Below are 72,089 nucleotides of genomic sequence, written 5' to 3' on the forward strand. Positions count from 1 at the left end.
GTCTAGATTATGAAAACAGAGTGTCAGTAATATCTAGGTAATCGATCTGACAAGACTTATTAATAATGGTTAAAATTTGGTGAACATTCAAATACTTCCATTATACCTGCAAACGATGATAGTGGCACTCTGTTCACTTGAAACTTTTGAGCTTAACCACCCTCTTCATCCACATCCCTCCCCCCTCTCTCTCTCCTCAGTAATCCTTTTTCCCACTCAGTGCCTTTCTTCATTTTTTCCATTCCCTCCTCTTCCTCGATAGGCCTATAATTCATCGTTCCTCCTTCCCCAGCCCCGTACCTTTCCCCTCATCCCAGTCTTTACCTCTCCTTTGTGTGTGTGTGTGTGTGTAGATAAATTTAGTCACGCTTTTGTCTGTAGTACCTTCTCTCTACTTTCTCAACTTTCCACTCATCACTTACTGCTTCCAACTTCCACACCCATTTCTCATTCTTTTTTCTGTTTTATATTCCTATCATTCCCCTGTCCGCAATACTTTCCATCTGCTTTTCTCTACTTGATATTCACTTCTCAGTCCTTCCACCCAATTCCTATTCTGTCTCCCCATCCTTCCACCTCATCCTTCTTTCTCCCCCCCCCCATTCTCCTCCCCATCTTTCCCTTTTTCTCCACCTCCCATCCCATTTCTGTAGCTTGTCTTCTTTGCCACTTCTCCTCTTTGCACACCTCCCTTCCATCTCCCCCCTTCCTCCTGTCTTTTTCCTCTTTATCTCCCTTTTTTCTCCTCTGTTTCAGCATCTCCCTTTTGACTTCCCCTCCTCTCATCGCATTCCTATCCCTTTCTCCCTCCTCTTACCCCATTCCTCTTCTCTCCTCTTCAGCCCATTCTTCTCTCCCTCTCTTCACTTCATCCTCTTCTCTCCCACCCTTCACACCATTCTTCGTCTTCTCCTTCCCTTCACCCCATTCCTCTACCCTCCTATCTTCCTCCTTCCTCCCCAGTCTTCACTCCTCCCTTCCAACCCAGCTACGCTTGGCTTCCCCCGGCCACAAAATGCCTCCCTCACGCGTTACATCCACAGGTTTTGCTTTATTGCTCTATGTACAAAATCTTTTCCTCTCACCACAGCACTCACAACGGCAAAAGAAGAAATAAAAAAAGTGTATTTACTGGTTTAGGATGAAGTGCAGTTATTTTTAAACGGACCCGATAGCGTGTTTCCTTCTGAAGTTTGCGCCATTAATTTTTTTTACTTTTGAGTGTCATATCTACGTCCGTTTTTTTTTTTTTTTTTTTTTTTTTTTTTTTTTTTGAGCTGGTATGGGGTTCAATTTTATACACAGGTGTCGTTGTACGAGTATATAGGGATAATTAGCTAGAACATGTAAGGGAGGCTGGTTTGTTGTAGGAAGAGAGGTCGTTTCTGAGTAGGGTCGGAAAAGCCTGGAAGATCTTTGGCTTGATAGATAGATAGATACTCAACTTCCAAAAGTTCTTGAGTGGCCACTGTGGATGAACCTAAGACCTCAGATCTGTAAGAGCGTAAAGTGCGTTTGTGGTTGAATGCGGGTATTTTGATGAGTATACCGAAGACCTGCAATTGCCGGTGTTGCATGTAGGCATCTTATTTCTGCAGATTTATGCGCGTGGAAGTGGCAGGCTGAAGAAACTTTGCCTGATGTGTGAGCCTCAGCAAGCACATTTGATACCTGAGGGGAGACAGGGGAGAAAATAGTGTTCATATTCATTTAACGTTGTTGTGGTGAGCGTGAGTGAGGGTCGGGGTGACAGTGACTGCTGTGCTGGTGGCCGCTTTGGTAGTGAGGGCGCCAGACTCGACTTAGTCACCAGGACGATAGCTCACGGCTCATTTATTACAGTGTCCAGTGGCAGCGTCGCCTCCACCCACTGTGCCACCCCCTCTACCCAGACCCTCCCTCCCTCCCACCAACTCCATTTCTGTAACATCTTCCTTCTTCTCCAATTCTTGTAACTTCAACCACTTCAGGTGACTTCGACCTCTAGTTTCTCCTCCAATTTCCACGCCCCTCTACCCCGACCCTCCCTCCCTCCATCCATCTCCATTTCTGTAACATCTTCCTTCTTCTCTGGTTCCCGTAACTTGTACCTTTGCCTTTTGTAGTTCCTGATAGGTCTATTTTCTCCAGTTGTCATAATTTTTACCTTTACCTTCTTCAGTTTCTGTTTGAATTTTGCCTCCTCATTCCTCGTCTGTTCCCGTAAAATTTCTGCTTCTCCCATGCCTAGTATCCCTAACTTCAGCCTCTTCCATCTTTTGCAGATTACCTAACTTCTTCCTCTACCATCTCCAGGTCCTGCAACTTTTTCATCTGCCTTTTCCAATTCTCTTAACCTCTGCCTACACTTTCTGCACCATTTACAGTAACTTCTGCTTCCACTTTTCACAATTCGCTTAACTTCTGCCCTTTTCTTTTCCCCACTCCTGCCAGAATTTCAGTACTCCCTTCAACCCAGGTAGCTTACACGGTTTATATTTTATTATATTTTATTCTTGCAAAGGACAGACGACTTTATTCAGCCCGGGGTAGACCTCCCGGGATTTTGGGGGTGTATGATCCGCCCTTTTGTGTGTGTGTGTGTGTGTGTGTGTGTGTGTGTCCGACTCTGGGCAAAGGCTTCAGGACCTATATCTTGGGGGCAGTAGCCTATCCCAAGGCCCAGTAGTTCTCCTACACCTCCACATGTCACCACTTCGGCGCTAACACCCACCGTCCATATTGAATACATGCTAGGGCTGTCTCATACAGGACTGGTGTATTGGTATTAGCGGGGGTATTTTTACGACATGTCGGCGGGTCATCTGGTAGATCAGGAAAGTCTGCTTTTTATGAAATTCAAATCCTTAAACTGTCCCCTGCCCCAGCCAGGATTCGAACCTGGGTCCATCAGGACTGCAAGCCGCCTCTCTACCGATTCAGCCTTGATAGTATGTCCCTATTTTTTCTTCCCCATAACTACCTATTCGCCATCTACTTCGTTCCTTCCTCATCCCTCCACTCTTTCCATAACGCTTCCTTCTACCTCTCTCAAACCTCTCCTCTTCCTTCACCTCCTCCTGTCTTTTTTCTTCCATCTCGTAACCTCTGCTTCCTCCCCATTTTTGTTATACCTTTCTAACCTCTGATCTTCATAACTTCTTCTTCACCCTCCACATAACATCTTCCTTATCATAACCTCCTCCTTCTCTGACCTTTCGAACTTCTCCTTCTTCCTCCTCATAACGCCTTTCCTTCTCCTACCTGTCTCTAACCTCTCCTCCTCCCCATACCTCTTGTTCTTCCGCCTCTCCTCCCACCACCAGCCAAACTCTTCCAGCACTTGAAACCATTATTTTGAGATTTCTTGTGGACTGTTGTCTGATGTTAAGAAAAACTGTTATTTATTCTCTGCTCTTCCCCCTCTCTACCTTCTTCCTACTTCCTCCTTATAAACTTCAAGGTTCCTTCTTCCTTCCCCCTCCCCGTAACCTCATCCTCGTCCTGGTAGCCTCTTCCTTTTCCATCTTCCCCATCCTTATCACCATCATCATCATCATCAACAGCATCAACATCCATCTTCCCACCACCACCACCGCCACCACCACCACTTCCTCCTCCTCCTCCTCCTCCTCCTTCCTGGCCATAAACTCCTGCTTCTTGCGCCTCCTTCGTGGTGTTGAGGAGTGCTGTCTACCGTTGGCTGGTGTAATAGATGGCTGTTATCTATCGACCAGCCAGCCATGACCCTCCTCGTTTACCCTGTCGCACAAAATTCCACTGGCGATTTCCTGCCATTTTGCCTCTAACTCCTTCTGCCATGGGACGCGATTTTACCTTTATTTATTTATTTATTTATTTATTACATGGCGTTGTAGGTAAGAGAATCCACATGTATTTTATTTTTTCAGCCTCACCTTCAGCCATAGGACGTGATTACTTCTTTATTTATTAGTTATTTATTCACTCATTTATTCATTCATTCATCCATCTCATTTTTTTTTTTTTACTCTGATGATTTTTTTTTTTTTTTTTTTTTTTTTTTTGCTTAAGATCTCCCAGAATGGGTTAATGAAGGCTGTTTCAACCCCCCCCCCCCCCCCCCGCATTCGAAAAACCTCTCCTAAACTTTATAAAAAACAAAATGGTCTGCAGGTTGCAAGAATAACATTAAATTTGTCGTCAGAATGGTGTGGTTAGAATTTTACATATGCACAATACCACTAAAAAAAAAAAAAAAAAAATATCTGCAAGTAGTAAGAGTAGAATTAAAATCGTCATCGAAATGTCGTGGTTAAGACTATATCCACAACACTACACAGATAATAATAATGCAGATGGCCTCCAAGTAGCAAGAATAAAATTAATATTGTCACTGGTATATCGTGGTTAAGATTTCGTGTCCACATCACAGCTGCAACAAGGACACTGATATCTCCCTCGCACCGGACCAGTCAACCGCAAGAAACATAATCCACGTCAATAAAACATGATATAACGTAATTCCGTGTGACCAACCTCAAGTAGATGTAACATAAACACACTATACTCTTGTCACCTTAACCTGTCTCAGGTTTTCGTCCTTTTGCAGATTATTTCATGTAGCTCAGTGGATGAAAATGTACTACGGCTCTACATCCATTCCATAGCACTTCTTCGTGACTAGCACCATATATCAGTGCTAATCTATGTAGTATATGTGAATACTAACATGGCCGCAGTGCGAATCAATTAATGCGTTTCAGAAATGCTGTCTTGCTATAGTTCTTTCACTATATGTTAGCCCGGATTTTTGTCCCATTATTTCCTGCATCTCAGTGGCAGAAAATCGTCGTCGTCGTCGTCGTCGTCTTCATTATTATTATTATTATTATTATTATTACTATTACCACTCACTCGCTGTAGTGCTGCTTTGGGTGTCTGCCCTTTCCTCTCTTCCTTTCTTCCTCTTCTGTCTTTGCTTCATTCTTTCCTTGTCCTTCTGCCTATGGGTGATAACACTCCCTCTTCTGTCTTTCCTTCATTCTTTCCTCTTCCTTCTGCCTGTGGGTGACTCTACACTGAGTGACAAGCCAAATGGTTTCCTGAACACCAGGAAACCATTTATTACGCTGGGTGGTAACCATATAACCAAATTTTAGCACCTGGTGGTGTAGTGGGTAATTATTGCGCTCCGATCAGATTGAGCTGGTGGAGGTTTATATCCAAGGGGTGGTTGGGGTTGATTGTTCATGTAATGCCACTCAGGGATGAGTGAGGCTGGTCACTCATCTTAAATGCCGGGACCAACCGCCTAGCCTCAGGCTCCTACACTCCTCATGGGGCAACGTAGGATTGGATGATGGATGGATGGATGGATTATTATTATTATTATTATTATTATTGAAGTCTTTAGCATCAGCACCAAAAGATACTGATATTTAATAACAACCTCTTTATTAAATTTATAACATTTATAAACCACGTGATTATCAGTGCCTCAGAGAGAGAGAGAGAGAGAGAGAGAGAGAGCAGGAAAAACAAGGAAAATTCACAATAGATACGGGATCGAAACGACAGAGTCTGAATGTTAAAGCTTCAATTACGAGAAGATGAACATGTAATCTCAAAAATGTTGTGTTTGTATTTGGCTCCTTGTTTGCTGAGAGAGAGAGAGGGGGGGGGGAATCGTCTGAACTTTGTGAAGATTAACTTTGCTTATTAACAGTTTTGGTTCGTAAGTGGAGAGGGGGATGGCAATGCTGAGTCGGAATTAATGTCGGTGAATAAATTATGTGAGTGACCCATAAGGGAGGCCATTCATGGGGGTGGGGTGGGGGTGGAGTGAGGGGTAGGGTGGGGGTGGGGGGAGTGTGGGGGGTGGGGGTAAAGACGGCAGCACCACCCGCGATAGTTCCTTAAGGCAGTGTGGTGGTGTTTATGGTGCTGTGGTGGGACACTCCTCCACGGGCCAGGGCATGGTGACTGACCCTTCATCCTCATCCCTATCCTTTATCCTCACCACCATGTTTTATCCTCACCTCAATCCATTATACGCACCTTTTTCATTTATTCCAGTTTCCATCCTTTATCTCCACCTTCATGTTTTATCCTCACCTCAGTCCTTTATCCTCACCCTTTCATTTATTCCTGTTTCCATCCTTTATCCCCACCTGTCATTTATTCCAATTTCCGTCCTGTATCCACACCCCCATCCTTTATCCTCACTCTCATCCTTTATCCTCACCCCCATCCTTTATCCTCACCTCCATCCTTTATCTTCGCCGTGCTTTTCTGACCCCCTTTTCTATCCTGTCCATTCTTCTCTACCTTGTACGCACCACACTCTTGCAGTATCACGTAGTATCCTAACTTGATCTTCTCTGCTATTTCTGTATCTTGTCCTGTTTCCATGTGTCTTCCTGTATCATCACATTTTCCTTCTCATGCCGTGTTTTGCCATGTTTCTCACTCTGGTCTTCCCTGATTCGCACACCATCCCGCCATACTGTATTATACAATTACAGTATTTACCCATTTCATCTCTACCTTTCAGTTTCCCTCACATATTTCTTACCATTCTCTTGTCCTTGCTGTATCATATTTCTTACCCTGATTTTCGCCATTTCATACACAGCTTAGTCTACCCTTTTCTTCTACCTGCAGACCACACTTTATTTTATATAGTGTAATCACATTTTTTACCTTCCTTACTCTACCCTGCTCTTTTCATCATACACACTACTATTGTCTTACACGCTGCATCATGACAGTTGTTACCTTGCTCTTCTCTGCCTACACAATATCCTGTCTTCTTCAGGTGTATCACTGAAAATCGTACCCAGCTCATTTTGCCCTCCTGCTTCTTCACCTCTCCCACCTCCCCATCTCACTCTTTGCTGCATTATTGCAGATCTTACCCAGCTCATTCTTCCCTCCTGCTTCTTCACCGCACCTGCTACCCTGTTTAACTCTGCTGTATCACTGCAGATCTTACCCTGCACCCTCTTCCCTCCTGCCTCTTCACCTCTCCTCCTACCCTGTCTCACTCTGCTGCATCATCACTTTCTTCCCCTCTTAATTCTACCTCGCATATCATCCCGTCTTACTTTGTTGTATAATACCGTATCTCACCATCCGCACTTGCTTTTATCATTGTTTTTCTGGAGGTTCCCCTTTCCCCCACACTACACCGCACTACACCTCTACACTTTACCCAGGTGTTGCTTTGTCATTCCACGATCTAGTTTGCCAGATTAGCTATCCAGGTGCCTTCTGGATCCCGTTTCTTTATTCCTTACCTTTTTGCCACCTCCCTCCCCTTTTTGTACGTTCATCCTGATTCTACCCTGTTCCTCTCTTATATCCTCCTTGATCCTTCAGTTTGCTTCTCCCCAGCCTCCTTTTTTTAGACTCTGAATATAAGATTTGATAATCCGTTTCCTGAAGCCAGTTAGTCCTACGTACCGTACACCTCCACATGCTACCACTTTGGCGCAAATACCCACCGTCTAAATTGAATATGTACTAGGGCTGTCGCCGGTGTGGTGGTATTAGAGGGTGTGTATTATTGACGTCTGTTGCGTCTGTTGATATGAAGTCAGTGTTATTGAATCTCAAATCATTGCACTGTTGGACTGGAAATCGCATAATTTCAATCAGCAATTTTTGTTTTCTTACCATTTGACCTCCACCTTAGCCACCCACATATCGTCCAACTGCCCCTCCCTCCCTCTCTGTCTGACCTCCCTTGACCCCTCTCACCGTCTTGACCTGCCCCGTCCCACCGCCCTGTCCTACCCTTTTCTACCCTTGCCTGTCCACCACTGCCCTCCCTTGCTTCTTAACGCAGCCATGTTCTGTCATATCCTGCCTTGTTCCTGTTCCTTCTGCCCCACCTCTGTTTTTTCTTACATTCTCGTATTTATCTTTTCTTTGATTTTCTTACCCTTGACATCCCTCTCGCGGCGATGCTCTGCTTGTTGAGAGGACTCGGTTAAATTGTGTGCGTGAATTTAACTTGTTTAGTCCGAAGATAATATTAATTTTTTATTATTATTATTATCATTTTATTATTATTATTATTATTATTATTATTATTATATTATTATCATCATCATCATCATCATCATCATCATCATCATTTCAAGCCATTTTTCTTCGATTTAGGAAGGGTTTCTGGTAGTCAGTAGATCAATAAAAGTTTTATCTTAACCCTCCTTTTGGAAAAGTATCTCCCTAGATGAAATAAAATGTCCGGATACAGAAAGATTAAATACAAAATACAACTCATTATAGTGAAAAGTTGAAGTATGTGTATTACCTTTTATTTATTTATGTATTTATTAAAATTATATATGTAATTTTTAAGAATATACATCATCCCAGTGAAAGGGTAGATACATGTGAAACCATTTATTCATTTATTTATTTATTTATTTTATATTTATGATTTTCAAGAATACACATCATCATGGTCAAAGGCTACGTATATTACTTTTTATTTTAGCTTTTTATCATTTTCAATACACAACATCCTAGTGAAAGATTAGGTACGTTTATTATATTCCTTTCATTTATTTATTCATTTTTTTCATTTTCAAGACGCCTGAATAATGCCTCAGGTCCTGTCATGGAGGTAACTGTGGAACCAGCTTCACGAGGGTTACCTGTATTCACCTGAGGTTTTAGTGGTGGAGAAGACTTATGGCGGAGATGTAAGATGGTGCCCTTCTATGCAAGCTTATCAATGAGCCGTGGTCATATAAATACTAATTCTCTCCAGACACCGCCCTCCTTCTCTCTCTTCCTCCCCCTCTCTCACTCTTTCTTTCTCTCTCTCTCTCTCCCTGGTCCACCAACACGCTTAACATTTATTGAAATTTTGGCTACATGGGTCCAGTATTGTTGCTTTGCCGTGTGTGTGTGTGTGTGTGTGTGTGTGTGTTGTTGTTGTTGTTGTTGTTGTCGGTGGTGGTGTTGGTTTGCTCTGTTTTTTCCACATAAAATTGTTCCTGTGCTTTGCTTTGGTTTTCCTTTTCTGAATTCAGCATTATCTCTTGACAAAATTTTGCTTTATATTTTCAAATTTTTCTTTGCTCAGATTTTTTTTGTCTCAGTCTTGTTGAATGAGTGTAACTACATTTTTCACTCTGTATTGTTGGTGTGTGTGTGTGTGTGTGTGTGTGTGTGTGTGTGTGTGTGTGTGTGTGTGTGTGTGTGTGAGAGAGAGAGAGAGAGAGTTTTTTCACACACAAAATGTATGCAAATTTTTCCGTATACGAGCCATGACTTAGCCTTCAGGGGTCATTATGTGTTTATGTATTTTTGCAAGCGGTGTTTACGGATTGTTGGCTTTCTTTGACGCTAATTATGCTGTCCTGTTTTTTTTGCTTGAATTACCGCTCTGTGTCTTAACTCCACCTTGCGCCCACCTTGATCTCTTAATATCGTACTGTTGATGCTTGGGGTCAATTTATAGAGGCACTTTAGTTTTTACGATAGACTCATTGTAACAGTTAATTCATACCACAAGTTGTTTTGTTTTACGTCTCTTCTCACTTTAATTTTTGCACTCGTGGTTGTGAAGTGTTTGGTAGGCGTATGAATGAGGACGAAATTAATGTACAGTCAAGAAATCTTCTGTTTTGCTGGTAAAGTTCTCGGGGGACTATTGCCTTGCGCCCGGCGGTTCAAATACGTAACTGACAAGGAAAGCACTGAACAAACAACCGTCAACCAGCAAATTCAGATCCCTATTTCAGTTCTAGGGACGAGCAGACTGAGGTATAGAGACCCTGCCCGTTGGTCTTGTGGTCTGCCTCAATCCTCTTACGGTGACTGAAATTATTTATATCTTGTAAAATGCTGCCAGGGACGTAGGCCGGTCTCATACCCTTCAATGTTCTGGATTAAGATAGCTTAGACTCTGCTCTGTGCCACCAAGTGAGTAATATAGGATTGGCTGTTATCGTTTGTACTGTATAATGAAATGTTCTTGTAATTCAGTAAATTTTAGAGGTATGGTAGTGGTCTTTATAACTTATTCTTGAAGTAAAATGGGCTGACTTTTAAATTATATAGTGTTCTTCAAAAGTTCATTGACAAGTGCAGCACAGTACGGATATTTAAGATTTAAGTTTATGCAGAATGTTTTGTGTGTCGCTATGGTTTTGTGGTTGCTTCAGGGTGGTAAAGAAAGTTTCCACGCGAGGGGAGAAATTGCAGGCGGAAGGATCTGAGCCAACGAAACTGTTTTTATGCAGGACGTTGACGAGGAAGGGACTTGGGGGGGAAGGACGTTTGCAGAGGGAAAGGACGTTGACGGAGTAGCTACGTCGACCAAGGAACGTCAGCATGAGGAAGACGGCGACGTAGAAGGGGAGCGATGACAGGGTGAGGCATCGAGTTTGGGAAATACATGGACAGTGAAAGGTTGCGGAGTGGCGGTCACGGGCCATCTGGCGGGGGAGGCACAAAGTAAAGTGTGGACCCAAGTTGAGCGTCGTATATCATGGTGATGGAGGAGGAGGAGCTATAAAAGTCACGAGGTGGGCCAGGCTCCGTGTGCCGACACTCAACTCCATTACCGGAGATGATTTCCATAATTACGGGTCTCTTGGCCAGGCACTGTGACGGCTTACCGCTCCACCACGTTGCTTCTTCCTCCGCCACTCTCCCCGCCTCTCTTTCTGCCTTGTAAATAACCCTTTCATTCAGCCAGCCTTTATACTCCTTGTCAGTTTACAGCAATCATCTTTCACTCTCGATTGGCTAACTAGGTTTTAATTTTAGCCCCGTACTCCTTCCTCTTCTCGACGCAACATTGAAGTTGTTGCCTTGTGTACTTTGTCCGTTGTAAAGAGTATGAATGAAATGCTTCCCTGATACATTTAACGACGGTGTAATTTGTTTTTGCTCTATGTAAGCACCTGTTTTGCTTTCCTTTTGTGTACCTTCCTAGACTTTATATTTTTGTTGAGGTTAATTTATGAGTAACAAGCCCACTTTACATTTGCCTTCCTTCTGTGTTCCTTTTTATTGCATTCACTTCCTTGTAATGGTATACCAGCCATGCATCATCCTCTTTATCCCCGTTTTAAGTTGCATTATTGTTGCTGTGTTTAGGGTAGAAAATGTATCTTAGTTTGCCGTGAGATTTCCATTTTATAGTCATATCTTCATTTAGTGGCCTAGTCTTGCATTGATGTCTTGTGTCTGACTTATGGAGCTTGTTCCTCACGTCATATATATATATATATATATATATATATATATATATATATTTTGTCCTTTCCTTCCTATTCCTCCCAGTATGAACAGTCCAGTCTCTTTAGTCCTTAGCTGACCCTTATAGTACAGTTTCTGCTTCTGTTCTTGTAATTTCTAAGACTCTTTCCTTATTAGAGTCTCGCGTGCTTCCTTTCTTCCTTCTTGTTCTTCACGCGTGCTGACTTTCTTCTTTCTTGTTCTTCACTCCTGCTTCCTTTCTACTTTCTTGTTCTTCACGCGTGCTGACTTCCTTCTTGTTCTTCACGCTTCTTACTTTCCTCGTTCATGTTCTTCACGCGTCTTTCATGTTCTTTATGTCACTAAGCCTCTTCACTCCGATTGATGTAAATTTTAGGGTAGGATTCTATCTCCTGACCCACCTCAGCGCGATACATAACGGGACAGTGAGCACTAACTTTCGTAACCCAGAATTATGATCTTCGTAGTCCAATAGATTTTTCAGAATGTTTCGTAAGCGTTTCACAATTGTTCGCCTGTAAATTCATAGCTTCTTGTCTTTCATATTATCTTTTTCTTACGTAGTTTTATTCCAGCGTGGGTTGGTTGGTGAATTTCTCTGTCTGTCTGTCTGTCTGTCTGTCTGTCTCTCTCTCTCTCTCTCTCTCTCTCTCTCTCTCTCTCTCTCTCTCTCTCTCATCCTTTATCCTATCCATATTGAAATAGTGAGCTGTTGGAATGGTGAGGATGATGATAACTGACTACACCATATTATCTTCCGTAGCCTCGTCTCATACTCTTGCACTTCTGGTTCCTACTCACCATCCTGAAATACTGCCAGATTGCCGTGGGATGATGATGATAGTGATGATGATAATGATAATGGTACTAGGTATGATGATGAGGGTGATGATGGTGGTGGTGGTGAAGATAATAGTGTAGATGATGGTGGTGGTGGTGAAGGTAATAGTGTAGATGATGGTTGTGGTGGTATAACTGATGATGATGCTTTCTTATGTGCCTCCTTCCTCTTTGCCCTGCTCCTCCCACGCGTCAGTGTTGCAGCTGCTGATGAGAAGGGCCGACAACTTGGCCTGATTGCAATAGCTAGCCAGGGTACACACGCCCTCCAGCCACTAGCTCATATCAGCCTGTCGCTCCTCTAAAAATTCTGACCACCTGACAGAAGTTGGGTTTTAAGGAGGCAGAACAAGTTAACCTGGCCTGCCCGTACCTCAGCATACAGACAGGCCAAAAGTTCGCGTATTATTCCACTGCGTAGTATACAGGCAGGGCAGAAGTTCTAATATTCCACTTCTTCTACTTTACACTTCCCCGATGTCCGTCACTTCCCTTCCTGACGCAGTATATCAAAGAGAATCATCCGTGGGTAAGGGAAATATACCAAGCCTTTCAGAGCTTAGCAGTGTTAGCGGAGGAAATGTAGAAGCAGTGTAGGTGAAATATTAAGCAAACTTTTGTGCTCGACTGTACGGGTTTGGTATGCTCCAGGTATGCCCCACCCCTTGCTCGCGTTTTTCCAATTTACTTTTTTTATTTTTTATTTTTATTTTTTTATTCGGCCAAGCTTGTAGCATTCCAGTACCTTCATGTTAGTACGTCCTGGGTTTATAGATGGCATGTGTATTTAGAGTATTAGGTTTTTCGTGTGGATTATTTTGACTTAGCATATCATGTTTTTCGTGTTGATGGTATAAATTTACAGTAATATGCCTTTTTTTTTTTTTTTTTTTTCGTGTGAGTGGTATTTTACGGTATGCTTTTCGGATGGCTTATTTATTATATTTACAGGATTACGTTTCGCACGGATGGTATTTGCTTAAGCTTTCATTTCTTATATATGTAGCTCGGTATTATGCTTTTCCTAATCCTGCTGCCGGTTTGCGCACGATCCATGACGACTGGTTTTGGCTGTATCTTGGTTCTTGGGGATATATGCACAGGGCAGAGACGGCACGGGAAGGATTGGGGCTGTGTTGCATGTAAATCTGGCTTAGTGTCCGGACGTGTGTGCTTGGAATGATGGTAGTTTTGGTGGTAGTGTTACCTCGATGGGTAGGAATATTGTAACCTATTAGTCCTTTACCCCCATGACTCCAGATTTCTCTCAACTAAGTAAAATCATTTGGTGTTAGCTGTGTAAGATGCTAGGTTTGTCAGTAGCAGTTAGGAGATTACTCACGGTGGTTTTTGAAGCGTGATAATGCTAGGATTCGTCATAGCTAAACAAAATATTCCGGCCTTAGCCTGAATAATGTACCCAAGCGTACCTACCTCAGCGACAAGGTGAAAGTAGTGCTTGAAATATTCCAAACTTCCCTTCATTAATCGATATGACCGTATGCTACAACTCTTCGTGCCGTAGAATGTCACTTTAGTAGCTTTCTACGTAATAGCCTTCCTTTTTTATGACGAAATTCATTGTACTCCGTGTAGCGTTTGGAGATGTAAAGTGCCTCTACATGCCTCGCCTGGAACGTGGAAAATGTAGATCAGTAATTCCAGTGGTTCATTTTGGCGGTAATATGTGCCATGCCCTGGGCCCACCCACCGACCCACCCATCCTATCTCATTACCATCCCAGCCCATCTGAGGTTAAATATATTCTCCATTAACCCTTTCAGTACGAGGAGAGGTTAGACATGGCTCTCACTAACCCCTTCGCCGCCAAAGACTCCCACAAAATAAATAAATAAATAAATAAATAATCGAGTGGATGTAGCAATAATACACCAATAAAATTCAGTAAAGTTACCTGCTCCACATATTTAAGATCCTTGATAAATACAGACCCACTTTGTTGATACTGAGGTTGTTACCCCCCCCCTTTTTTTTTTTTTTTTTTTTTTTATGCAAGGAAGAAGGAAGCATAGGCCAGGAGCCTGCATATTGTTCCATCCAAGAAAAAACAGAAACAAGATAACAGAGAGCCAAATTCAAGACGAATAGCTTAGACGTGCGGTGTAAAGGGAAGTGGTTCATGTTACCGGGAACATCTTTAATATGATGATGTACTAACTAGTCTTACTACTACTACTACTGCTCCTACTTCTACTAATACTAATACTTCCATCAGATATTTATAGCTATACAGCTTCAGGTGGTTCTGTTGTAGTGCAGGTTAATGGAGAGTATTTTTAACCCCTCCACTTCGCAAAATATCTCCAAAGCTGAACGTAATTGATTGGAGATAACAAAATGAACCAAGGAAAAAAAAAAGTCTGCTCACTCCTGGGATTTACTCGTTTATTTATCACTTCCTTTCCTGTTTTACGCTCACCTGTCACGTAAGTTGTAATTAAAAGATTAAGCCTTCAAAGGTGAGGCGAGGCTTTACCCATTGATATATTGCTGGATATTTGTATGCTATTTTGGGGGTTGTTTGGACACACACACACACACACACACACACACACACTCAAACACACACACACACACACACACACACACACACACACACACACACACACACACACACACACACACACACACACACACACACACACACACACACACACACACACACACACACAACCCTTACCACTAATGATGTGTAAGAGAAATAGAAAAGTTATGATGCACACAAATCTCTTCCCTTTCTACACTTAATGAGAAGCATCTCCCTCATCCCTTCCTCTCCCCCTCCCTCACCCAGCCCCCCGCCTTCCTTCCCCCTTTCCCTCCTCACCCCTTACCCTTCTCCGCATCCCCACCTTTTTCTTCTCATTCCCTACCTTTCCTCCCCACCCCGTCACCCCTACTCTCCACCTTTCTTTCTCATCCCTAGCTTTTCCCCCACTTTTCCTCCCCCCCTCCCTCTCCTCTTCACACACCCCTTTTCTCCTCACCTCCACATTCTTCCCGCACCTGCATCTTTTCTCCCAACCCATTGACCCTTATCCCCCAATCCTACCCCTCACCAGTCCTCCTCACCCTCTTTCCTTCCCACCCACAGCATTTCCTTCTTACTCCAGCCCTCCCCCACCCCCATCCTTCCTTTCCCCTACCTTTCCATCCTCCCTACCTGCACCACTACCCTTCTTTCCAACATATTCTTTCTTCCTCGTACCTTTCCTTCAACTCTTTCCCTAATCTCCCTCCTCTTCTCCGTCCCCTCTTTCCCATACCCCCACTCTTCTTCTACCCCTCTTTCCCTACCACCACCCTTACCTTACCCTCACCTTCTTCTCCCCCCTATCCTACCCTCACCTTCTCCCCCCCCTCCCTCTTCCTTCAACCCCCTTTCTCTTCAGCCAGCCAGCACGTCATCACCAAAACTTAAGCAGGAGCTCAAAACTGAACTCCAGACACACGAGATGGAGAGCGAGAGTCGAATTTTGTCTCAAGTTGCTATCTCGCCCCGTTTGTTCGCCCCCCCACCCCTTTGTCTGCTTGTAATTGCTCGACTCGTATGTAAAAAAGCTAGCAGAGGGGGTGGGGAGGGGAAAGGGGGAGAATAGGGGGGGGGAAAGTCTTTGGAAATGGAATGATGTTTATTTTTTCACAGTCGTTCATCATTTCTCGATTGGAAAGTTTGATGAGTTTTGAAGGGGGAGCGCCTCGAGTTTGTATGGCCCGGGATCAGAGTTAAGAGCCGGGGAAGATGTTTGGGGGGACGTGTTTTGTGTTTGTGTATCCATGTTTTTGATGCATATGCGAGGGTTTTACATGTTGCCTATCACTTTTTTTATTTATCTTTATTTTTTAATCTTGTACGGGTGTTTTTGCTACGCTTTTATTACTGAGTGAGTTGACTTGAGTCCATATGTTTGTTTTTCTTTTTAAATTATGGGTGTAAGTGTCTTGAACCCTCATTGTGTGTGTGTGTGTGTGTGTGTGTGTGTGTGTGTGTGTGTGTGTGTGTGTGTGTGCAGTGAGAAGGAACGAAAGACTGATAGCCTGCAAAAGTTCTCCCTTCCCGAGAAAGTCGTAAATCAAGATCCAATCATTTCGAGATGCCGGGACACATAGCCTTTGAAAAACTGGAGGTCATAGGCAGGGGGAAAGATAGAACGTTGAGAGGAGTTGACCTGTTTTGTTTTATGTGTACCGATATCACTTGAATCAGAGAGAGAGAGAGAGAGAGAGAGGAAAATTGAAGAAGAGAGGCAGAGATAAGGAAAACTGATGAAGCAGATAAGGAAAACTAATGAAGAGAGGGATATGTTAGGGAAAAAACCCCTGTGAATTCCAGCAGTAAGCGAGATGGCAATAGTGTGTGTATCGAACAAATTCAGAAGGAGTGTTTACGAGCCGAAGATGAAGAAGATGGAACGGCAGCTCGACTGGAAGAGTAACGCCGCGATGAAAGATGAAGGGGAAGAGATAAGCAAAGAAACCTGTAGACATCTCGAAAGCACTAAGATCTTGTTAACCCTCTCGCGGTGGGAAGAAAATAATATTAGTTACCTCATCCGGTGAAGTTAGAGGAAGTTATGTATTCCCCCCCCCTCTCTCTCTCTCTCTCTCTCCGTCAAATAAGCTGCAACGAAAAAAAATCTCCGTAAACTAATCCTCAAAGAAAGAAAGGTCTCCATCAAATAAGCTGCAAGAGGAACAAACAAAATTCTACGCCAACTAAGCTTCAAAACGACAACAAATTCTATGTCAAATAAGCTACAAAAAGAAGAAATGTATATGTATAAGCTGTAAAATGAGCAAAACAATAAAAAAAACCTACATTAAGAAAAAAATCTACATAAAACCAAAAAGACAAAACATCAGTATAAGCAGCAAAAGGGGGGGAAATTCTCAACGTCCAAGAAATTACAGGGGCAAAAAAAAAAAAAAAAAAAAAAAAAAAAAAAATTAAAATAGGTTGAAAAAATCAAAATAAAAAACGCCACTAAAGGTATAAAAGGTCTAAAATTTGTGGCAGGTTAAGGTAGAAGGACTAACGCCGTGTCCAGGCCTCGCCCCGGTGGCTGCTCCGGATCACAGGTAGCGTCCTCTAATTACCTCGTCCTTACGGCTCGTTTCGCGCCGCATAACGCTGTGGGCGCGGACGTGGCTGGAGTAGCAATGGCCCCTGTTTATTGGTTCTCTCGGCCCATGGACATCCCCTCAACCTTTCCTTAGCTCCCTCCCTACCTTCCATTTGCCTGCTATCGTCATTTGCTGTGTTGATAATCTTGCTTGGTTGCGTTTGGTGGGATAGATTTGTGTGTGTGTGTCCACTTTAACCTTAAACCACTTCAGCCCGAGACCGTCTTTTTCACCTTATTTATTTCAGCTTGACTGATATTTGTCGAAATGTAGAGGTCTTCACAACAAGAAGTTTCCCAGAAGTTAAATGAAATCGTCAGGAGATAGCAAGAATAAATGTAATTGATGTATTTGGACTGAAGGGATCAACTCGTTTCCTTCCGCTGTATATTACCCTGTACTAAACCCTGCCTCATCGCATGTCCTCCCTCCCAGATTGCCCCCTTCCTCCATCACACTGCTGCCTTGTTTTTGCTCCATCGCTCGTCATGGTCACGCTGCCTCAGACCAATTCGTTCTTTCACCTCAGCCTCACCAGCACGAGGGGGTTTGTCTTTAAGCGGAGTAAAATTGTGTAAAAAAAAATATCTGTCTATTGTCAGACGCCTCAATCCCTGAAGGGGTGGCCACAGACAAATCGCCTCAATGTCGCCCTGTCCAGTGCCACTTTCTTCCTTGCTTCCAGATCACACATCCCACTCTCATATACCTCTCCACTCCATCCATCTCATAAATAAAATCAAATGAAAAGCACCTATAATCGTGCGAACCGGATCACGGGAGACGAATGAAAAAGATATTGTTATAGTGACTGGATTAATGAAGACTGTAACTCATGGTGAATAAATTGGTCAGGCTGTAGCGGGAATAAGGTAAACCATTGCATTTGTCGACCCCATGATACCGTGAAAAGGGGGAGGGGGAGATAAAAAAAAAAAAAATGAGCGTGGTGAGCAAAGGAGTGGGTGGGATGAGCAGAGAGTTTGATCCGTGATGGGGCTGGGGTGATGTAGGATTAATGGTTTTAGTGCAGTGAAGATTTATTTCAAGGTATCCTCAGAGAATGAACGTATCGGGAGGTAAAGATATGTCCTTGGGGGGGAGAGAGAAGTTGGGGGGGGGGAGAAAGAAAAAAATGGGATGACCTGGGATTGATGTGGCGGTGGGGAGGAGCCAGTAAAAGTTAGTGCTATAGGAGTAACGATTTGAGGGCAGTGAAGGTATGTTTCAAAGTGTTTTCCATCAACAACAAGACATCATGACTGAAGAATTGCACAAGTTCCCTCCTGTTCCTGCTTCTGGCTCTCAGCCTTTTCTGGTACATCCTCCTCCTTCCCTATGCCACGTCTTCCACTTTCTTCACTTACTCTTATCTTCCCCCAGCCTCTTAACAGCCTTTCCATCCAGGACTGCCATGCTTCCTGTCTTCCTCTCTGTCCCACAACCTAGTCCAAGTCTGCTTTACCGTATTTGTATCTTATTCTTATCATATATCCTATTCTAACCTTTCCCAACATGCTCCCTAAATTTTGTCTTTTGGTCATGGTTTGTTATTGATGGTTTGGAAAGTTGTAGTGTGTGAAGGATAACTGTCAGGAGTCCACGAAAAGTGCTTGTATGATAATTACCTCCACTTAAGTTATTATGATTTGCAGCAGTGGATGTCATTGTTACCTCCTATATCAGGTGGTCATAATTTCTAGTTTAGATGCCGTAAACTTATAGCCAAGGAAACGTGTGTGTGTGTGTGTGTGTGTGTGTGTGTGTGTGTGTGTGTGTGTGTGTGTGTGTGTGTTTATCATTGCTTAGTTGCAGAATATGATAATACAGGGACTCTGCATCTTTACCATAACGCCTTTTCGTGACTGGCACCATATTCCAGCGTTATTTTCAACTTACCACCCCACCATTCAATGTAAAAAGAAGTTATTTTTATCCAGAGTTAAATTGGCCCTAGTGTAGGATACGTTAGGATACTTCACTGGAATGGGTGAATGTGTCCACCTTCAATCCGGAGAGGTGGTCAGCCTCTTCAGTGCGATTACATTTTTTTTTTTTTCTGCCTTCAGACGATTTTGTTTAGCGTTAAGTGCAGCTGGCGTCAAAAGTCATGTCGTCCACTTCAACTTTTCTCTCCATGGATTTCGAAAATGTGTGAGTAATGAGAAGCTGGCTGACACTGATCACTTTTTTGGCTACAGATCATTGTCATCAGTGTGGGCAGGCAGGTGTGAGTGGGGTGGTGATGTGAAGGTGGAGGGAGAGGATGGGTGTGAGTGGAGTGGTGGTGTGAGGAGAAAGGGGAAAGAGGTATATGAGTGAGGTGGTAATGTTGGGGACAAAGAAGGGAGTGGGTAGAGAGGGAGGAGGGAGGCAGGTGTGAGTGGGAAGATGTGAGGAGGAAGGGAAAGGAGGTATATGAGTGAGATGATGACGTGGGAACAAAGAAGGGAGAGGGTAGAGAGAGATGAAGGAGGCAGGTGTAGTGGGGTAGTGGTGTGAAGAGGGAGGGTGGGGAAAGAGGTGTATGAGGTGATAACGTAGGGGACAAGGGAAGGGGAAGATGTGAGAGGGGGTGAGGAGGCAGGTGTGAGAGGAGTGGCGGTGTGAGGGTCCCAGCATGAAGCCTCTCCCAGTGATGGTTATGTGGGCAATGCACGCTCGCCCCCCTGGCTCGACCTGGACTGGCCCAGATATACGGCTCCAGGTAGGCACGCTGGTTACCTACCTACCTTTGACCCTTGCCGTTGCTTTTGTCCTCTGATGTCATGACAATGCATTCATAATTCATCTATAGGTCAGGTATTCCTTGACAGTGTGTGTGTGTGTGTGTGTGTGTGTGTGTGTGTGTGTGTGTGTGTGTGTGTGTGTGTAGCGGCCAGTGTGTACAGAATTCACCAATGGAAATTAGGTTCCTATTCTGAGTAGCTTTGGAAGTTAAATAGCACCTTCTCATTAGCGACTTATTTCCACAGTACACCTCAGTATCCTTGTGTGTGTTATTACCACTATCTTCGTCGCTATTAAAACAAGATAAACAGCATAATACAGAATGTTGCTGTGAAAGATGGAAAGGAAACTGCTGAGGAAGAGACCTTACGAAGTCTCTCATGTCACCTAGAATTCGGCCGTCACACAGGATGCACTGAATCATTGGCACAGGGTAATTCACTTGCGGGATAGGTTAGATGCAGATTTTTTTTTTTTTTTTCTTCAGAATAGGGTAGGTTTAGCGTTCATTAACTCTTCCATCGCAAAGGTCTCTCCCCTGAAGTGAGTGAAACCATCTCGTGGCAGTAAGAATAAAAAAAAAAAAAATGTATCATCGTGTGGCCATGGTCTCGAGGCCTCCTGCGAATGACTAACCCTGCATGTTTCTTTGTTTTATCACCCTTGTAAAATGTCCGTTGGTAGGTGTTCACAGGTAGTCCATATAAAGTAATTAGGTGTGCAGATATAAGCCACTCCTGAGGGTACATCCACAGAATCCATTTATTCAGCCGTACAGACAGTAACCATACACTGAAACATGTACACTTAGTCCATCAGTGTGATAACGCATAGATACTGTTAAATACGCGTTTCCTTTTAAAACTTGCAGTACAAATACGGGAATCCACAAAGTATAAGGCACACATACAAATTAATGTTTAATAGTCCTGATATGCAAATGAGAATACAAATGTAATACTTCAAGGGACCTGTCTAGATGTTGCAATTCTGTCCAGTGTTCTTCATGTAAGTTAATGAAAAGCATAATACCTGAACATTGAAATCCAAAAACGTTCTTATTTCCAGGGTTCTTTGCCCCAAGTTTTCATAGACACTGTTATTGAATTTTTCAGCTCAGGACAGTAATAAGAAGTAATTGGGGTTCATATTATGGCATCAAATGAATGTTCTCAGTGCTTGTTTTATGACTGAGTAGCGCGGGTATTGAGTATTTTTAGTACGGTATTATTCTGTCTTACAGTATCGGTACTAACATTATTGCGGCAGTGTCTTATGAAGCGTAACTGGCTGCCCTGTTCCTATCAATGAATTTTGAAGTGAATTAACCTTAAATTTTGTGAAAGGTATATTGGTTTTGCTCTTTGCTTAAGTATCAACATAAGTAACAGTAAAGTCCTGCTTCTGCAAATGGATAGTCCTCTGGAGGCTGTTTTTATCTTGAGTAAAAAATAAGAGGGTGGGGGGAAGGGGGAGACATCGTGTACTCATGGGGAGGGAGGGGAAGAGACATAGTGCTTTCATGGGGGTGGAGGAGACATTGTGCTTTCATGATAAATTAAGTGTTATTGTAACAGTTCGCTGACACATGTATAATAGACAGCAAGGATCATAAGTTTTGTGCTTATTTACTATTCAAGACTGAGTTGCCTATATATATATATATATATATATATATATATATATATATATATATATATATATATGTATGTATGTATGTATGTATGTATGGAGCCTCTGTGGTACAGTGTGCGTTTTTATACGCTGAAGAACGAGGGTTCGCTCCCCGCCAGGGTAATAAACTTTGGGAGCGTTCTTCTGGCCATGTACTGCATTGGCGGACACAAGGGGTGCTGTGGTTGAACCAGTGTCGCATACTATACAGTATGCTTGCACCCAGTCGGCTTGCGCGGGCGGATTACGCTTGGTTCACAGACTAGACACACATCCAAAGCCACTACAACACTACAGTTACACTTAGAAGCACTTCTCACCCTACTCGTACATACAATCTCTACCAGACAGCCTAAGCCACTTGGTAGAGATACGTTACATTGACTGTATCGTCCCCACTTCGGTCGGGATAGGACGGTCCTGCAGTGGACACTCAAACGGCTGATGAGATGATACACACACACACACACACACACACACACACACACACACACACACACACACACACACACACACACACACACACACACACACACACACACACACACACACACACACACACACACACACACACACACACACACACACACACACACACACACACACACACACACACACACACACACACACACACACACACACACACCAGTTATTATTAAAGGACTGCCACATTTAATGGAGTTAAGAGGTCAGCAGGTTTTGGATAAGAAAGGCAGCGATAAAGGTTCACTCCAGAATAGAAAAGTTTTAGTCAGGGCAGAGTGGGCAGCTTTTAAAGAGGTCATCACCTATACTCCTTTTACACTAACTTGACCCAGATTTTCGTCCTTTTGCAACATAGTTCACATTGCCTGGTGGCAGAAAAAGACAAGACACCGGCCGTACATCTTTTCCATAGCACGTCCTTGTGACTTGCATCATATTCTAGTGTTAATCTGTTGCTACAACTTATCATTCAGGATCGAGCGATGTCAATTTTAGACCATATGAGAGTCAAAAGAGGTATGTTGGAAAGAAAAAATTGAACACATATACTCCAACAGTTTACACAAAACGTAATTGTGCTTTTAGCTTATTCTAAACATTTCAGTTTTATGATCATTGGTGAGTCATCATTTATTTTACTGGTGGACTAGTCGTGCCACCAAGTGTTGTATTGGTGCTGTGATAAAAAGTTACAGTAAATAAATGCACTAAGTGAAAGTGCAAATATAGATGCAGAAAGACGTCTTAAATTTTTCCAAGTGCAAAAATGCGAATGCCACTTTTTTTCAAACAAATATAAACCCTTATTTGGCTCCGTCCATTAGACAGACCCATGCCTGAGGTCTTGTTAAAAAATGCCTAGGAATACGTGAAAGAAATCGATGCAGGCAAGGTGGGTGGGTCGACAACTGGTGTGGATCCCTGTGTGGGTGGTGTAACGATGAGGCTGGAGGCTGCTGGAGGAGGGATTATACTGACGCAGGAGCCAGGTTATACTCCTGGATATACCCCAGCCCTGGCACGCGATATACTCATCACATGCACTTTTTTTTTTTTTTTTAGAAAGAGAGGGGTAGCGTGAAGCGGAGTGATGAACACGGCTGGGATGGGGAGGGGTTTGGGGCCCAGAAGAATAGCCCTCCTCCCCCTCCCCTCCCCCCCTTTGTTTCTATCCTCCCTGTATTAATAAGTAACTTTTCATGATTAAAAATTGTTATGCTAATTCTCCATTGTATATAAGAAGTTGTTTAAGCATAGTCACTGGAAAAATAGGCCATATATTGGAACTAGGAAAAAAGGAAAAAAGTGAAAAAGAAAATGAGCAGTGAACTACGAACCACAACTAAGGTCGAAAGTTGGTGAAAATATCTGATTAGACGATATTTATTGACCAGAAACTGTTTTAGATGAATTTGCTCTTCCAGCGTCTGGTTTATTATTTTTTGTGGGGCGGAACACCTCTCACATTCTTTTTTTTTTTTAAAGATTTTTCTCAACTCATCGAGGCGTGAGATAGGTATTTATTTTGTTTTATTATTCATTTATATCTGTCTTTGTCTGTCTCTTTATCTATCTGTCTGTCTGTCCGTCTATCTATATCCTTTTCTTTCTTTTTTTCTTGCTTTTATTGAAACTCGATCCACACGTACCATACATCACCTGTTAAGCATAAGGAGGAAGAAGGCGATTTAGGAAAAGGTTATCGACTGCACGAGTGCTCATTAAGACAGACAGTAATTCATGCTGAGGCCCAGTTTTCCTTAAGAATATGACCCGCAATAGTCGATGTTCCACCCACCTCCACAATTATATTACATGGTGAACCGGGCTGCCTGCTGCTTCCTTAGCCTGTATCTTTCTTTTTCTGTGCCTGCCCTCCTCTCTTCCTATTTCTCGCATCTTTCCTGTCACTTCTTGTTGCTTTTCTTTACAAGTGGCTTTATATTGAGTGACAAGCCAACTGGTTTCCTGTAAGCCAAGAAACCATTTACAGCGCTGGGTGGTAACCATATAACCAAACCATACGTGCTCCGTACGTGTCAGCAAGTGGATTGGTGGAGGGTTAGTGCCCCTCCCCGTAAAACAAATAACTCAGAGTCAAATGGCCACCCTTTACGGGATTATGGCGTCTGGCAATAGATAGGTAGATAGTGAACCGGGTCGAAGCAGAAACAGACTTTGTCCTGGAGTCTGACTGGTCCGAAAACCAGAATCAGGTTCTTCCATTTGCGAGCTTTACCTGCTAACCCATGCATCACCAGACCCCCCTCCCCCCACATTCCTCCAGCATATTGTTACAATCATAATCAAAAGTTAGTTTACAGTGCCACTGGGTCTGCATCTCACCTAAGCATTTTCGTCACTTGCCTCCCAGACGCGTCGTATCAACCCATCTATGGAGAGCGAGAGAGAGAGAGAGAGTTACAGCATGGGGATATTAGCCAGGAAGGAAAGGGGAAAAGTAAGAAAGGGGAAATTATTAGGCAAACTTTGTGTGTATACGAAGAGAAATATTAGGCGAAGTTGAGAAATATACCACGCCTTAGATAAGGAATATTAGTCAGGAGAGGAAAAATAAAAGTAAAATAGGCGAAATATTTGGCGAACTTGAAAAAATATATATCAAGACTTTCTCAGCTTAGGAATATTAACCACCAGAGGAAAACTAAAAGCAGAAGAGGAGGAACATTAGGCAGACTTGAGTAATATTCCAGTCCCTTCTAAGCCCACGAATATTACCCATCTTAGGCAAGTGAAAAGTAGAAAAGGAGAAATGTTAGATGGAGTTTTGCCTCCAATTGTACAGATGCAAACAGTGATATCTCGTGACCTTTTAAACGAAGAGCTGCGATAATATTACACCATCTTCTGAAAAGTTTGGTTTTCTCTTAAGATCGTAATACTGTGTTTCAAAGGTTATCGCTCACTGTCTTTTTATTTATCGTATTGAAGTGAATCGATAGTCATGTGCGATATGTGAAATTTTCATCTCACTTTCGGGTATATGGAATGTCATGTCACTTGTTTGGAGTTTTCATGTCACCGGGTGTGTGGAGTTGTCATATCACCTTTGGGTATGTGGGTATACTCTCCGTCCCATATTTTACGTCTTCTTATATTATACCATTCATATATTCGCACACCTTATTGTTTCTGGCACTGACATGTTGTTACAGTATATGTGCGCCAGCCTTCTGATCTGTTGATAATTGCTTGCTGATTTATACCTTCATGGTTACTTCAGCACCTTTTTCGACAGGCAAGTAGAGAGAGATAAAGTTTAAACAAATGTATAATTTTGAGAATGTATTTTAAGGCCTCCCCTAATTATAAATATGTGAGGAATATAAAAAAATGCTCTCCAGCTGACTCACTAACTCCTGCACCGACTGAAAAACGCTGGGAGGTGACCATAACTCAACCAGCGCTGTCTAGTGGTCAAAATTTCGCCCAGGTCTGGTCCACATTACTAAAATTTCTGTTGTAATTTTATTCATAAGTGAGACACCGGGGTTACCGTAAAAAAAATAAAAAAATAAAAAAATGATTAATATCCCAGCAAAGGTGGCGACCATCATCCACTCACTTGATGTAGAGCTGCCTACTTCTTCCTTAGCCTTTATCATTCTTTTTCTGTGTCTGCTCTCCTCTCTTCATATTTCTCCCATCTTTCCTGTCACTTCATATTGCTTTTCTTTCCTTTACAGGTGGCTTTACATTGAGTGACAAGCCAAATGGTTTCCTGTAAGCCAAGAAACCATTTACTACGCTGGGTGGTAACCATATAACCAAACCATACGTGCTCCCTACGTGTCAACAAGTGGGTTGGTGGAGGATTAGTGCCTCTCCCCATAAAACAAATAACTCAAAGTTAAATGGCCACCCCTTACGGGATTGTGGCGTCTGGCAATAGATAGATAGATAGAACAGACGACGTAATTCTCTCTCTCTCTCTCTCTCTCTCTGCACGTGTATCATTTCTCGTATCACATAATCGCACAAAAACAGTCCATATTTGATTATGTAATTTGATGCACCCGCAGACTCGAGGAATGGGTTATCAGGAGGTATTGGCATGATTTACAAGTATTATTAGAACGAAAAAAGTACCAAAGTCTGAGGAATTTTATCATCGCCAGTGCAAGAACTAACTGGATCCACACTGACACTTCACTTTAACCTGGATAATAATTGCAATCACCGTCTTGAATGTTTAGTTGCAATAAGGGGTGTTGCATTAGAATACGGTGCAAATCACGAAGAAGTGCAGTGGAAAGGATGTAGAGCCATGTTTAGTTGCAATAAGGGCTTCAGCGTTTTTTAATATGGTACAAGTCACGAAGAAGTGCTGTGAAAAGGATATAGAGCCATAGTAAAGTCATATCCACCTGTTGAGTTGCAAAAGGACGAAAATCTTCTCCAGGTAAACCTCTTCGATTCAGTTACGTCTTTTAAAAATTTTACTCCCACTACTACGATGCGTTTTACTTATAGATAGCGTCCCAGAAGCAGAAGAATTAAAATAAAATAAAATACCAAAGTTGAATATTTTCTCATAAGCTTTATTATAATCACTTGGGAGATAGCAAGAATGTAATTACTAACAACCAAAAAAAAAAAAAAAAAAATCGCCGTATTGAAAAGGTTGAGTGTGACGAACTTCAACACTGATATAATATGCCGTCAGCCAACAGCGGGAAAATACCGTCACCGACACTGGTTTGGTCAAAGGGCTGGTGTAGCAGTGTCAGAAAAAGTACAGCAGCCATTACCATCACACACACAACAAGACGCACCTCATACTGTACACCAGCTCAACAGTGTTCCTGCATTTTCACCAACACTAGTTCGCGCGGCTATACTGGATAAAACCACCCTTGAACTGGGAAGGAGAGAGAGAGAGGGGGGGGAGAAGGAAAAAAAAATGGTATTGACATCATCACCAGCACCAGTACAGTGACATCAACACGGGCACGTCATCATGCCTAACACTGGTACACCACACAGACACCGATACATCACCTGCACCAATACATCATCGTTACCAACGGTGGTACAACAACATCAACACAGATACAGCATTACTACCTTAGATGGAACAACAACAACATACCAACCCCTTCGCAACGTCACCAGTATCTGTGCAACATCACCAACACTGACGCAGCAACATCACCAACACCGATACAGCAACATGATCAGCTCTGCCGCTAGTAACACAGCTACCACCAGTACCACCACGGCTACCACCAACTGCACTACACCGTCACCATCACTACCAGCATTACCACTACCGCAACCAGGTCCAGTACACGAACAACACTATCACCATTACCACCACCACTACCACCATTGCAACCATTATTACCAGCACCGGTACATCACCACTACCACCACCACAACCACCACCACGATCATCAACTGTTGGACACCAGGATTGCTTTCATTACCACCAGCTCTAGTTCACTCATCACCATCACCACCACCACCAAGCATCACCACCACCAAGCTCCACCACCACCATTGCACCACCACCACCACCACCTGTACAGCAACAGCATCAACAAGCAACAACCACACGTCCTTCAGTGAAAGCCGGATACCACAGCTTCCCTCTCCCCCTCCCCCTCTCATCTCCCCTCTCTTATCCTCCCCTTCCCCCTCCCCTCAGCTCCCCTCCTCCAGCGTTGGCATCTCTCCCGTTTGTTTATTCCTTTTATCTCCTGCAAGTTATATTCTCGTCCTTTTTGGTGGCCACGGCGGGGGTGAGACCAGAATGTGGGACTTCGCCTTTTTTGCCATTTAACCTGTATAAGGTGTGGCGAGGACGTGGTGGATCTTTCATTGCCATCAGGAATGCTCATCTCTCTCTCTCTCTCTCTCTCTCTCTCTCTCTCTCTCTCTCTCTCTCTCTCTCTCGTCGAAGGTCAGTGTGAGTGCAGTATTGGTTGGCGTGGTTTAATGGTTGTTGATGTTGCAATACAAGGCCTCGCACACCACCACTGCCTCTGTAGGATATGGTCGCTGGGGATATTGACCTTGAGGGGCCTATTGGATCAGCAGCTGGGGGATGGGGAGATTATTGAGGTGTTTGCCTAAGGTCTTCCGTTTCACCGTCTTGTATGTTGGATGGAAGAGAGAGGTTAGAGCTTCACTTCCTTATTTTCCTTAACAGCCTGCACGGAATTAAAGCTCCAACCTAGAATTTAAGCCCTAACCTCTCTCTCTCTCTCTCTCTCTCTCTCTCTCTCTCACCCAACATATCCACTTATCGCAATGGATCCTCTGGATTGCCTTGTATCTCTCATACCCTCCCCCTCCCTCAGATTTTACCCCCTTCTGTCGTTAAGGATCCTATCATGGTTTGTTTTCATCTGAGGGAACTGCGCCACTCCCACAACTTAAATACTCACCTGTACTTGCGTGAAATTCCATGAGCTTTAATTATGAGGAAGGAATGAGCATCCTTGATTACTAGTCATATCTGTCCTCCATGTTGACTACACTTGGCCATCAACTGAGCGGAAAGGGGTTAGGGATCTGTATCAGGTGATGACAAACCGACTGTACCTGATTAATTAATCCATTCAGTACCTTGACGTTAATCTCAGTTTAATCTTGTCATCTCCAGACGATTTTGTTCGGGCTAGAAGATGCAGGAGGGATTAGATACAGCCTTCATAAAGACCTTTAGTAGAAGAGATCTTCAAGAAATTGAACAAAATCGTCTAGAGATAGCATGAATATAAGCAAATACGTCATTGGAGTGAAGGGGTTGACTGAGGGATTTTGTGTGGGTGTTAAAATTGAATATAATCGTCTGGAGATCGCATGAATACAAGCAAATACGTCCTTGAAACGAAGGGATTGACTGATGGAATTTATGTGGGTGTTAGGATACTGCCTGTGATTAAGTCGTAAATCACGTTAAATTATAATTGGCTTTTTATAAGTTTGGCAAGACTGATGTGAGTATGGTGTTTGTGCGGTAGAGGTGGGATGAAAGTAACTTTGGAGAGAGAGAGAGAGAGAGAGAGAGAGAGAGACTGAAGCTAGAGAAATTGTTAAAACTAAGGAGTAGTAAGAAAGAAAGAGAGGGGAGGGGAGAGAGCTTTTTTAATGAGGTGAAAGAGGTGCTTAGGTCATTTAGGGAAAAAAATGTAAGAATGAGCGTTACCTTTTACTTTATTTATTTATTGTTCTTCATGGGTCCAACTGTTGGTATAGACTTGCGAGTCCGTTCTCTGAGGCCCAGCAGTCCCCTTACATGCCACAGATTTTCGCATGCCACCACATCGACGCCAGTGCCCATAAAGCATAATGATGAACAGCGTGCTTGGTGCTCTCTCATGCAGGACTCGTAAGATGAAATTAGTGGGTTGTTTTCATGACACGTTGGCGGGTCATGTCGAAGATCGGTAAAATCAGTTTTGCCAAAATCCTAATAATTAAGCACTTTTCTACACAAGGGCGAGATCGAACTGGCGTCTTTCTAAACACCAGACAACTTTTTAAATGACATGCTTATCACCTTTTCACTGTTCCTTGATTAACCCACCTGATGCCAGATAGAACTGATATTGCGTTTTTTTAAGGTTGGAAAGTAGACAACATTGAGGGAATGGAATGCCGGATATCAAGAAGCTGGGTGGTTAAAATGAGAGACGTAGAGAAGGCGTGTGATTAATCTGGATCGTGGGAGTGAAAGCCTCGTGGATGGGTGGGGTCTTGGGGGGGGGGGGGACTGCGAGAGGGTTGAAGATATGACACGATAATTTGAAGAACGTCAGGTGAGTAGAAATGGGAAAACGGGATGAGAGAAAGGGAAAACAAGCGAAAGAAAGGTGATTGACCCTTTACAAAGAGGGATTTATTAAACCGAAATATGTTGCCTGGGTTGGGCTGGAGCGAGGTGCGGGTCATAGTAACCAGGAGGCACCGGCATGGGGGCGAGATGTGGGACTCGCACAAAAGAAGAAATGATTGAGAAATTTAGGATTTTTTTTTTTTTTTTTCAAATGCAGAAAGAGTTAACCCAAGGCTGACAGCCTGTAAAGATCCCCCCCCCCCAGGTAAAAAGAAAAAAATAAGATTTGTTCATTTCGAGATGCCCTGGCATACTACATTTTAACGGCTGGAGGTCAAAGGCAGTAGAAAAGACAGTGCAAACAGTTCCATATCAGACCAGCTGCAAACACGAAAGAGTAGGTTCCGGTTCACTCGTGTTTTAGGGAGTTGGATAGAAAATTAGTAAGACTTTTTAGCTTGACGGGTGCTCCGTGTCCGTCGTAATGGGGAAGAAGTGTAAGGAGTAGAGAGGTCACTGATAAGAATATTAGCGACCGTAGAGAGAGATGCAGCATTAGACAAGAGAGAGGTTGAAGGGAGCCACTGACAGAAGGAGAGATGATCAGACGAAATCCTATGCCTCTATCATGTTTAGAAGTGGTGTATGTGGTGAAGCATCCTACCTAATGAGAATTGTACTGCACACAGGGACGAGTAAGGCCCATAATATTATCGAACTTGGATTGGAATTTTTGGAGATGGACGTCAAGATGAGAATAGGAGAGGTGAAAAATGTTCCTTAGAATTGTGGTCGAGAAGGAAAATATACAAATGAACGAGACAGGAAAATTGGGAAGGGATGAACGAGAGAGGTTAGGGGAAGGGAGTTAGGACCTTGAGGCTAAACTTATTAACACTTTTAAGCTCAGGGTATAAGAATGTTTGTGTATACTGTTATCTTCATTCATCCACCTGCCATGGCCTTCACTAAACCAGTGTGAATAATAAGGTGAAAAATATACAATAAAAGGTATTATTCCGATAAAAGTGTTGCCTAAAAATTGGCTTATCAAACTCGAGTGAATTTGAGTGAATATTTGAGTAAAGTGATAAGCAAAACAGTACGATTTCTGGTAGTAGAGTATTGCTACATACTGTAGATTTGTGTATTCTGCAAGTTGGTTAAGTCATCATCATCATTATCATTAGTCATCATCATCATCATTATCATCATCATCATCATCATTATCATCATCATTATCATTATCATCATCATCATCATTATCATCATCATAACATTTTTCCCCACCTAAGGATGGGGTTAAGATCCTGGAAACTAATTAAGATCATGATATATCTAAGAAACCAGTGTGTAAATCTTAGGGGCATCAGAAGGGGGTCTTTCTCCCGGACGTGTTGTTGGCTGCAGTAGTGGTGTTGCCTCGCCCCTCCCTCCCTCACTCTGGACTTCTCTCCCTCCCTCCCTCACTCCGAACTTCTCTCCCTCCCTTATACCTACTTCTCTCTCCCTGCCTCTACAGTGTACTTGTTTACGTCTCACTGTGTTGGAGGAAGCCCGTTATAGTAATCAGGCCACAGTAGGTGTAAGACGTTAAGCAAATACACTATAGTCGCGGCGCACGAGTCTGAGGTTGTAGTTATCGTACGCTGGCAACTTACCATTCAAAAGTGCGTCCGATTTCGTTTCATATTATACACTAATCATAGTATTATGCATGAATATAGTATACACGAATATCATTATACACGACCATATTATACACGAACATATACACGAATCACAAGCGTCTCATATTATACACGAAATCAGACGCACTTTTGAATGGTAGTTGCCAGAGTACGATAATAACAACCTCAGAGTCGCGCGCCGAGACTATAGTGGCTCCAAAGATTCCCAACACACCACCTCCTGTAGTACCTGGAAGTAGAGGCGAGTGTACCTGCCACATTTTCAGATTTTAATGCTTTCTCCAACGCTGCACCCCATATGTTTCAATTACCCTCCCCCCCCACCAGACCCTTCTCCCCGCACCTTCTCCCCCATCCCCCACCCTTCTTCCTTCAACACTCTTCCCTTCCTTCATGTTCCCCCTTTGTACCCCCACCCTTCTTCATCCCCCATCCTTCACCCCCACCCTTCTTCATTCCCCTCCTTCATCCCCATCCTTCACCCCCGCCCTTCTTGTTCCCTCTCCTTCATCCCGCTCCCTCCTCTATCTTCATTACCCTCATCCTTCTTTCTCCCTCCTTCAACTTCAACCCATCTCCCCCTCCCACCCACCTGCACCCACTTCTACACCCATGCTTCCCACGAGCACGACATCCCTCCCAGCCTGTTCACTGCCACTACTCCCACGTACCCATTTCTCTACCTCGTTCCACACTTCCTCCCCCAGACATTTAAGGCGGGGTTTTAAAGCATACAACACGACACCAGCCCGTAAAGAAACAGCTGTGGATTCGGATTTCTCAAACATATGGTGTCGGAAGTTGTGTCGTTGCAAAGGTAGCGTAATATGTTGAGTAGCTGGAAGGGAGGTGAAAAACACGACTATCACTTAATCATCTCTCTCTCTCTCTCTCTCTCTCTCTCTCTCTCTCTCTCTCTCTCTCTCTCTCTCTCTCTCATTATGGTCCCTCTACGCAATCACAGTACCGGTACCACTCCGCTTTATAATGGTCTCTCTGATGAACATGCTCCCCAATTAGACATCATCTTGTACTTTACCATGATCCAATGCGAGTCCCTGGTAGTCGATTTTTACTGGAATATGAATTATTTGGAGCCACAGTGGTTCAGTGGTTAGTGCGTTCATCTCCCAGCCTGCCATGCCCTAAATCTTAGCTTCAGTAAGTGCTGTTAGTATTTCTTTTCATGTACTAGCACCTTTGCCTCCAGTTGGTTCGTACCTGTGAGACTACAGACTTTGACACACAAGCATAGGCATTTCAACACGTCATTTTTCACATGCACTGCCCTCATTCCCAACACCCCTTCCTGATTCGTACGTAGCCAGCATGAGAAAAGGTAAATTCTGGTTGTCACTGTCCATCCGAGGAGCTCCAGTCTATTGCAGGTGCACAGTAGCTTACATTTTAAATCTCCACTTTATTGTGTTTCCATCTCACACCGTATCAAACTCTGTAGAACCATGATCCCTTTATTCAGTGCTGCCCAAAGCTTGATGGAGCGAGACGTTGTTGCTTAGCCCCCAAAAAAAAAAAAAAAAAAAAAAAGTGTTTTCTACTCATCCCATAGTATCATTTCACTCTAACCTAATTCCACTGTATTTCCGTGATACCAGTCCAGTTTTTTATAATTTCCAACTACTGCGCCAAGATCCCAGTCCACTGCATTATGGTCTCACTCCACTTTACTACGTTGCACTATTTCCACCATGAATCTGCCTGCCTTTGCCAAGAAGAATCTCTAAGCTGTATAGAATTGTTTGCCAGGAGCTGCTTCTTCCTTACGTGCAACCATTACAGTCCACCGTGCCATCATTTTAACACCATATTCTTCTCATACTTCCTACCGCCTCTTCACATGGCATAGTCAGCTCTCATTCCCCGCACTACGCATACTCCACCTGCATTCCTTTCTGCTGCCACCCTTTATCATGGCACTTCGTCCTCTTTATTTTCTACCTTCGCCACAAGACGCTCATTCCTTCCATTCCGCCGGTTTCCACTTCACGCGATTCACTTACACATTTCTCTGCTACCTCTCCACTTCACCGCGGTCATACCCATTTTCTACTGTCATCGTGACATCAAGAACCTTTTCATCTTCCCTTTATTCCATCTTCCTTCCACTCAGATCTCTCCACAAGACATTCTTCAAACTTCACCCGTTCCCTCTCCGCTGAATGTAGTTAAACTTCCATTTACTGATTACCGTATTATATCCTTATATACTCTGTCACCGTCACCACCCTTGACACCCTTTCCTCTTCGCCGCTTCCCTATGATCTTTCCTACATTGCATTTTCTATACAAAGCATCCATTCTTTGCAGTCTACCAGTTTCCACTCGCTCAGTCCTGTTACACTTCCCTCATCCCAGACTCCCATTCAGTCCTAAACATGGTTGCGTTCCAGTCATAACACTTCCTTCCTTCCGCCACATCTCCCTTACATTCCCCCCCCCCCCCCCCACCACCACCACAACACCCCCTCATACCTGTCCTCTCCATCGCTGTCATATCCGTGTTCCAATCCATCACCATCATCACACATGACAACTCTCCATCCTTCGTCTTCCTTACATTCCACCACTTCCACAAGCCACCCACAGCCTGTCGACCCCCGCCCCTTTGCTAAGCATTCAGGAAGCTATAATTACATAATGCTTTTCCTGCTCATAGGTCTTCGTAGGCGAGGGCGTAAGTGGATAAATGGCGGGGGAAGCAGAGCCACTAGTGTTGGTAAATTAGCTGGGGTGTACCGGTCTGCGTTCTGCTGTGTTTTGCCACATGATGGGTGTATTGCTCAACGCCTCTCTCTCCCTTGTCTGCTGGCGTAGCGAGTCCCGTACGCAGCTCTTGGGAAGGAGTAGTTTGTTTTTTATTACGTAACTTATTCCCACCCTGTCCTTTGGTGGGAAAAGTCTGGATAATGATGATGTACACAACTTATGTAATTTTATGTAACTTGTCCTTACCCCGTTCTTAGGTGGGAGAAAGTCCGGGTGATGATGTTGATGGTATGGATGATGATGATGATGATGATGTGTAATTTATGCCTCATCTGTCTTGAACTTATGAATGGAGTGGTTGTGTGTTCAGGTTTTGGGTAAGTGATATCCACATTTTTCTCAGCCGGATTTATTATTGACGTATCCTGTGTTGAGATATGATGCTGTGGGGTAGATATGATTGCAATGAAGCGTGGGCAAGACTCCTTCTGTGAGCCAAGTGATTTTTTAAAGATTTATGATAAGTTTAAACAGTGACTCCTCAAGGTAAAGGCAAGCACTTTATTTATGTCCATGGCAGTGTACATAAAAACACTAAAATACGGCTCCTGAAAACTTACTGGTGCATGAATTATTAGTGTTTTGTTTCCATGATTGCGAAGTGAACCCCAAGGCACTTTCCGATACCAAAACTCTTGCGTCTCTCTTACTCCCTTTTTACTTTTTTAATATTGTACTTATTCTTCTTATTTTACGGCCTTCCCCATCGTTCGTTCACCAGAGAGAGAGAGAGAGAGAATTGAGCTTCGATAAATGAACCGATGCTAAGGCTCTTCATTTGCAGCCATAAAAAGAAGTTTTAGAGTGATAAATGATAAACGCGAGTATATAGAAACGTGGACATGATTTAGTGCACAGGAGTTCAGATGAATATTTAAATGGAAGTAGGATGTAGTACGGTACCATGGAAGTAGGATGCAGTACCTTAAGAGCCTGTTCACACTACTGCCGGATCGGGAGGATTCTGACGCATATTGTCCTCTCGTTTAGGAAGGAATACGAATTGGACAAAGGCTTCATTTCATTGGTTCAGATTCTTGGCACTGCTCCTCACTGTCGCTCCCATTATGTCTGGCAGTGAGATATGGCAAGCCCAGAATATTTCACTGTCTGACGGGATCATCTTCAAGCTTTTACCCCGACCTTCACGAATCGGAAAACTTTCGTCAGAATGTGGCCGACTTCGATATGAGCGTAAATAAACCTTAATTCGTGTGCCCATCGTTTAAGTCAGAAAATATTATAGTCGACGTAGGAGGATGTCTAGCTCCTTTTCTTTAGAGTATAGAGTACTATCACTTATATGCCCTTGTATGATATTGATGCCTTATTATTATCGACATAGATTACACAGATAAAAATTGAAAAAAACAATGAAGTGCCGATTGCAGAAAAAACTGATAGGGATAGATTGGATTGAGAACCTGTAAGAGAATAATTATGTACCAGATACGGAATAAACTGCTTAGGTAGAGGTGTTGCGGTGCCTCCTTAAACCGACGAGAGTACGTGCCAGGTAGTCCCCCGCCGTGCACCCCAGCTTCCCCAATTACCTGAGAAAATTACCTGTGTTGTCTGTAGGCCTAGTAAAGCAGCATCTTTTTTCCATCTTTATTACTAAGAAATTAATCTTTTTCGATAGCCTCATATATTCCATGCTGGTCATAAGTGAAATATGAAGCTCTGTGGGAATATATTATCTTTACTCTGTTTACTCTAACTTGATCTAAAATTGCCATCTCTTTGTCTTGATTGCTGAAGTGTAACAATAGACGAACAGTAGAATATGATGCTAGTCACGAAAAAGTGCAATGGGAAGGAAGTAGAGCTGTTGCATTCTCTTGGTGCTAGTGAGCTATGTGAGATAAGCAGCAGATGGACAAAAATCTGGGTCAAGTTAAGGTAAAAGAACTACTGTACTGTATGGTAATAATCCTACAGAGATACTGCACTTTTGGCCGTTAGTGATGGTTTTGTGTAGTGTTAAGTAAAGCGAAAAGCAGCACAGAAATGACGTTCGAACGTGGTATTTTCTTCCTTTATTTTTAATAGTGTTTGCAGGAAGCTCCTTTACCCTCACTCAGCTTAATTCTTTTCATCTAGATTATGTACAGTATTGTTTTAACATTACATGGGTAGTCCTGTTACTGAAACGAGGAGAGGGCAGACCGTAGAATTTTTTGGCTTTTGAATATCCACGTAATATACGTAATGTTTACCGTATCTTATTTATCTTATTATTTCCGTTTGTGTTTTGATAATAATTTGTCTTATGGAAAAAATTGTTGTTATTTTTAGGACAGGTTTTGAGTAAAGTCGATTTTCTTTACCGATTAACTACGACATTTTATTTTATTTATTTATTTATTTATTTATTTGTTTTTTATTTTTGTTTCATTCAGAATATTTTAGTGAAGAGTAAGACAATATGTAACCCTTTAGTTCGAAAAGCCTCTCCTAAGATGAATAAAATCGTCTGTAAATAAGAAACATCGATGGAAAAGGTCGTCCTCGCTCTGAAGGGGTTAAGATTGGGGAATAAACTGCAGATTATTTAACCTGTTATAAAAATAGAATCTTAATGTTTAAATGTTGCTCTGTTGCAGGTGTACATTTCTGTGTATTTTTTCCTTCTGCCGTAATTCGTATTTTTCTTATTTCTGGACTCCTTTAAATTCGTTTATTAGAGGGAAGTTGAATTATGATGATGATGATGATTTTTTTTATTTTCACCCTTCCTTAGATTGAAAGGGATTATGTTAGTCTCTCTCTCTCTCTCTCTCTCTCTCTCTGCATCCGTAGCGTGATAAAAGTTGAACATTTACCAAGTCCTTGCATACATACAATACCTGATAAACCAGCTGGTGTTGTGGTATAAAGGTGTAGGTGGTGTTGTGGTATGAAGGCGTAGGTGGTGTGGTGGTATAAAGGTGTAGGTGGTGATGTGGTATAAAGTGTAGGTGGTGCTGTGGTATAAAGGTGTAGGTGGTGTGGTGGTATAAAGGTGTAGGTGGTGTTGTGGTATAAAGGTGTAGGTGGTGTGGTGGTATAAAGGTGTAGGTGGTGTTGTGGTATAAGGGTGTAGGTGGTGTTGTGGTATGAAGGTGTAGGTGGTGTTGTGGTATGAAGGTGTAGGTGGTGTTGTGGTATGAAGGTGTAGGTGGTGTTGTGGTATGAAGGTGTAGGTGGTGTTGTGGTATGAAGGTGTAGGTGGTGTTGTGGTATGAAGGTGTAGGTGGTGTTGTGGTATGAAGGTGTAGGTGGTGTTGTGGTATAAAGGTGTAGGTGGTGTTGTGGTATAAAGTGTAGGTGGTGTGGTTTGGTGTTTTGGTAGTTCATTCGAAGTTGTAAAGTTGTATGTGTTTGGTTGTGCTTGTGTTAGGTGTTGTGATTGAGTTTGGTGTGGTGTGGATATGTTAGCTGTAGTGGTATAAAGTTGTAGGTGTCGCGTGGGTGTAGTGGGGTGGATTGTGGCACAAGTGTTAGGGCCGGCACAGGTGTTAGGGGGCACACCTGTCGAGGCTCACACTACCCCCTCTTTTCCCCTTCCCTCCCCTCATCCCCCTCTTCTCCCCTTCCCTCCCCTCACCCCCCTCTTCTCTCCTTCCCTCCCCTCACCCCCCTCTTCTCCCCTTCCCTCCCCTCATCCCCCTTCTCTCCCTTCCCTCCCCTTCCCTCCCCTCCCCTCCCCTCCCCATGGATGTGTGTGTGTGTCTACCTTCCTCACTCACTGCATTTTCCCTCACCCCTCGTCCCACATACAGTGTTTGTTACTCTTCCTTAACCACCTTTCACTACTTTATCAGTATCGCAGTTCCCTAATACACTAACCTTCTTACCGTCATTGTCCTTGCTTTCTCACAGCTTTGCACTTTCCTCATTACAAACTTAATCTCCCCCTGCTTCATATCACCTCTTCATACACTACGCAATACTCTACTGTACTCTATTCTTTTCTCCTCTGCCCTTTTCTCCTCTCCTCTGTTCTACTCTACTGTACTCTCTTCTGCTCTTCTGTTGGCCTACTTTTCTTCCATCACCGCATTATACTTTTCTACAGCGAGACCTATTCCCGTCCTCACAACATTGCTTTCCTTGTACTTCACTGCTATTCTTCTTCCCACTACAACATTCCATTCTACACTTCCCTTTCAGTACACTGCCCCCTATTCCACTGCACTGCCCTTTTCCCTTTCTCCACTAAACTGTTATATCTCCTCTTCTTTACCAGAGATCCCCTATCTGCCACTTCAGCCTTCCCCCGTTCCTCCACCCCCTCCCTTTCCCCCCTCTGTACACCTCTCGCTTTCCCCACAACACTACTTCCTTTCATAATTTGACTGTCATTTATGCTTCCTCCTTTCCCCTCACCCCACGCAAGTCTTATTTCACTCAGTATTCATGTCATCCTTTGCAGACTTTCCTTTTAATTTGCTCTCCCCTTCTCATGCTCATTGCCTCCCCATTTTCCATATAAATTTCCCCCTCTTTCCTGTTGTCATGGTTTTGCTTTTGGAGGGAGAGGTGGGTCGGCTGTCGTGTAAGGGTTAACTTAGAATACATAAACATTTCAGCAGTAGCCTGTGGAGTTATGTATTTTATTCTCCACTGACTCCCCCTTTCAATTTGGTTAAGATGATGACACCCGGATGTTTAATTCACTACCTTGTCTCTCCTTCATATTCATCCTTACTATCCCTCTGCGGTCAGTACCAACGTCCTGTCATTATTACATTTATTTTCTTTATCCCATGCCTAATGTGACACCAACATTCCCTCATTACATTTCTTCCCGGCATTATGAAATCAAGATGCTCTGTACATTTTTCCACATTCCACGTCAACCGATACTATTCCGCTACACCCTGATTCATGTTATCTTTCCAGAGAACTTTTAATGCCAGAGCTCTTTACCACGTACTGCCATCCCTAACACCCTACTCGCAGTACATTTCATATCACTAGTACACCTTATATAAGACCTGCGTTTTTGTACTTCTCTCTGCAGTACACTCGTCCCATCCTCACCTCACCCATGCTTTACCTTACTGAGCACCTCCACAGGACCATCCATCCACATTCATCCCTCTACAGTTCACTCGTCCCATCCTTCGATAACTCATCCTCTACGTTACTAGCCACCTCGCATAGGACCACCTTTCTTTGTATACCGTACTTCTTCATCATCCCTGCCATCCTTGTAGTACACTCGGCCCATCCTCAGCTTACCTGTCCTTTGCATTATACCCTCTGTCATTCATGCACAGATATTAAGCTTTAGGTACAGTTTAAATGTTCTTACTTAATCCATGCGGTACCAAACCTTTATTTATTTATTTATTTATTTATTTATTGTGATGATCGAAGGGGTACTTACTCTTATCTGTTATTCTGTACCCCTCGCGCCTGTGACACAGCTGTCCTCACAACAGTCTGCCACTACACTAAGCCCTTCACACGCAGTAGCTTCCTCTGAGTTTAACAAAATCGAATGGCCATAGCAAGAATTAAACCTGTGACAAAATGGTATTGAAAAAGTTATTCTGGCTTTGTTTCTGACCTTTTCACTTCGGACAGTCTCTCTTCACCTGTATCCAGTCACCTCGTTTGAGCGGAAGTATGAGAATGGCGTCAGACTTAATCCTTTTGTGTCACCAAAAGTCAAATCAGAATTACGTCATCGTACTGAATGTTGTTAACCCTCCTGTACACGTTGTCTTTCCCCCTCTATACTTTGCCATCTTTATTACGTGTGTGTGTGTGTGTGTGTGTCCGTACTTCGAATCTCTCTTCCTACCGTCGACCACCTTCGTCCATTCACCTTTATTTCTCATTAATTGTCCCTGTTTTCGTCCACGAACTCCCTTGTTTACTACTTGCTATGTCGTTATTTCTTTTATCTTTTACCAGCAACGTCTTCAGTCCATTTTTTTTTTTTTTTTTTTTTTTTTAATACCTTCTTGCACATTTTACTTAGTTTTGGAGGGACATGAATATGCGAGGTTAGCTATAGCCTTCAAATACTCCATCACTGCAAGAGATCTCCCATAAGCTGAATAAAATCGTCTGAAGGGAACAAGAATATACCTTTAAGCACGTCATTGGGTGGAAGGGGTTAATGCTTTGTCATATAGTAGCTTCGTAACCCCTTCAGTCCGCATCTTTATTTTTTTTTTTTTTTCCCAGAAGATTTTATGTAGCTGAAGGTGATACAAACATTCATTTTCAATTCCATCAGAATGAGAAATCTTCCTAAAACTTATGAAAATAAATTGGCATTTGAAAAGATTGGAATAATAATGACGCCTTTAGAGGAGTGAAAGGTGTAAGTTAATCCTAGTTTTCCATTCTTATGCATAGCACTTTACTTTCTCCTAAATTACAGTATCTCTCTCCACATACCTCTCATTTACTCTCCAATTATCTCTCATTCTCCAGCTTCCCTTTCCACTGTTATTTAACTCTGTCTGTCAGTTACCTGACTCTTGTACTACAGTTTCCTTACCTTCATCTGTAGAGTCCCTTTCTATTTTCTTCATGACTTTTTACTCACACTTCACTTCACCCAAGGTCATATTTCCCTTTTCTTCATTCCTCTTTAATACTCTTTTCTTTCATGCACTTCACATTTCTCTTTCTCCCATTAATTTTTTTCCCCATTCTCCTATTTCTCTTTCCTTCCATGTCTTCCTCATTCCTCTCTTCTCCCATGTACTTCTCATTCCCCTTTTCATCCTTTCTGCCGCATGCGTCTCACCTCGAAACTTTCACTGACTGGCTTGGTAGATAATTATTTTGCGTTTGTTATCAGAGATCATAATATACTGTAAATCCTCGAGAAAATACAACAAACCGGACCTGAACTGAAGATACCTTGTGTCTGAGCCCTGGGAGAACCTGTTTTGGGGGTCTCTGCTGTTTCTCTTATTGCTGTTGCTGCTTGTGGTGCTGCAGGTGCTGTGGGAGGCTGTGTGGTGGTGTGGCAGGCTGTGATGGTGGTGTGGGAGGATGTGTGGTGGTGGTGTAGTAGGATGTGTGGTGGTGTGGCAGGCTGTGTGTTGATGTGGGTGGTTGTGTAGTGATGTGGGAGGCTGTGTGGTGGTGTAGTAGGATGTGTGGTGGTGTGGGAGGCTATGTGGTGGTGTGGGTGGTTGTGTAGTGATGTGGGAGGCTGTGTGGTGGTGTAGTAGGATGTGTGGTGGTGTGGGAGGCTGTGTGTTGGTGTGGGTGGTTGTGTAGTGATGTGGGAGGCTGTGTGGTGGTGTAGTAGGATGCGTGGTGGTGTGGGAGGCTATGTGGTGGTGTGGGTGGTTGTGTGGTGGCGTGGGAGGCTGTGTGGTGGTATAAGAGGCTGTGTAGGATATTGGTGGCAGTGTGATGGTGTGGTAGGCTTTTGGATGGTATGGTAGGCCGTGCAGTGATGTGGGGCGGTGTGTGGTGGTGTGCGTAGCTGGTAGGTGGTATTACTGGGATACGTGTAGTGTGCGTGGGGGGAGGGGTGGGACTACGTAGAGGGCTTTGGAAGTGGTGTGAGAGGATGTTTTTTGATTGTATGACGTCGTTAGGTTTGTGGTGTGGTTGTTGAAAGTAATATGTTTGCTTGGGGGTTGGTATAGGATGACTGGCGACTTTTTGAGTGGTAGTATAATGCAGGAAGTGGTATGACGTGGGAGGTGGATGTGGGGAAAGGAGGTGGTCTGGGAAGAGGCTATGTTGTTGTTGATGGGTGTGAGAGTGATGGAGGAAGAGGCATGGTTGTGTTGGAAACGATTTAAGTTGTGGTTTGGGAGGCGTTTCGGGTTGACCTTTGTGGTGTTTGGGAAATAGAAAGTTGGATAGATGAGATGATATTACGGTTTTTGACAGTTTTTAGGCCTGTCCGAAGTGGCATGAATGAGACGTGGTATTGCCATCATGGGTTTATTGTATGATGTCAAGAGTAAAACATCTTATATTATTTACTATCCAATTACTGGTCATAAACTGACGTGGCCCTTCATTCTGGGCCACACGTTGAGAGCAAATAAGTACCCTTTGCGTAGTTCACCCCCGTTCCGTTGGTGAACTGCCGAAACATCCCAGTGGTGGTTTTAAGACTACCTGCTGCAGTTGCTGTGGTGATATGTGATGCGTTGTGATGTAGGATTCGGTGAAGTCGTAATGTGAGAGAGTTATGATGGGGGAGCCGTTCTGCTGTTGCTAGTGGTGAGGTGTTGCAGGTGGAGTGATGGCTTGTGACGTGAGGGGGTGGTGTAGGGAGCAGCGTCTAATGTGCCTTTCGTTGGTTGAGGTGATAGGGAGTTCGACAGTGCTCGTGCGGTATATGTACTATATGGGCATCAAAAGTTCTGTTACCGTTCATGCTTTTCTTTCCTTGGACTTTAAAAAATAGACTCCTGAATATGGAACAAGCGATACTCATGACACTGATATATGTGAAAAAGTAAAAAAGGTCAGTTCCTTCAGATTTAGTACTCTTATTTCCAGAGTCCATGGCGAGAGGAAAAGGTGAAATGACAATGCTCTAGACTCCAATAGTACGGTTGCGGTCAATATTTCTTTCGCACCATCTTAAAAATGCGTCAGAGTTTTAGGAGAGCTTGTCAGACGAATCCCAGACGTTTAAAAGGTTTGGAAATTATACACAAAATTGTAATAGATGTTTAATGGGGAGATGCAACAGTTTTACCCGACTTGGACCCTCTTCAGGTATGGAAAAGGATTATTGACCGCAACCGTACGTGGAGAGGTTTTGAGTTGGCATCTGTGAGTCGTTTTTGCCTTTTTTGCGTGTGCTTTTGCTAATGTCGGTGGTTGAGTTCCGGGTAGTGATGGTGCTCGTGGTGTTGGCAGTGGTAATAGGTGATTGTGTCGACAGCCCTAGTTTATATATTGAGGTAATTGTATGAAAACAAGTGTGATGGTAGCCTTCGTGTGGTGGCCTAGTTTTTGCGAGGGTAGTGATGTTTTTTAAAAGAAGTAATGACTGTGATCGCGACGGTACGATGACAGGAGGATCAGGGCAGTCATTAGTGGTTTTACCTGTACAGGATGTTTGGTAGGGGTATTTCATTATAGCCCCTTCAGTCCAGTGATGTGTATTTGTATTTTGTTACAACCTGATAATTTTTATTTAGGTTATAGGGGATTGATAGAACTGTAGAATTTAATTAATAGCCATGACTGACCCCTTCGCTATATTTTCCTTAAGGTGAATAAAACCTTCTAGTGACGACCCGACTATACATTTAAAAAGGAAAGAAGAGATATCTGGTTGACGAAGGAGAGAAGTGTTATCTGATTGAAGAAGTTAATTCCTTCAGTATGGCAATGTACTTTCAATTTTATTCTTGCTTCTACCAGACGAAATTCACTCGATTTAGAAGAGGTCCCTTGTGGTGAAGGTGATTATTGAAGGCTGTATGTACCCTCCATCCAGTTAGAAAAATCTTCCCTGAGCTGAATAAAACCGTCTGGAGGTAGCCAAAGAAAACCAAAGACATTATCGTAGACGTATATTGTATTCTTGCTACTGCCTGTCAGTTTTTTTCGTCGTACAGATGAATATTCAAGATGGAGAGATTGATATCCCTTTAATTAACCTCTTTGCAGCTAGATACCATTTGGTAGATGAAGAAAATCGCCTGGAGGTGGTAAGAATAAACCATTAATCCACCATGGTAAGGGGGTAAAAAGTGTGCATGGATGTTGTTGTTGTTGTTGTATGAAGAGTTACTGTTTGAATCTGGAGAGAGTCAGCGTTCATCAGAATAATAGCCTACGCGTCAAAAGTTTTATGATCTTACCTCACACATACTCTAGCAGACTTACACACCTGGAATCCAGTTTTTTTTTAAGCCTCCGGTAACGGGCAGATTAAACTTTATGTACTCCCTCATCAGATAGGAATTATAGAGTCTGTCACAGTAGCAGGAAGTGTAGAGTCTGTCACAGTAGCAGGAAGTGTAGAGTCTGTCACAGTAGCAGGAAAAATAGTCTGTCACAGTAACAGGAAATATAGAGTCTGTTACAGTAGCAGGTTAACTTTATAGAGTCTGTTATAGCAATAGGCGTGCTTTATGCAATCCCCCAGCACCTAGGAAGTACAGTCAGTTATAGCAGCAGGTTAACTTTATGCAGTCCCTTCAACACCTAGGAAATATAGAGTCTGTCATAGCGGGTTAACGTTATGCAATCCTCTCAACACGTTAGAAATATATGTAGTACAAGAAGAAGCAGTCGGAAAGTACAGTACCCATACCTTACATGTCTGACAATCACTCGATCAGAGGGCCAAGCCGTATACCTTACCTTGTGACTTTGACCCACGTCCTTTGTCGCCCAAAATTAAATCACGTAAGGGTGGGTCTCAATCATTACTTCAAATTTGGTGCAGTTCCGTTCAGTAGTTTTCCATGATATGCTAACAGGTAGACAGGACAAATCAAGCCGACAGACAGACAGTTGAAGCCAAATACCATATTGCTCATGCTTTGCCCCGCTCAGATGTAATGACGTTCTCAACCTGAAAGAAACAAAGAAAAAGAAAAAAAAAACTACTCAGTCACACACGGCATTGCATCGTTGTCGTTGAGCTGAATCTGTTAGTCTGGTAGTAGCAATAGTAGAATAACTGAAGTCCTTGTGCTGAAGTGGTCACCGAAAAAAACTATTCATTGACCCGCTTGATTGCCAGTGGTGTGGGTGCTTGTGTGTGAGTACAGGTGATGCAGCACAGATGTGTTCCTAAACCCCTGCCGCATCCATCAACACCTGTTAATCTGGCCCCCACACCTCGCCCCGCCCTCCCTTCGCTTGTAACATGTGCACCAGACGAGTTCATAGTTGTGGTTGTGAGCGGGGGTGATGGTTAGAGTGGTTCATTCCCGATCAGAAGCAAGACTAGAGCACTTGGTTCGCCCCCCTCTCTCTCTGTCTCTTACTCTCTCACCTCTCACTTTCTCTCGCACGCTCTCTGCCCCTCACACTTGCATACAGCTCACCGACACCGTTGCGCCCACAGTCGTTCGTCACATATAGGGTCTACGCACAGCACCTCACACACACACACACACACACACACTATCAAGGCTAGCTTATTCAGCCCTCTATCATTACCTGCTTTTCCCCGAGTCAGCTGTATTTAATTCAATGTCTTCCTCATACTCTCCTGCAGCTGTCTTTTTTCATCTCCTTTTTCTTTGTAAACTAACATGTCTGTGCAGTATATAGACAAGCCCTTCCTCATCCCCCTACACATCTCACCTCGTACACTCCTACCATGAAGGCTAATGACGTGCCTAGCTACCAAATGATGAGCCGCAGTGTACCCAGAGTGTGATCTAGTGCGCATAGAAACTTAAGTGGACTGTTCCTTGTACCAGCAAAAAGTTTTATAGTGATAAGTGGGCATTGGAAGGATGGGCATGTGACTTAAGTACCCTCCAAGTACCCCTGCCTGTGGACACACACCTGCCGAGCGAACTGAAGCAGAACGGATTATTATTAATCAGTGTCCGGATCGGATACCAACCTATACATTATCTCGATTATTATGTGCGTGTCGGGAAATTACGAGTGGAAGGATAATGACCTGGTGGTGGCCGGACGGGTCTTGTTTTAATCTTACGCATGTTGGTTTAGTAGAGGCACGCGATCAGTGGAGAAAATGAGATCATACTATGGATTATATAGTGATGACTGGTGATTGATATTAAGTTGAAACTCAATTTAGGGTTCGTAAGTGAAGCCTGCTCAGTGAAGAAGCTGGACTAACAGGTGTGGCTGGAGCTGGAAGTTAACAGAGAGCTGGTTACCGCTACTCTTCACACTACATCTCACCCTACACTTCACTCTACATCTCACATATTTTCTGCACATCCCACGCTCTCTACTTGTGTCCAGATGCTACGGAAACCCGGCAACACTCCCAGCCACGCATCAGACGCGTACACTTAGTCGCCACACTTCTACACACTGCACAGAAGTTACATATCAGTCATACCTCCCTCGCACTTAAAGAATTTGACCACAAGTTTCACATGTTTAAAGTATTTGTAAACATTCCACCTACTGTGCAGTTTCAATTAGTTAAGCACATTTAATTAAATCACAGACACTTCACTTCATACCTCACCGTCACCCACACCACACCAAACCACAGCACAGCCATATTCACCTAATCCACACCACCGCCACAATAATTGTAACTCGACACTCCAGTTCTTTCCATCTTCACGCAAAAGCGGTACTTCGTCTGCACACCACCATTTCAGTCACATTTAAGAATCGCCATTACATTTCAGTCTTAACATCATCACCACCTTTCTTATTCACATCACATCACAGTTACCCACACCTCAGACACATCACCACACCATAACTTTATCACCACCACCACACCAGCGCCACATCACAGGCACATCGTCGTACTTAACCACACCCCAAGATTACCACTACATTTCTGTCGTAAAACCACCACCACACTTGCAGTATATCTCACACAGGTGCCACCATACGCAGCGACAGTACCATCATCACATTCAGCTACATCACACCTACAACACCTGAGCCATACTCACAGGTAACACGACAGCACACCTATCTTCACTACCACCCCCAAGCCTAATTAAAACTCCATTCGCAGATCTTACTTTTTTTTTTTTTTTTTTTTTTTCGGGAGTATTTGTGGAAGCGGCTCTGTCCATCTGTCACACTGACGATTTTTGGATCTGATATATTTCGCTCCTTAGACATTTCCGACTCCAGCGAAGACACTCCACCCAAACCAAGGGCAGTCTGAAGGGCCTTGAAGCTCCTGGCTAAAGTACTTTTGTATTTGTTCATTACCACACTTGTGTAAGACTCATACTCTGATAACCTTACCACAACACACACACACACACACACACACACACACACACACACACACACACACACACACACACCACTATATCTCAAACACACGGTCACATATTGCTCACGGTACCCCACTGCATTTTCACTGACACACCCAGTCAGACTCACACCCTGATCACACTTATACTAACACCCCGATACACCCACACCACACTCAGTCCTTAACCACATCACACACCCGTCACACCCTACCCATAGAACCACACACCACACCATGTTCACCCTAGTCACACACCATACACCCTCCTCCCACATCACATTAACGCAATAGCCAGAGCATAATATCTAACTCAGACCTTCTCACAAAATCCACACCATAATCGCATCTACATCACCATTCCCTCATCACACTCGCACATTCAGCATAGTTCTTGCCTGACGCACCATACGCATCACACTTCCCCGTTACCACAGCACGACACACAACACATTCAGACAGACTCGAAATAACCACGCCGTAATTGCACTAACATCACCACTCCATCATCACACCCACACCTCACGCATCACACCTTTGATCACAGTCACACCTCGTACACTATACCATTCATCACGCTCACACCTCACTGCACCATTCATTACTTACACACACACACACACACACACACACACACACAACATTAAATTCACTCCCACTGTGACTCTAACAGTAGCCGCATCACCACACCGTCTTCGCACGCACAGCACACTGCCTCATCACTCTTACACACCACACTGCTTCATCACTCTTACACACCACGCTGCTCATCACCCCCCCCCCTCGTAACTAGAGTACCATTATCTAATATGTATCTTGACTCACAGTAAATTCACCGTCACTGCACTCGTACACCACACCTCTCATCACACTTACCCCTTACACACCACACCTCTCATCACACTTTCCCCTTACACACCACACCTCATCACACTCACACCTAACACACCACACCTCATCACACACATACATCACACTCACACCCTACACATCACACCCCACATCACATTCACACCTTACACATCATACCTACATTTTTCTTAGCACCTTCACACTCTACGCACCACATCCACATGACACTCACCCCCTGCACACCACACCCCCATCACACTCACACCTTACACACCACACCCACATCACATTCACACTTCACACACCACACCCTCAACATAATCACACCCCACACACCACATCCTTATCACATTCACATCTAATCCAGCCTTCACAATAGGCACACCAGCACACCATAATCACACTCACATCTGACCACATCATACCCCAATCAAGCCGCCACACCAGCATGCAGAGAAGCTCCCTCATCATGTACTCTAGGAAGAAGAAGGTAAGCAGTGGTAAATGTCTAGTATAGTTTTCCCTTTGAGCCAGAGAAATTTCGGGTATTGCTTTCACTCGGGTTGTCTGTCTGTTAACAACTTTACGCGAAAACTACTAGTGCAATTTCGACTAAAATTATGGGGATGATGGGCTATGACCTTCTGATCACCTGATTAAATTTTGGGCCGAATTGGGCCAAGGCCCAGGCTGTAGACCCAAAAAATGTATGAAAAAATCGCTTTTTCGCCAAAACTCCTTTCAAATTCGCCATATCGAAATGAAACCAAAACCCATAGGTGCATCTTTCAAATCTGCATCCTATAACATGCCTCATTACATTAGGGGAGTCACCCACAGTTACCGGTGGGGGGGGGGTCAATGTCAGGTTGGTTGGGCCTAAAATTTCAAATAGACAATTTTCACCCGATTTACTTCAGATATGGTGTGACATCTTTGACTAGATATCCCGTTACTTCAGATTTGATGTGACATCTTTGACTAGATATCCTGTTGTGTTTATACAGTACATCAGCACAAAAATGACTGCCGGGGACGGGTTAGCTGTGCCTTGGCACCGCTTCTTTTATTATTATTATTATTGTTGTTGTTGTTGTTGTTGTTGTTGTTGTTGTTGTTGTTACTACTACTGCTGCAATCACCACCACCGATAGTATTATTATTGTTGTTATTATTATTATTATTATTATTATTATTTGCTAGCCAGACGATTTTAGTAAGCTTAGAAAATTGTGAATGAGTTAAAGAAAGAAAGGAAGGAAGAATGGAAGGAAGGAAAGAAGAAAGGATGGAAGGAAAGAAGGAATGAAGGAAACAAGGAAGGAAGCAAAGAAGGAAGGAAAATTGAAATAGAACGGTGACGAACATAGAGGAATCAGTCAATTTGGTGTTGGTTATACGCAACGTACCGAAAGCATAAATCTGAACACTGTATAAAGAAAAATGACAGACGTATCGAAATTCATAGCAACACATGTGATATAATAAAAGTCATTGGCCGTAACTGACATGCCAGTGAGAGAGAGAGAGAGAGAGAGAGAGAGAGAGAGAGAGAGAGAGAGAGAAATAATATAGATACATAAAACATTTCACCAGACAAACACCATATCAACTCCCGACCAAAAACCCTTTAACAATATGATTCTTTTTCTTTTCTTTTTTTCCGGTCGCATTTTCAGCCCACCGCGCGTGATGGCGGGGGGGAGGATTAAAACCCATCCAATAAAGTGTAGTGGCTTTATTGGCGAGTCCCACCTTTATTGTCAGTTCCCTCTCGATCATCCCCCATCCAGACCCGCGTATTTGGACGATGAAGTGTTATAATCCGCGGGTAATTAATTTATCAATCCGCGTATTTTATTGGCGCGGTATAATAAAGAGAGGCTGGTTATTTACGGGGTGAAAGCTCTGAATTCCGGGGATGTTTACGGATTAGGCTGTTGCGTGTGTGTGTGGGGGGGAGGTGAGTGAGAGTGTGTGGGAGGTGGATGTTGAGTGTGTGTGTGAGAGAGAGAGAGAGAGAGAGAGAGAGAGAGAGAGAGAGAGAGAGAGAATAATTGAACAGTATTACAGACCGATACCGAGTGATTGCAGCGTATGAGTGGATTAATCACACACACACACACACACACACACACACACACACACACACACACACACACACACACACACACACACACACACAGATAATCACATAATACTGAAGCAGAATGACACTAGTTAAACCCTTCACTGCGATATATTTATCTAACTTTCCTATTTCCAGACGATTGTACTCAGCTTACATTAGACTTTTCCAGGTGGAGAGGTTAGATTTATACCTTACTAACCCCTTTACTTCAAGAGATCTCTCAGAGGGTTAATAAATCGAATGGTAGTAAATAAAATAAGGATGATATTAACTGGACGATTTAAGCCAAGTGTATTTTATGAGTTAATGGAAATTGAGTTTGGTGAATCTGGTTTACCTTGAGAATTATAGACTCAAATAATTAACCTGACCAGGTATGACGGATGAGCCAGATTCTTGGTATATAATTTCAGTGATGAGGATACTTTGTTGCCTTTATAATGTGTAGGGATTGTGTTTGTATTTACTGTATTTGTGGACTCTGTAATTTATTGAGTTATGGTGTTGTCTGTGTGTGATTTGTTGCCATATACTAACTGTGCTGTGTGTTGGAGAGGGTAGTGTTAGTGAGGACTGTATGGAAAAGTATTGCCGGATGGGGTATGGAGTTGTATCGCCGTGTGTAGAGAAGTGTTGCTGTGTTGTGAGTAGTGTTGTTGTGTTGTGGATAGAGAAGTGTTGCAGCGTTGTGAGTAGAGTTGCAGTGTTGTGGATAGAGAAGTGTTGCTGTGTTGTGGGTAGTGTTTCAGTGTTGTGGATAGAGAAGTGTCGCTGTGTTGTGGGTAGTGTTGCAGTGTTGTGGATAGAGAAGTGTTGCAATGTTGTGAGTAGTGTTGCAGTGTTGTGGACAGAGAAGTGTTGCAGCGTTGTGGGTAGTGTTGCAGTGTTGTGGATAGAGAAGTGTTGCAGTGTTGTGGGTAGTGTTGCAGTGTTGTGGACAGAGAAGTGTTGCAGCGTTGTGGGTAGTGTTGCAGTGTTGTGGATAGAGAAGTGTTGCAGTGTTGTGGGTAGTGTTGCAGTGTTGTGGATAGAGAAGTGTTGCAGCGTTGTGGGTAGTGTTGCAGTGTTGTGGACAGAGAAGTGTTGCTGTGTTGTGGGTAGTGTTGCAGTGTTGTGGACAGAGAAGTGTTGCTGTGTTGGGGATGGAAAAGTGTTGCAGTGTTGTGGGTAGTGTTGCAGTGTTGTGGATAGAGAAGTGTTGCAGTGTTGGGAATGGAGAAGTGTTGCTGTGTTGTGAATAGAGAAGTGTTGCAGTATTGTGGATAAAGAAGTGTTGCAGTGCTGTGGATGGAGAAGTGTTAGTGTTGTGGATTGAAAAGTGTTGCAGTGTTGTGAATAGAGAACCGTTGACATGCATAGGATAGATAAGTGTTGCCCCGTTGCGTATGTGAAAATCAGTGTGTTACTTTGCACATTACAGGGAAGTGTTGTCATTTGCCATTTATGGGGAGTTGCCATATAGTGTGTAGGGGAAGTGTTGCCATTTGCCGAGTGTAGGATTATTGTTACCATGCAGTCGGCTATAAAGAACCGGAAAGTGTTATATCACAGCCGAGCCAAGGACAGCGAGCTTTATCAAACGTAGGATAGGTAAAGAGGGCAAGGATAAAACTGTAGTTAGAGGTGTGTACGTCTCTCAGTACCCGCTTATTTACATTCTGGCATGTCTTCTTTTCTCCGTCCTTCTCGCGTCTCTCTTTTCTTTAGTGCCTCAGAAAACTTTCTTCCTTCCTTCCACTTGGCATAACTTCCACCCGACTAACCCCTTACCTTCGACAGTACACAACACATTCCTTCATCATATCTCAGTACTGTTTTATCATTGTATCTTTTCTCCTGATCAGTCTTGGAAATATCACATTACTTTTCTTGCTAAATGAGCTTCATAGAGGTTGGGTGTGCTAACCGACTTCGGATATTTTAAAAACTGTGCTCAGTACCTAACTTTGTGCAGAGATCAAGTTCTGGGTGACTGTCATAGCCCGAGGGGTGGCCGGGGTGGCACATGCCACCCCTGAAATAGGCTTGGCCACCGCAAATTTTCAGGGGTAAATCCCCAAGCTCCCCTAAAGAGTTCTTTTGATTGCCCCACCCAGTAATTAGGCTTGTACACGCTTTGCCCACCCCAATATTAAAATCCCAGCTACGCAAATGCCGCCTGATATGCAGTTGTAAGAAGCACACCACACACAGTTGTTTAAATAGGATGGATTAAAAGACTTTTGGTGTTGATAACCCCTTGTTTTCATTGACCTCCTTCAGCCTCTTTTATTTCTTCTTCCATCGGTACTCTTTGATCATTGTTCTTTCCATTTACGATGGGCACACAGCATCTTTCTAGTTTCGCACTTTTTTCAACTCTTTGGTACAAGGTCAGCCGGTACTACCAGATCTTCACGTACACAGCTAGTCAATTCTGAAATTGTCCTCTTAATTTAGATTTTTCCCGCGACCTGTGGCGTCCAATTGTTCAAACTCAGTGTATCCAGTTATGTGGCTAATCCAGTGTGACGTGGATCAGATGATGGGGGGGGGGGAGGATGCACAGGATGAAGCTTGAGTTCTTTATTTCCTCCAATGATGTGGGCCCTACACAGCCCATCTTAAGTGTGACTCAGAAGATGGGTTCTGTGCAACGGCAAACGTTAAAGAAGTAAAGAATTCAGGCTCTTATCCTGTGTGTCGAAGCCCCCAACCAACGTGTACAGGCATCTCGAAAATAATTGGACTGTTTAGCTGTCTTTCAAAGAGACAGTTCTGCTGGTTTATGTCGTTTACCTCCTTCACTTTTTGCACTAAACGAAAAAATCGTTGCATTTTTACTTAATTTCGATGAATGAAGTGATGTAGGCACACTCGCACATTACACACACACACACACACACACACACACACACACACACACACACACACACACACACACACACACACACACACACACAATAGAAGTCCCAATTTGACAGTTTCTTGGCACCAACTTTGGGAGTGAGTGGCGAACACGTGCTGAAAAAGACAGAAGACAAGATAGAGGGCGTTGAGGTGAGGTGACGGGTATCTGATGTTACATTGAGAGAGAGATATGGACAGATGACGAAGTGTATCGGCAAAGAGGAGTGAAGGTGTGATGAAATACAGAGATGGTTTGGAAGTACCAGAATGGAACGCTTGAAGAAATAAAATTAAAGTGTGTAGCTCACCTAAAGGGAGAATTTGAAGAGGAAGATAGAGATAGGGATAGACTAAACAGAGGAGTACAGATGAGCGTCTTGTTTTGTGGGAACGATTGGTGTTGAAGGTTTGGAGGCTTCTTGTCGGCCACCTTGGATAAGCACAGGGTTTGGCATGTAACAGTAGGTAGAATAATCGTAAAAAAGGATAAATTACCTGCGTTTGTTATCTGACTGTGTAGATATAAATGAAGTTACCGGTGTTTAATATTTGATTGTGTAATAAATGAATTAAACAGTTGAAACATAGGAATGGTTTTGTAGAGGAAATATTTTGTATACTTTAAAACTCAGTGTAGCAAGTCTTGGAGCACTGGCATATTTAGCCAAGAATATAAGGTTCGCTGTAGGAGCCAGTCACACCGGGTTGATATATGTGTACAGGTGTGCTAGCCAGAACACCTGCTAGGTATTTTTTTTTTTTTTTTTCGGGGAACTATTGTATATTATGTTGGTCGTTACTCTTATCAATATCAGTTGTATAATTTTGTCAGTACGCTTATACGCATTGGATGTAGAATTGCCATTGTGGTAATAGTGGTGATTGTCGTAGTGGTAATAATAGTAGAATGTTGGGATTGGTAGTAGGTGGTGGAGTAATAGTAGTGGTGGTATAATTTTATCGTTATCACTTTAATAAGTAATGAAAGCTAAATACTTATTTAAGATTGGTGGTGGTGGTGGTGGTTGTAGTAATAGCAGTGGCAGTTTTTCTTTCTTATGCTTTTTCAGAATCGTTCTCATACTTAATGAAAGAGCCTCATGGAGGTTATTAATATATATATATATATATATATATATGAATTGTTTTGCCGATAACAGTAACGGTAGATTATCATCAGCACTAGTTTTACAGGTGATGCAAGCTGAACTACCTCTTTAGCGATGGTGGTGGTCGCTATAATAATGACAGGCGTGGTTGAATTTTCCTCCTAATACTGCATTTGTGTTTAAAATTGCAAAGTTAGTGCCCGTTTCCTTCCTGCATTGTACCATCTGTTGCTCGTAGTTGTAGCTGCCTTGTATATATATATATATTTCCACTCTCCTCGGGGGTTCATGACAGCACAAATATTATCACGATGAACTTTTTTTTGTGTGTGTGGGGGGGGGAGGGGCGTGTTTTTTGTCTGAGTTTTCGTGTGTGTGTGTGTGTGTGTGTGTGTGTGTGTGTGTGTGTGCGTTTAATCCTTTTATCAGCCATGCCGCAAGTGGCTTTATATTTTCCCGATTAACAGTTTCTCTTGGTCTATTTTTATACGATGCTTTAAAGTTTCCTCTGCACCCACTGATTATGAGAAAGATGATTTTGTGTTTCTGGCTATAGATTAAAGATGTGTGTATACGTAAGAACTGATGTATTTGTGATTAGTGTGATAAGGTAGCGTGTATGAGAACAAGCCGGAGAGAGAGAGAGAGGGTTGCGTGTGTGTATATGTAGTGGATGTGGTGTTTGTGTGTGTGTGTGTGTGTGTGTGTAGTGAAGGTGATGTGTGTGGGGGGAGGGTGTGGGGGGGGAAACAGGAAAGTGAGGGTGGTGGTTGGGGGTAAGGGAGGGGGTTTGTGGGGGGGGGGAGTGAGATAAGCATAGCCTGTCAGCCAGCGTGTCAGTCCACACTTGTAGCAGTTGTCCTCACCCTCCAACATTATTCCTAGCTTTTCCTTGGGTTTCATTCTCTCTCTCTCTCTCTCTCTCTCTCTCTCTCTCTCTCTCTCTCTCTCTATTTATATGTTTGTATGTTTGTTTAAAGCTAAGATTCCAGCATGATAGGTGTCGCAGGCAAGATCAGAGATACACAGTGTTGGTTGCTTCTGCCAGACATATAGATTCGCCTTCCTTGAACCACACCAACGCCAAGAGTCACAGTTTACATGCATTAACCTTATTTTGGGCCATATCGTTGTTTTATTGATTTTTATTTCTTGTATTTTTGTTTTATTTTCTATATTATTATCCACTTAGGTGTTTTTATATCATTGTTTTTCTTTTTATTTATTTATTTGTCTTTCTCTGCGTGAGTCCTTGTTAGAGATAAGAGCGAACATAATTCTTGAGAAAACTAAGGACGCCCATAACCTCTTGAGTACAGTGACGTGTTTTCCTTTGTATGCAGACGACGACCAGACGATTTTATGCAATTAAAGGAAGAACTTCATAGCGGAGGGTTCGTGAAGGCGCTGCGTAACCATCCCGGGTCGAAAAGCTTCTTCTCCTCCTCCTCCTCCTCCTCCTCCTACTACTACTACTACTACTACTACTACTACTACTACTACTACTACTACTACCACCTGTCCTGGTAAGAATAAAATCGTCAAGAAAAACAAGGATGAAAAAAAATAAACGTCATCGAATTGAAGAGGTTAACTTCCTTATGTTATCACCAAGCTCTTTGTTATTATTATTATTATTATTTGTATTAGAATAGCACAGTGCCGTAGTAGTTTTTGTTGTTAAGTTTATATATTTTATTTATTCTTTACGTTTCGACCACATCACTTCACATTCCAGCCCGATCAGGTGCACATCTTCGTGTGGGGCGGGTGTTAAAATTAGATACAAGTACCGTGTTAATATTATACTGGCTAACTCGCTCCGTCTAGACACCAAATGTACAGGAGAGAGGAGGAGTCAGTGACCTTCGTTTTTAGATATTTCGTAACCTGTAATCGCCCCATTCACACGAAGCGTAAATGTGCTCCGTGGAAACCCGTATTAGTCGTCTGAAGTGTGTTTTCTCGTCGGTCTAGGTCATGCGGCATCTCTTCCTCATCAGATGAATTTTGTGTTTTGACTGGTGAATATTTAGTTGTGTACTGCATCTAAATATGTTGTGTTATAATTTTCTGGTATCAGTAGCGCATAAGTAACGTCTCTCTCTCTCTCTCTCTCTCTCTCTCTCTCTCTCTCTCTCTCTCTATGTATGTATGTATGTATGTGTATAGATTGATTGATATGGATTGAGTGGTGGTATATATGCAATTTACATCTGTAGTAGAAACTTATACTTACCACAAATTATTTAAATGTACTACACAAAAGTCTTTAAGGAAGGACACAGACGAACTCTAAGGAAGTACACAGACGAACTCTTTAAGGAAGTACACAGACGAACTCGTTAAGGAAGTACACTAACTTTTTAAGGAAGTACACTAACTCCTTAAGGAAGTAGTGTTATAGAAAGCCTCGTAAGGTGAAGACAAACCAACCTCAAGTCATGGAGATGCAGGCCTGGTGAGCGCCGGCAAGTGATGGAGCGGGGTTGGTAGGGTTATCTTGCCTGGGGTGCCTTTAGCGGGCTTCATGGTGCTGCGACCTTGTGGATTCTGAGGTTGCGGGGGTGGTGTGGGAGATGGTAGGGGTTGCGGGGTGGTGTGGTGTGGGAAAAGGTTGGGTTGTGGGGGTGGTGTGGTGTGGAAGGAGGTGGAGTTGCGGGGCTGGTGTGGTGAGGTGGGGTTGAGGAGGTGGTGTGATGAGGTGGGGTTGTGGGGGTGGTGTGGTGTGGGAGGAGGAGGGGTTGCGGTGTGGTGTGGAAGGAGGAGGAGTTGCGGTGTGGTGTGGGAGGAGGTTGGGCTATGGGATGGTGTGGTGTGGTGAGGTGGGATTGCGGTGTGGTGTGGTGAGGTGAGATTGTGGTGTGGTGTGGTGTGGGAGGTGATTGGGTTGCGGTGTGGTGTGGGAGGAAGTGGGGTTCTGGGGTATAGTAGGTGGCATTAACGGGTTTGGGGTCGGCATGGTAGTAGTCATAGTCGTATCGTAGTAATAGTAGTAGTTGTTGTTGTTGTTGTTGTTGTTGCTACCTCAGGCTCGTCTAAACGGAAACCTATAGTGAACTGCAAGCCAAAAGTGCCCTCCTGCAGTTCATCATCGTTTTGTCTGGGGATAGGTAGGGGGTCGGTGAGGGATGGCGACCGCGGTGGGGAGGGTACCATAGTGACGTTGGTATGGTAGCGAGGGTGGAAAACAGGAAGAGGGGTACTTTATCCCAAGGGCACTTAAACAAGGAACTGATCGGCGACATTCAGCCTTTGGTTCCTTCTTCCTTGCATTAAAAAAATGGTTTCGAGTAAGAGAGAGCGTTAAAGAAATTATATTTGACACGATTTATAATTAATGCAGTCGATAGTGCCTTGTGTGGTTACTATATTGAACACTAATTTCAGTCGTTCATTATTTTTATTGTGTATTATTTTCTCCTGTCGTGTTATCTCACCAGAAGCAGCGTACACGTGAAGAATGTATTGTATAATTAGAGATGGATAATAAGAAGACAGTTATGCAAACAGTACTTTAATTGGATAATGATTATATCGTAAATTAAAGAGGAGTGGCCAGAGAGTAGCTGAAGCGAGGGAAGAGGTGGGGTGAGCGACGAACGAGAGGAGCAAGATGAACAGTTTGTTGCAATAGAGTAGAGAGGGTGAGAGAACAGCAAAGGTGAGAGGAGGAGAACCAGAGGCGAGAGGAGTTATAGGAGGAGGAGTTAATTTATCAGAGAAGATGAGAGAACAGCAAGGACGGGAGGAGGAGAATCAGAGGCGAGAGAAGCCTTAAAAGGAGGAATTACGTTTATCAGAGAAGAGAAGATGAGAGAGGGACAACTAGGGTGAGAGAAGGAGAACCAGAGGCGAGAGGAGATGGAAAGGAGGAGTTGATGAAGAAGCGGTAGTATGAGGGAGTTGAGAATGAGCTTAAGGGGAGAGGAAGGAGGCAAGGAGCAGGAGCGGGAGGAGCAGTGTGGTGGCGGAGGAGGGATGATGGATGGCGCGTCACACAGGACCGGTCCTGTCTAGCCGACCCATCCTGCACCCTCCACCCGCCCTGCCTGCCTGCCTCTGCTTGCCTGCCTGCCTACCTCTGCTTGCATGCCTGCTGCCTGCCTACCTCTGCGCCCCTGCCTACTTGTCCCTGCTTGCCTGCCTGTCACTGGCTGTCAACCTCTCTTGGCCATCCTGTATGTTGGCCTGCCCGCCTACCTGTACCTGTGCCTCTACCTGCTTGCCTGCTTTCTTCTGTTTGCCTGCTTGTATACCTTCCACTGTCCCATCATCTATTCTGCCCACTTCCTCTCAGCACTCAGTGCCTTAGCCCTGTCAGCCTGCCAGCCAACCTACCTACTGATTTTCTGCCACTGTCCAATCAGCCATTCTCCCCACTTTCCATCTGGCATTTGGTTCCATGACCCTACTTACTACCCACCTACCTACCTACCTCAGATTTCTTGCCACCATCCCATCCCATCTCGCACCTTTCCTAACACTATTAACTTCCCTGCCCCTGCCTGCCTGTCTGCGGACCTACTGACAGTAGCTGTACCTGTCTGCCACAGTCCCAGTGTTCCATCATCCCTTTCCTCAGCCATCCTTCATGTACCTACTTCTTTACCTTTGCCTGCTTACCTACAGTACCTACCTTCCAATTTAACTATTTCCTAAATACCCTCCTCGGAGGGTTACGAGTAACTTCCCAGCCCCCGCTTGCTTGCCCGCTTTCGTACTTGGCTTTCTGTTGTCTTCCTACCCTATCCATTAACGTCATCCTGCCTGCACCTCACTGCTTTTCTACTCTTGCCTTCCTTCCTTCCTTCCATCCTTCCTTCCTTCATTTTTCGCTCCAGCTACTGCCTACTGGCTCCCTTTTTTTGTTCCTGTATGCCTTCTCGTCTTCCTGTCTTCACCACCGTCCCCTCAACCTTCACTTCTTCAGTACAGTGATATACTTTTTACTTTGTGCTTACCATCTCCAGAAGACTTTATTCAGCTCAGGAAAAAGGCTGGAACAAAAGGGGTTATATACAGTTTTCATCGATCATTTATTACAAGATACATTTTCTGAGGCTCATAAAATCCTCTAGAGACTGCAAAAGTAAGGTCAAAGGTAACATCATCAGATTGAAATTAAGAACGACCATCACTGAGATTATTATTATTATTATTATTTCTCATTGCTTCGGTTATCACAAGAGAGTTATATAAAAAGAAGGGTCGCTAATAATTAAAGGATTAACGAAGACTGTATTTCCATCCATTGCGAAGCGTCTTCATCGAAAAGTGATTTTTTTTTTTCTGGAGGTAACCAGAAGAAGAAGAAAAAAAGAGGTCCTCGGGCTGAACTAGTCACTAGCTCCCTGATAATGCGTAATCTTTCTTGACTTGATTTCATTTGGTTGCCACAGATTAAGCCCTTTTTTTTTCTCTTAATTCTTGCTGACTCCAAGCTATTTTATTCATCTTTGGAAGGATGTCTAGCAGTGAGGCGATTACTGAAAGCTCTGTTTAATGTCTACCCTCTCTTGTTTGATAAGCCATTCCTAAGCTGAGTAGAAATGTTTAGGTGTAGCAAGAATAAACTTACAGAATGCGTCTTGAGTCATCGGATTGAAGGGGCAAATATTGGAAGTTTACCTGCCTGTCTATTCATCACCTGTCCATCACCTCCGCCTCAAGCCTCTCATGCACTCAACCACGTCAGTTCGAGGACGTCTTTGTATATATGATTCCTGCTACTGTCATGACGATTTTATTCACGTAAGATTTTTCGAACTGGAGGTATGATGTGCCGGGTATAGTCATTTGTAACCCCTGTCGCTACTAAGGGGTTTTCTTACCGCTACGGGAAATCGTCTGGATTATTTAAAAAAAAAAAAGAAAAAGATGGTTTATAATGATACGAAAGAAGTCAAGGTGGTTAATGGCAGCGTCTCTCTCTCTCTCTCTCTCTCTCTCTCTCTCTCTCTCTGTGCCTCCGTCTGTGCCATCTCTGTGCCTCTGTCTATGCCATCTCTGTGCCTCCGTCTGTGTCATTTCTCTGCCATCTCGCTGCTTCCGTCTGTGCCTTTACCTGTGCCATCTGTGCGCCGGGGTCTGTGCCAACTGTGTCACCCTTGCACTCTCGTCTGTGCCGTGTATGTGCCTCCGTCTTTGCCTCCGTCTGGTTTGCCTCTGTCCACTGACCCACTCCTGCCCGCTTGAACCTGCTGATGTCACTGCCTGCCCGGGTCATTTGTCGGTCTTCCTGCCTCTTTTCCTTGAGCACGTAGTCTGCCTCAGAGTCTTTCGTCTGCTTGCCTGTCTGTTTATGAGTTTTTTTCCCCCCTGTTTGCTCAGCGTCTGTTTATTTATGATTGCTTTTCAAAAATAAATTCGTCTGGTTGTATAAAGAGTAAAATAAAAATGGTTTGCTCGATCGGAAGGGGGTAAGTTTCACGTAAAAAAAATTCAGGTCAATAAACTTGGATTTTTATAGACGATCTTATGAAAACGTAGAGGGTGAAGGAGTAGTTTGACCCGCATTCGAAAATCTTAGGGTAATATATGGAACAACTGTGAAAGATTAGATAAGGTTAGCCTGCATCCCACGTCACAGAGCGCATCTAGCAGTGAAGTTAAGCCAAGCACCGCACCACACCCTCTCGTCGTGGGTTTCACAAAGCCATTCAGAAACTGGAGACGCGGTCGTGAAGGTCCTCCCCCCTCCACACACACACACACACACACACACACACACACACACACACACACACACACACACACACACACACACACACACACACACACACACACACAAGAGTGAAAATGTAAATAAAAAAGTATGCTAGGCCAACTGGTAATACTGCTGATACTTAATAGTTTAGTAATACCCTCCATATTACCGGTATTTCGTTTCTGTGGGCGAGGCCATAGCATAAAAAAAATATATATCGGCCTTTGGATCTTGATTTCACTGTGATAAGATTGGTTCAAATGGAAGAAATTATACTCGCTCTGAAATTGTCTTTGTTGTGGAGATAACAGTTTCGACCCGACTTGGACCCTATTCAGGTGGCCGAATCTATTGTATCATCACAATAAACAGGCTTTCACTATGTGGGTATAATTTCTTCCCTTCATCGCCCCCTCAGTTGACTCGCCCCGCCTGTGTTTAAGAGAAGGTACCTCAGTATTCTGCGCTGCATCATTCGCGTTTTTACGGCGGAGGGGAGAGGCGATATCCAACTTTGAGCTTATTTGGCTGACCATGTTTAAAACTGCGGTAAGTGGCGACGTCAGCACCCTTGTAAATCGCTGTGTAAAAAGAGTTGATGAGTAAACGCGTCCCTCCCGTAGGCTGCTGCACGCCACTCCAGGAATGAACCCCGAGAACCCCACTATTGCGGTTCAACATTAGGTTCTTCAACTTGAATCTGTTTTAGGATCTTCTCATTGGTTCTCCATTATGGTTTCTACTTTCGATTCTGCATTTTGGTTCCACACTGAGCTCTACAGTTTGGTTCTGCATGCAGCTCTACACATCGGTTCTACGTTTTTATTCTACAGTAGATTATTTACGTTGGTTCTACATCTTGGTTCTTCGGTTTGGTTCTACATTCAGTTCTGCATCTTGGCTCTACCTCTTGGTTCTACATCTCCTCACTCCTTCAGTGCATCTAATATAATACTGTCATGATTATAGGTTGAACATGGCCAATAGCAAGGCGCCTCGACCTGTCTGCAGTGCTTAGATATTTGCATTGTAATTCTCATCGGCTTCTGACGTCTTGAAGCATCATAACTACTGGATTTAATTTTTCATATAGCGGGATCTTTATAACCAGCAGGGTGAAGCGGGAGGAGGGGAGAGGCATCGTAGAGAAAGTAGGAAAGTGAAGCAGTAAAATTTTTGCCTGTTTTTTTTTTTTTTTTTTAATGCTAACATGGTGCCGTCCCTTCCCGTGCCGTAAGGTAGGGCAGCTTACGTATATACATTTATCCATTACTATTTTCTGTTTATTTATGTGTTTATTTTATTTGGTGTAAAGGGCCTGTATGTGTTTAATGATTGACATAGAACATCAGTGTTGCTTAGTAGGTAGAAGACGCTAAGTTTTCTTGGGAGCGTCAGGCCACAGGTGAATTTTTCCTCCTTATTTTTTCTTAAGATCTTGTATTCACCTTCTGACTTATTCTGTGGCTGTGCATTTCTTTCTGATTCCTATTTTTTTTTTCTTATTTCGATACCCTTGCTGTCTTGATTTCTCCATTCTTTGAAGTGAAGGTTTGTTATATACACTAATTTTTCGAGTTACCATGAATTGATCTTTCATATCTTGTAAGTTTTTCGAGAATGGTTTGGGTGTGCATTTTCACAGCGTCAGATTAATTTTTAATATTTTCGCGGCGCACACACATGTTAATATTAAATGCCATAGTTTGTTGTTTAGTCGGGGCCTCCACGCCGTATTTTTGGTTAGATAAATGTTAGAAAATTGGGAGGTAGTCTGGTGCTGATGCGTAGCTGGAGTTAATGTTTATTTATGAGAGATGTAGAATTTAGGCCAGGTTTTCTCTTACCGATTTGGCCCACCTGAAAGTGTTGTATATTTCAGGTGTGCTTTCTCCTAATGTGGTTTAGGTGATCGCATCTTAGATGGTGTGTGATTACGAGACTGGTGTTGTGTGTGGATCAGAAACAGGAGCCCGGTTAGGTTAGGCTAAGTTAGGTTGGGTCAAGGGAGGTATGTGGCGGTATGTGTGGAACGGAAACTTTAGGTTAGGTTAGGTTAGGTGAGGTTGGGTTAGGTTGAATTAGATTGGGTTAGGTTGAAATAGGTTAGGTTAGGTTAGGTTAAGATGACTGTAGGTGTGGAGAAGATCAGGAGCCAGTCATTTTCTAACCCACAATCATTTCACCTTCGTAATCTGAGTTTGTTCCTGCTGAAAGAATGTAATGGTAAGATTCAGCACTGTTCTTCCCTTGGCATCCACGTGAGAGCATATCTTAGTTACGTCAGGCCTTTGATCTTAAGTCTGTTTCTTTAAGATGGTCCCTCGGGGGCACGGTGGCTCAGTGGTAGAACATCAGGCTCGTAATCGGGGGATTGCGAGTTCGAGCCTCGCCCGGGACTGCCGCGCCGGGAGAGGTAGCCCACTCCTGTAACCTAGCGGGGCATATGGCCATAGTTGCGTAGCTCGGGGATTAAATCTCTTTTTTAAGATGGTCCCAGGAGTGGTGGAAGTAGGATGGAGAAGGAGTGGTGGAGGAGGAGCAGGAGTGGTGGACCGGGAGTGTAGGAGGGGGAGGAGAAAGAGAAGGAGAAGGAGGAGGAAAAGAGGAAGAGAAGGAGGAGGAAAAGAGGAAGAGAAGGAGGAGGAGGAGATTTAGTGGTGGAGGTGGAGTGATGGAGGCCCCTGTGGGATGGTGGAGGTGGGATGTAGGCCAACTGCACACTGTCTCTTGCCCCCAATATGTTGCCCCCCCCCCCTCTCTCTCTCTCTCTCTCCCCCCTCCTTCCTTCCTTCCTTTTCCTCATTTCATTCATTCTCTTCAATATTTTTCCAGGAGTGGTTATGTTGTAACTGATAGCTGTTTATTTATTTATTTACTTATTTGCCAGACCCACAACTTTCTACTTCTGAATTTTCATTTCTGTTTTTTTATATATTTCCTTTTACCACTTCCACTGCTTTTTTTTTTACTATTTATTTTTTATATTTTTATTTATACGTTGCTTTTTTTTTCTTTCACATTAATCCTTAGTTTTTTTTTTTTTTCATTGATGTGAATTAAATATTTTTGTCCGTACCTCTGCCCCCCCCCCCACACACACATTCCTTTCCTTTCCTTTCCCAGTTTGGTACATTCATTTTCCCTTTCGTCGCCAGTGTTCATTTCATCTTCTTTAGACTCATTCTTCCCCTTCTTCTTCCCTCATACTATCCAGATTCCTTTAACAGCTTCTTTTATTTCTTAGCGTTGCCAGTATTCATTTTATTGTCTCAGTTTCTCTTCTTCATGCCTGTTCTTCCCCATAAATTCTCCCTCTCTTCTCCTTATTCCTTTCCAACCATCCTCGTTTCATGTCTAACCTTGCCTCACCCTCTGCTCTCTTCTATCTTTCCAGGCACCCTCTTTTCTTGTCTTCCTGCCTCTCTTTCTGCTCTCCTCTTTCCCTCCAGGCACACTCTTGTCTTGTCTTGCCTGCCTCTCTGCTGTCTTCATTCCTATCTAAGCTCCCTCGTTTATTATCCACTCTGCCTCGCCTTCTACTCTCTTTTCCAAGCTCACTCGCTTGTCTCCCCTGCCTCTCTTCCTACCCTCTTCATTCTTTTTCTGCCATTTTCTTCTAACCCAACCCCTCCTTCCCTCACCCCTTTCCAACCTCCCTCGTTTCTCCCTTCCCTCCTCCCCCTCCTCCTTCCCCCCCAATTCTTCTCCTTCACACTACAACCAACACAGAGTTAATTGTGAAGGCTCCGTCACCGTAACTAACTCCCTTAATGGGACTGACTCTTACATCTTCAGCCTAAGAATTGCAGCCTGTGTGTGTGTGTGTGTGTACTCAGAAACGCAAGAGATTTTTTTTTACAATCCCTGGAAAGTGTGTTTGTGTGTGTGTACTTAACGCGTTTTTTCTTTCCTGTCCCAAAACATCATACGTTCCTGCAGTATTGCCAGGGTTTAGACATTAATCTAGTGGTGTGGTTTTCAGATACATTAACTTTGTTCTTGGCAAAGGTAAAGTAATTTTCGGTTTTCGTGATGTACTTCGCGAGTTACGTGTTGCCTGTGAAAGTCGGCAGGTTCCTGAGGTAGTGGTGTTGCTGTGTTTAGTGGTTGTGTTACTGTGTTTAACGGTGGTGTTGTATTTAGCGGTTGTGTTACGTTTAGCGGTGGTGTGTTGTGTTTAGCGGTGGTGGTGGTGTGTTTAGCGGCGATGGTGTTGCGGTGGTGGTGCTATTTAGCGGCGATGGTGATGTTGTGTTTTCGGTGGTGGTGTTGTGTTTACCTTGGTGGTGTTGTGTTTATCGGTTGTGGTGGTGGTGTGTTTAGCGTTGGTGGTGTTGTGTTTATCGGTTGTGGTGGTGGTGTGTTTAGCGTTGGTGTTGTTGTGTTTACCATGGTGGTGTTGTTTTTATCGGTGGTGGTGGTGTGTTTAGCGTTGGTGGTGTTGTGTTTAGCGTTGGTGTTGTGTTTGTTATCGCCAGCATTTAGGATTGCATTACATTTGAGTGTCTTGGTGACGTTGTGACTGGTGTGTGAATGGTGACGCTTGCACCGCCTTTTCCTATTTGAGGTTGACAGGGGATCATTTAGCACGGTTGTATTTTCTTTATGTAATCTTTTGGACCCGGGGTATAGACTAGACAGCCGTTCCCTGAGGCACTACAGTCCTCCTGCGTGCCCCCACCATGAACTGGAACCACTTAGGCGCTGATACCTACCGCCCTTATTAAATGCATGCCGAGGCTGTCATTTTGGACCGTTCTGATTATATGAGCTGGAGTTTTTTTCTTTTTTTTTTCTGTCGGTCTTGTGGAAGGTCAGTATGAACCCTTAGGGAAATTCAGGTCCTCACGCAGTTCCTTGCTGCAGCCAGGGATCGAGCCCATTGCCTTTAGAAATTACTCCAATGCTCGACCACTTAACCACGTCCCCAGAAGTTATGAGAGTAAGATTGCATGGGTGAACAGTTTGAACAAAGAATAAAGAAAGGGTGTTTGTAGATTTCTAAGTATTTGCAAAGTGGTGGTGTGCCTTTGAGCACTATACATACTAATGAAGTGAGTGTGGTTGTTAGGAGTGATATTTATACCTCCATTCACCTGAAGGAAGCGGGGAGGGGAGGGGAGGGGAGGAAAGGAGAGAGAAGGGTCTGGTTGTAGAGAGTAGTGTGGGTGAGGGCGGTAATCTCCCAGTCTTGTACTTCTCTCGCCCTGCTGATGGGTTGTGATAGCCACCCCGAGTCAAGATAATACACCCACTCCCACTGATGCATCCTGAAGTTTAATGGCTCTAGGAAGGCTTAGAAACTGAGGCATCGAAGGGAAAACTAACCTCCAGTTGTTTATATCGTTACCTATAGTAGGACTCGCCTACGTTTGCGGGTGTGGTGTGGCCCGCACCTGTGTACAATGGTGCCACGTTTCCCCAACTTGCGATGTGAAACGGAAGCTATTTATGTACAAGGCAACACAAATACGATAAGTTCAGATGAATAAAACTTACACTTGTGTATTTTGATGGATGAATCAACAGTAATCTTATTATGCCTAAAATATTTATACAGTAACACAGAAACATGGCATACATATTGTACAGTGTTGCTAAAAGAAATAGCAGCCACTTTTAATGTTTTTTAGCGTAATTTTAGGGTGGGTAATAATATTACAGTTATGGATATAATAGAATGAGCCTGAAAAAAGAAGAAATATGCCAATATCCAAAGTAAAAGAAATAATTCATATAATTCTTGTGAGTGGCAGCACTGACACACCCCGTCTGGCCTAAGGTAAAGTACGTACCTCCATAGACCCAAGCATAGCTTGTACAGGTGTTGCTTGGGAAAAATGCTCACATTTACTGGCTTTTACCGTAATTTTAAGGGCGAGGAATAATCACATTTATAATCATAAGCTAATATGTAGGACAAAATAGTAGGCATATGCCAATACTGAAGTAAAAAAAAAAAAAAAAACAACATTATTCACTCGCGAGCGGCAACACTTCCACACCCAGTCGGTGGCCTTGACCTCAGGGGTGGTGTGGAGAGAGAGATGGAGGAAGGGGAAAGAGAATGAATGAATGAAAATCAATCATGGTACTGCAATAACGGGTCATCTGTCGCCGTATACAAAAAATGATAAATATCACTAAATATAACAAAACCAAAATAACAAATGAAAGCACAATTATAAACAATTTATAAAAGAATCAAAAGTACTCAGGGTGGCTCACATCTCCCGCCAGGAGAGAGAGAGAGAGAGAGAGAGAGAGAGAGAGAGAGAGATAACGGTCATCTGTCGCCGTATACAAAAAATGATAAATATCACTAAATATAACAAAACCAAAATAACTAATGAAAGCACAATTATAAACAACTTATAAAAGAATCAAAAGTACTCAGGGTGGCTCACATCTCCCGCCAGGAGAGAGAGAGAGAGAGAGAGAGAGAGAGAGATAACGGTATAGAAAACGTGGCAACACTGTACACAGGTGCGGGCCACAAAATAGCCGCAAACGTAGACGAGTCCTACTATAGACACATCATCATCGTCTGTCATCATCATCATCATCATCATTTTTCATCTTAATCTAGGACCTCTTTCCCTCCATAGGGTGGGGTGAAGTAGGGTCCAGAAAACAAGAAGAAACATGTGATAGAAGGTGAAACTAAATATAACACATGATGAAACAAGAATACGTGATAAAAGTAAATTAAGTTTGCTATCGATGTCGAGTGTCTTATCTAATGTGGAATAGTCTGATCATTTTTTTATTGACAGGTGTTTTAATACTGATCCTTACAAATTAATCGCTTCTCCACGCCACCACGTTCTCAGTTTTAATATTGATCGCCACAAATAAAGCGCCTCCCCCCAATTCGTTCCCAGTTTTAATTATAGAGCCTTAAGCTGTTTATGGCCGAAGCGATCACTTGCGGTAGGTCATGGCTCATTAAGGTATGGTATATACAGTTGGGCGTAGCGGGCAAAGGCGATGGCTGACATGGGCGGAGTGGGACCGGTGTGGCAGGTGGTAGGGAAAAGAGCACCAGGGAGGCAGTGTGCGAGGCGTCCACCTGTATTTTTGTGGGCTCAGGTGGCAATGGACCACCTTTTCCCCACTGATTTATTGCTGCATATGTCAGGTTGATATTTTCCTCATGTGATATTGAGGAAGTTAGTGTCTTTATCACAAAGGCAGGACATGCAAGAGGATAAAGTGTAATGTCCAATAATCGCTGAGGAAGGGGTTATAGATAGACTTCTTACCTGACGAGAATACGGAGTTGAAGGGTGCAGGAAGGCTGGAAGGTTGATGTGGGTGGCTCTAAGGAATGGGTTTTGGTGGGGTCATGTATTTCGTTGGTATGGATGCGACACTTACTCAGAAATGAAGAGCGACGCTGGCTGTGATGGAGTGGGAGGCGAAAATATGGCTTGGGCGGTGAGGGAGTGAGAAGTGAAAATATGTGGCCCCCAGGGGGTAATTGTTTTTAGCGGGGTGAGGTGCAGTATATAAATGGGCGGAGAAGAGGCCGCTGCTGGGAATGTGTTTTTGATTTGTAGATGTTTGGGTATAATGGATGAATACAGAGGAGTGGCCACTACTACGACTTGTCCTGCTTGCGTTCTGCATATTTATTGTACTCCGTTAATTACCCTTTTCATTTAACATATAAGTTCCATTCGAGGCTTACTCAGAATATATGAAGAAAAGTGCTCCTCCCAGGCAGTAGTAGCCTCAGTTTGTATCTCAAGAGCACCCATGAGTGAGCCGCGTCTCCCTTTACTTCCGTCATGCCATCAACCTAGCCCTACTAACCCGTCCTTCGGCATGATCCAGGTGAGGGAGGTCAGATCTGAGATAGCGAGTGTACAATTTTCCTAGGATCATACTACATTCTATCAGTTTTTGTCTTCGTTTCAGTTGGCCAGGTAAAATTGGCGGAAAATTGTTTTTGTTCTTGGAGAAAAATTTTAAATACTCTTTCGCTACACTCAGTCCATTAATTCTACAAACACCCATGTCTGTAGGGTATACGTTTCTCGGCCCCTCCCCATCTCTGTCACGGGTCCAAATTATTCCATCCATTTCTTTGTCCCTCCCCCACGCCCATTTCTTTACCTCCCTTCCATACTTTCATTCTTGGAAGGTACGGTAAATTGAAATAAACCTTCATTGCACTCAATCCGCCGCAGGTACAACACCCATTTTCACAAGGATGCTTTAATACTCCAGCCCCACCGCACATCAGATTTCTAGCCCAGCCCAGCCCTCCCATTACTTTCATCACCGTGCCCATTTATTTACACCCCGTTTAGCTGTTTCATAGTGCGACGCAAGCCATGCGATCGACGAACACTCCTGTTTTCTCGCTTATTATTTATGGAGAACGAGGGGGATGGACCCCCTGAGTGTACCATCATTTAATGCACATCACTGCGTTAAATGCGGTTCAGTAGATTTTTTGTTGCTGTTATTGTTGAACACACGAATGCTGGTAATTTCCACTGTGGAGGTGGGGGACTGTTATGTTTCTGCGTTCTGAATATTGCTGGAACAGGTTTCGCTGTCAGATACAGTTGTAGGTTTATTTTCGCAATTCTTATACGGTGTAGAGGATTTTCAACACAACTTGAGTAACCAAAATTTATCTAAGGTTTGTATGAGCACTAGTTAAATTATTTTAATCTAGTCATGGCGCTGTATGTTGCTGCCCATTCTGCATTGCTGTAATTGTTTTCTGTAGTGTAAGTATACATGGAAGCCCTTGCTTATGTAGGAGAGCCAGCCAGACGGTGTTGTATTGTCCATAAAGGGAAGAGGAGCGATGCCAGACATAGCTGACAGCACTAGACAGTCTGGACGGGGAATGTGAGACAGCGAGTGTTGTAGGTTAGGGCCAAGCATAGAAGTATGATGTATGGTGATCGGGGTTTGGTCACCGCAGTGCAGTGAGGGGAAGAACAGTATGTAGAGGACGAAGTTGCAGGTAAAGTACACACATGGTTTTGGCTTGAAAGAGGTGAAAAATAGAAGAGTAAGTTATGATAGGAATTGGCATAGAGGTAGAGGTCAGTTCGAAAATCCAGTGGATACCGAGAGTGAAGCAGGAGTGACTAATGATTGGCGTAGAGCACATTACCGGGGCAAGGCGGCCTGGTTGTCATGTATAAGGTTATTAGGATTCCGGGTGTCGGGGCAGTAAGCTCCCAGCAGCGTACCGAGCCCCGCATAGCAATAAGGGCGTCTGACCCGCTGCACGTAGCTGCCCCACCATCGCCCGTGTTAACGAGGGGTCGCACCAGCCCCGCCATCCGCAACCGCAGGGATGGGGCGGGGCGGGAACTGCTGGGGCTCTGTGTCATATTCCATGTGGGTTTGTGGATTTGGCAGAACTCTTCCCTAGCGATATATTCTGCACATTGTTTTAATATCTACCGTATGTTATTAATGCAAACTATGTCAATATTAAAACTAAAAAGGTGACATACAGGATAATGTGAAGGTGTCATATACAACATAAATCGCTAAGGAAGAGGCACTACTAAGTCTCCAGTGCTAGCTAAAATACCACCCTCGGATTTCACCGGAACGGAATTAAGACACTGCAAACTCGATGGCTGGTATATTGCGTACAGGAAAAGATCTGTCTGTAAAATTTAGCGAAGCAGTTGAAAATGGTCTTATCTATTGTCTCTGTATATTTAAGAGTGCGTTACGAGCCTAATTTCATATTTTTTTTTTACACGTTCGGGTGTACTATGCAGAGTGCTGTTCTATAGCTTAGTTGATTTGCGAAAGCTTTGGTATTGAAATTCGAGTAGGTAGTTAGATTCTCATTGAGTAAGTAAACAGTGAGAGGTGAGTGTTGGTAAGAATAGGTTAGGTTAGGGAGAAAGTGTGAGAGGAAGGTTGGGTAGAGGTGTGATGGGGCAGGGGTGGAGGGGGGCGGAGGGTGTGGATAAACTATTCAGTGGCCCGGCTGGCCAGGACGTGGCCCCGATGACCAGCTGCGCGTGGAGAGCCTCCCTCCCTGGCCCCGCTAACCCCCACCCACCTCCACCATCACCAACACCAAAACACACAACTCCCACCTACATACTACACACTACCACCACCATCACTTATAGTACACATCACCACCATCACCTATAATACACACCACCACCATCACCTATAATACACATCACCACCATCACCTATAATACACATCACCACCACACTAGAGTTACCTACACACTACCACCACTATCTACGCTACACACACATTCTGCTTACGTCCACCATTGTTCACTACTACCACCACACCACCACCACCCACACACAACCACCGTCATTACACACACACACACACACACACACACACACACACACACACACACACACACACACACACACACACACACACACACACACACACACACACCCACACACACACACACACACACACACACACACACACACACACACACACACACACACACACACACACACACACACACACACACACACACACACACACACACACACACACACACACACACACACACACACACACACACACACACACACACACACACACACACACACACACACACACACACACACACACACACACACACACACACACACACACACACACACACACACACACACACACACACACACACACACACACACACACACACACACACACACACACACACACACACACACACACACACACACACACACACACACACACACACACACACACACACACACACACACACACACACACACACACACACACACACACACACACACACACACACACACACACACACACACACACACACACACACACACACACACACACACACACACACACACACACACACACACACACACACACACACACACACACACACACACACACACACACACACACACACACACACACACACACACACACACACACACACACACACACACATTCTTAGCAACGCCCTCCTCATAGTTCACCCCATACCTATGCTTGCTCTTATCATCAACATTCCCTACACCTGCTCCCTCACTCCATCTTTTCTTCATCTTTGCAACCACTCTGCGTCTCAGCCTTGTGTCACAGTATCACACATTACCTACTAAACT

This window comes from Coenobita brevimanus, chromosome 47 (genome assembly GCF_032717465.1).
Source record: "Coenobita brevimanus isolate Jiangsu-jjx chromosome 47, ASM3271746v2, whole genome shotgun sequence".
NCBI classification, from domain to species: Eukaryota; Metazoa; Arthropoda; class Malacostraca; order Decapoda; family Coenobitidae; genus Coenobita; species Coenobita brevimanus.